At 41.2% G+C, this 72089-nt stretch overlaps 1 protein-coding gene across 2 annotated transcripts; it reads left to right on the plus strand.

Moving 5' to 3' along the window:
- Positions 1 to 18371: 18371 nt before the first annotated feature.
- On the plus strand, positions 18372 to 44057 carry LOC142107607 (free fatty acid receptor 2-like). Of its 2 annotated transcripts, XR_012679986.1 has the most exons (3): positions 18372 to 18636; positions 37538 to 40793; positions 43995 to 44057. XR_012679986.1 is itself a non-coding variant. In XM_075191127.1 (2 exons), the coding sequence occupies exons 1-2, from the start codon at positions 18602 to 18604 to the stop codon at positions 38505 to 38507; spliced, it is 1005 nt and encodes a 334-aa protein (XP_075047228.1). In that variant the 5' UTR covers positions 18372 to 18601; the 3' UTR covers positions 38508 to 41836. The 2 variants fall into 2 exon arrangements, 1 of the variants encoding a protein (XP_075047228.1); XM_075191127.1 differs by lacking the exon at positions 43995 to 44057 and having other exon boundaries at positions 37538 to 41836.
- Positions 44058 to 72089: the final 28032 nt, after the last annotated feature.

The following is a 72089-nucleotide window of genomic DNA, read 5'->3' on the forward strand; positions in this document are numbered from 1 at the left end:
GATCAACAATAAATTTCATTGTAAAAATAAAGTTATCAAGTATTTGTGTGCTACATAAGAAAAACAGCCAGTATTTAGCTTATGTGCAAAATAATAAACTAATTTGCACCCCTTGCATTATAACATGGTTTGTCTCAGAGAAAATTTACTCCTTTTTTTGCCTTACTTTCCTTAATGACTCAGGCCCACCGAGTCATCCTTGGACAGGTTCTTGAGGATAAGCCAGTAGGAGGGCAAGGATGGCAACAGACGCATAGGTAACAGCCCCCTCCACATCTTCACAGTCAGTAGCGATCGTTCACGCCTCTGTTCTGCTATACACTCCTGATTTTAATAAAAATGAAATGGGTGACAGAGATTGTCGGGTCCACTAAATGTAATCACAATCATACATTTGGCTACTTGCACTCTTCACCTTCTTCTGCTCTTTGTTTAGTAATTGTTTGATGTTTCCTGTGTTTAGATACTTGTCTTATCTTTGGTCAGTTCCTGTTTTATTGACCTTTGCAGTCTTGTCTTTGCAATACCTACTCAGTTTTAATAGATATCGGTCAAGAATAATTTTGCAAGAGGAAGTGTGAGGCTCAGCGCCAGCGTGGGAAGTGTCTGATTCATTGAGATCTGCAGAAAGTGGCACATGATAGTGGGCATTGCTCACAACTATCCTATATTGCCCGTTCTGACACTGCATAATTCCTCCTAATTCATACTTCTCCTGCCTGACCACTGTCAAAGGCAGCAATCAACAATTAACATAATAAGATTCTATAAAAAAAAAAAACACATGCTGGGGCATATCTAATTGGCACCTCTTAGTGAGACACATCAGGAAGCCACCTGATTACTAGTGGACCGCTGGGACATTTCTGTAAGATGCACAAGGGCGTACTGTTTACTCACAACAACGGGTCTAGCCTTGACACCTCTGCTTTATTGGAGCATGCTCCAGATCTGAGTAATGCAGTCAGCACCTCTCCTACCACATATCAAAGAATATTCAGCTTCCTATCAATCCATTGCAAGACTAAGCATAGACCACTGTTCTTCCTCCACAGTCACCGTCACCACCAATCAGCAGATTAAACTTCAATGCAAGAAAGTTAATTGTGTTATGTAGCATGCTGTTTGTATGTGCTGTAGGTAAACTCTATATACTCAGCATTGTTTAATGTGATAAGTTAGAGACATCAAAGTAGGTAGAGTGTTGCTCAAAGCTTAGACTGTTTATTTGCATTCAATGACAGTACTGCAGGGTGTTAGTCTAAGTGTGGACTTACAAGTAAAGATATTTACCATATTTAAGCAAATTATATCCTGGTGCATTGTTCTGTTAAATTGATCCATTCCTTATTTTGGATCAATTTAAATATCAGTTTGCACTGATTTAAGTTTCAGTTTGTACTGATACATATTTATATTATTATTCTCATACAAAAAAAAGAGTAAGAGCTACTCTTTTTTTTCTTTTGTACATATTGTTGTGCTCAATAAATGTGCCCAGGTGGCTTTTACAGCATTTTGTGACTTTGTGCCTATGTTAATGGTAGACAAGGGGTTCCCTCTATCTCCCCATGATGATTGTGGCCCAAGACATTCCCTAACAACCCAAGTATCAAGATTCAGGTGGAGGTACTGTCAGCTAAAGAATAAATATCAAGCACCTGTTATATGTTTACATGCACTCCATTCCCACATTCCCAGGGCATGGGGAAAAAACTGAAATTGAGCAAAATGCCGGTAGAGCAGGAGTCTTTCTATTATAAAAGTCTCAAGTGATGATACAAGCTTGAGAAACAATAAGCACTCAGATGCATGCAGTGAGTTTAACAATGCCAGTTAACCCGGTGTTAGTCATATTTACAGTCCTTACAAGACCGAAGCTTACTTTAACAACATAAAATGACCAAAGGTGTCTTGGGCGACATTAAAAAAAAATCCAGACTGACCTGAATAATGACAACAGAACTATCTGACATTAGGGTTAGTGATCAGTGATTGGGTTAGGGATCAAGTTAGGGTTAGGAATAAGGAGCCGGGATTGACGCTTTAAAACAATTACTGTGGCGGTCGCCATTTTAAATGAAGTACAAAAACGCTGTGCCATCATTACTTGTGTTCGGGATTTTGCAGAACAGTGCTGGATAGTTGTCTTGTCATTATTTAGGTCAGTCTGTTTCAGCTAGTCAGCTGCCTTAAATTCAGCATGTGCAAATTTGGTGCATAGAGCATTAGATCTATTTTTATTATTTAGTGACAATAACACTTTTCAGATCAGTGAGAATATTTTTTGTTTATCTACTTATGTAGTATACCTCCTCTTTCAACCATATGGCAATGTGTGGATAGGAAATTATATGTGTGCATAAGAAATTATGAGCACTGAAGTCATAGTAACTTGAAAGGGACCAATCACGTTATGTCTAGACACTTCACAGAATGCCATGATGCTGACCAATTTCGCTTAAAATTCCTTGGTCCTAGAAGAAGAGGACAACAACAGACTCTTCTCCGAAAAACAGAATCTTAACGGATTATATTAAAAAGACTGTCCCCAATAATTGTTTTGATTTTAATGTATTCTTAGAATGAAGGGTCCCCGTTTATTTGCTGTTTTTAAGTTATGCCTTCACGTAAGGTGTGATGATTTTTATTTTAAGTCATCACTTTAAATATGGCTTAATTAATTGTTTATGTGGTCCATTGTGAAAGACATGACCTGTCCCAGGGGTTATTGAACTCATAACCTGTTTGTAACCCCAATGATCTTATAATTTGCTATTTTTTTTGTCAGCGAAACATACAAATATTTTATATTTATATCATGCTTGCCTACTTTTTAAACTTCTCCCCCAAAAGAACCCGGAGGAGAAGTCATGTGACATGAGGTGGGCAGGGTCATGATGATGCCATTGCATTACTGTAGCCCCACCTCCTGCTGGAGAAAGCCCAAAATCACAGCATTTCATAGTAGGGGGCAGGACTTAGTGATGCAAAATCACATCATTAGGCCTTGACTCCATCACTTCCAGGAGGATGCCTACTCTTCCGGGAGTCCGGGAGGACTCCCTGAAATTCAGGAGTCTCCCTGAAATTCCGGTAGAGTAAGCAAGTATGATTTATACTTTTATATGTTTTAGCTTTTTGTAAAACATTTTATATTCTCATTGGTTTCAAATTGAATTGGATATATGCTAATTGCTGCACAGTGGTAGTTTTCCTAATTTATGTTAATTAGGTCAGCCGTTATATAACCACCACTGTGCTCAATTGCTAGAGACGTCCCAAAGTGCCTGCTGATGGGGCGGAGTCTTACAAAACATGTAGCAATGGAGAACATGGACGTGTTAACCCAGATACACTTGTGGAACGAAGTCTTGCTGCATGTGTAACCGAATGTAACTGTTATTTGTAATCTGTTACTCATTAAAGTGTCTTTTGTTTTTGTTTTATGTTTTTCGAGATCTTTGAGCACAAAAATGTAACAGGGTGGGTGTCAGACTGGGAAATAAACATTGCTTTTACGTGTCATTGTTAAAGTCAATGCATGGCTCTTGGGACAATCGTGGATGGAATTTTTGCATCTTATGGGAGTTGCATATTGAACCCACAAAGCACATTAGCATTAAGTAGCACATTTATTTAATAGCTATGAGACCATTAAAATGAATAGCCTTTGTAGACATTCCCAGAAATGACATTTATTAAGCTGACACAAAAGGAAGAGTCATTGAACTGCAAATCCCACAAGTCATCTTTAGCTTATTTTCTCATAGAATTGTGATTGCAGAAACAAACCAGATAAAATCACTGTTTTATATAAATGAATTATTAATTCATAAACCCTAAAAAAATATGTGCGGCAGAGGAGAGTGAAACGTGTTAAGTTTATCTGAATGCCCGAAAATTTTAATCAGTTCCCTCAAAAAATCATTCGTTTTTTGAGTGTCATTCCTGGAAAAGTCTGGCACAGAACTGTAGTTGGTAACTTAGATTAATCCTTTTGCTGCCAGCAGTTTGTGACAAAGTTGTGCCTCAGGAGGCTAAAACATTTACTTAGCTTCGATGAGAATAGCTTCTTTCATTTTTGCTCTAGTCCAGCAAATTATATATTTTTAGCAGATAGATAGATAAGGCTTTATTTTGATACCATAGTTGGGTAATTATCTTTTTAATTCATGGTCATTATATAGGGAAGAAAGTAATGGAAATAATGTTTACAACTGAACTTTTCAATTAGCTGTTTTCAACAGATAAGCGCAAAACTAGATTAAAGCCATATAAACATTATAAATGCACAACGATTGGTAATAGACATAAAATGTTGATGCTCTTAATATATGTGTGTAGCATTAATAAATGAGACACATATTTAGTCTTATTGAACCAAATAAGGAGCAACCTGCTACTATTTATTTAGAAGAACGCTCTACTACCAGCATATTCTGAATGAAATATAACACTTTATTAAGGGCATACAGGACTAACAAACTTGTTTACATTATTGAAGGTTTGGTTTCTATTATGGTTCATAATAAAATTGATATATGTCTGGGTGGTTTTCATCTTGTTTTTTAGCTTTTTGCTACTTTGGTCACTTCTTTTTTTACAGCTTTATTTTTTTAACCTTTCAACCTTTATCTAGCAAAGTGTGTTCAACATGCAACACCATTGGTTGGGATGTCATAGCAGTTATTTAAGCACCAGGGGGCAATGTGGCAGAGATAATGTGGGATTTACTGGAACTAGATCTTTTGCCTACTTGTTACAAGAGGGCGCTTGTGAGTTATGGAAACAACAAAGACACCCGATCACTATTTACTGGTGAGTTGGGTACCTCTCTGACTCCCTGACGTTCTAAATTGTGGGCGATAAGTGAGCAGGTTACCATTTGATGTAAGATTTATGTCAATGTAAACCCTACATCAATGGCAGGGATAAGAGATACAGGATAAATTGTCTTATTAGCAGCAATGTATACTTTTGTTACCATGTTTACACTCTTTCAAAAACTGACAATTAGCAGGAAGCATTGCAGTTAAATTTTGGTCTATGTGTATATTTCTGCACTGATAAAAGTCAGGATAAACACTTTAATGTCTCTTACATAGAGTTTAAAAAAAAACACTTGTTCTTGGGGTTTTATTTTCCGTTAACTGATTCACATTTACATCAACATTTTAAAAAGCAAAATCAGGACAAAAAGAGACCCACCCAAACCACGCCCCTGGTTCATACAATCCTGCTCATCACCGGCCAACCCCATCACAGCCACACCCACTTCCTAATAGGCCCTGCCCCTTTCAGGGTTGGGGAATGGGGACAGTCCTGCTATTGTTGGGACTATTGGTGGGTAGGTCTGGGGCTTCTGACCAATGCAAATAACCAGACACTGTACACTGTACACAGGAAAGACATGGTGAGGGTCAGAGGCAGATTGGTTGGGATTATATTGTAGTTAGAAATTTACTTTATTAATTCAAAATGCAGCATATAGGTCAAAGACACATATATTGCAAAAGTTAGACTGCACACAAACAAACGGTTGCATTAAATTACAGTGCTAAAATAGATTACCTATGTACCCAAAAAATATTTTGTTACACCAATGTGTATATTAAATAAATAATCATTAAGTCATCTTCTACAGAGGGAAGCTATACATCATAACTACAATTAAATGCCTGATTATACAAGTTCACTAAACCAGTGTTAAGTCAAGGGGAATTTTTTAAATGCAGGCAAACACATTGACAGGGGAATTCAATTCCCCCGAAGTACCGCCGTGTTATAGATATTACCGTTATTACGATGATATTAACCCAGCTTCTTGCTCGCAGCTCAGAGACTGTGTAGCACAGATTAATGGTGTAGCAGAAGAAAGTAGAAGAGGGCTCCTTCCATAACCCAGGAGATGAAAGCAATAGGGGTTAAAATGCAGAAGTTACCCAACCATCCCCATCCACTGGGAATGGTTAGTGTAACTTAGAAAGTGGATAGTGTTGGAGACTGTATTGACTGGGGACTATGGTTCCCGGTGGGCTAGAATGTCAAAAGATTAAGAAAAATTGGGGTTCTAAGTTCAAACACAGTCCATGCTTGTCCGTGTGTTTTTGCGCCAATGTTGGCCTGCCGAAGGCAGGGTGACCTCTGGTTTGAATTGTTGCCACAGCTTGCCATAGGACATCAAGATGAGCATGGACTCCATTGCTAAGAAGCGCAGCTCAACGGTAAAGTCTCTCTATTCCTGTACATATATTTATTATGTGTGTGCTGCTTTGTTTAGCATTGTTGCTATGATTACTTAGTATTATAATATGATGAAGCCTGTAACTTACTTGATAAATAAAACACTGTTGAATTTACAATAGGCTATCCACCTAAGGGATAGAGAACCCACAAAACAGAACCTGGAGAGGCTGATTGACTGCCCAGAGCCCAGAGATTTCCCCCTGGCGCAGAGCAAGCAGTATACATTCTATACTGAGAGGAGATTAAAAGGAAGCAAATTATAGGTAAGTAAAAATAAAATGTAAAAGTCTAATAAAAAATGTATATAAACAAATTTATCAGTTCAAATATTTTGTGGACTCTTGTGCCAAGTTGCCGATTCACCCATGGAATGTCCTCAGACACAGGTCAACAGCTCTCAGAGACTTTGATCAGATCATTCTCAAGCATCAATCACGTTGGGAACACATGGGGCAATATTGGAGATATTGCAAGATATGGACAACTTTATTTGTTCAATAATTTTGACCAAGGCACACAATAATTAAAAACACTTTTACCTGCTCTTGTTTGTTGATATCCTATCGCTCATTCTGCAAATAGTTGACGGATAGATCAGTCAGGTGAAATGTTATAAGAAGATAGAACCAGCAATAACACCCCTAAACTAAATACACTATGCACTTCGAACTCTAATGAAGTCACGTGACTCTAAATATCATATGTAGTTTAATGGGAAACAAACATTCATTGATAAAGCAGAGTACATAACCTGTCTAATAGCTTATGTCTCTTCTCTATTATTACTGTATGTCTTATCTAGAACGATTGCAATAGCAAACAAACTTTGTACAGAACGCAATAATTGTTAGTTTAGGATCCGGCGAAAGGAAAATCAGCTTTTTTAACAGTAAGACAGTTGTGTTCAAGCAAAGGTTCTTTTCAACTATGTTATCAAATAAGCCCCATTGTGGGATCAAACATCTTTGGAAAGGAAAACATTTTATTTACTAAACTGCAGGTTTTAAAAGTGGAGATGTTGCCTATAGCAACCAATCAGATTCTAGTTATCATTTATTTAACACATTCTACAAAATGTAAGCTAAAATCAGATTGGTTACTATAGGCAACATCTCCACTTTTTCAAATCCGCAGTTTAGTAAATATACCCTATGAAGTTAGTAGATTGAAATATTTAATTCTCTACAGTTATGGATTTCTTGGTTGTATCATGAAACACCCAACGTCAGGTAAATTGAGCTTTGCGACGGGCAGGCCGTTTCATGGGCAATTTCTGTGATACAACCTTCCTTTGCACCAGCACTAGCCGCTGTAGACATAATTTACGCTAAAAGGGAAGGTGTAAGTTACATCCATGAAAAGTGGGCAATTTGCAGATGGGCCGCCCTGCAAAAGTAATAACAGCTCTAGTGTTGTCAGATTAGGCTGGTGTCATCAAAACTGGGGGGATAAAAAGGGTGGGTACCCCCTAAAAATGCCAATACAGCAATAGGCTATGCCAGCCAGGTCTGGTGGCACTATAGCGGGAAAATCTGCAGGTTGGGGTCCCCCTGCCATAATACCAACCAGTCCTAGGCCACTCAGCATGGGGCTGAAGTACCCAGAAGGATCCACCCTCGTAGGAATAACCAGCCTCGTGCTGATAGCAATAGGGCTATTCCCACACCCCTGGATGGTGAGTTTGGGTTAATAAATATTATTAAATGGTTAAAGTGAAAATTGTAGTTCTATAAGCTCCAGCATATCCATGGCTACCAGAGCATGTTGACACTTGAGGAATCATAGTGCCAGAATGCTGTGGTATCCATGGTTTACTGGGACCTGAAGTGCACCAGGGAACAAACTGTAAAACAAAACCACACACACAGTAGAAAAAAACAACTGGTTAAATCAAGCATACCTCTCCAGTGGACCCTGAAGGGAGCAAAGATTATGGGAAAGTGGACAGAGCGTTGCCAGAAAGTAGAGTGTTGCTGAGCGAATTTGGGTGTATTTGTGTTGAATGAAGGGCATAGTCTGTTAATGTTGTGTGGTCATGGTCGTGGTCGTGGTCATGGTCGTGGTCGTGGTCGTGGTCTTGGTCATTGATGACTTTAGTTGGGGGTAGCATGGTGGCTCAGTGCCCAGCAGCTCTACATTACGACACTGTGGTCATGAGTTCAATTCCCAAGTATCTGTGTGGAGCTTGTGTGCTCTTCCATATGTGATACAAATGACAAATATTTTCTGTACACCACTGTGGAATTGGTGTCACTATATAAATGATGATGATAACATTTATTTGCATATAAGTCTTGTCTAATTGCTCTTACAATGCTCCCATCTGCATATAGCATGCACTGAAGCCCCACTGCATTCAACGGAAATTCCTTTGGGACTTTTTGACTTTCTGTCAACTGAGTAGGGCCAGATTAACAATGGGCCTGATGGTGCTGCAGTCCCAGGCCGCTCCGCACAAATAGCTCTCTTTGACCACTACCACAAACTGCCCCCAGCTGCGATTTGTCTGTTGGAGAGATGAGCCATACCAAAATCATCATCATCACTCCACATATGACTTGTCACCTTCCCCTTCATATAGTCCTTGATATGTACAAACCCCACCACGGAGCAGAATGATTAGACACCATTGTTTCAAAGCTCTAAAGGTACCTATGTAGAAATATTAGATAATCAGATACCAAAGGCTTTTGCAGTCAGAGAAATAGAGGACTCCAGTTGTGGCTCTCTCCACTGATGGTCAAACAGAGGTTTATTGAGTTTGCTGGAACTTGCAGTTCAGAAACATGGCCCATTTCTGATACAAAGTTACTGATTGAAGAGAGGGAGAAAAGTCTCTTCCCTTGATTAAAGAAGGAAATAGCTCAGTAGGCAAGTGACCAAGTTCCTTGCTTACAGTGGTAGAAGGACTCTTGTTTGAATCCTCTGTCTGGTTTCATTTTAGGAAATTGATTGTTGCAGCAGGCTGATTGAAAACATTGAGGAAAGTATAAGTTAGCTCAATTGAGAGTACTATGGTGCCCATGGACAATCATAGTAGAGGCCCTACTTTGAATTCTGAGTGGTTTCATTTTTAGCACATTTAATAATGCAACAGGCTTGGAAAAGTCCATGAGAAAAGTCTCTCTATATCTACAGAATATGTCCAAGCTTGGTGGCTCAGTAGGTAGGTGGAGTGTTTACCAATTATCTGGTTTCCTTTGTTTGAATCCCCAACCAGGTAAGATTTACAGCTCCATTGATTTTGCTCCAGGTCCCTTGATGACATTGATAAAAGTCTTACTGCGGGTTTTATGATGTACTGGCTCAGTTGACTAGTTGACCAGTAGACAGATTGCTGGCTGTGTTGGTGGAGGTCCTGGTTTGAATCCCCAGACAGGTTTGACTTCCCAAACCAGATGGCTCTGTAGATGTGTGCCTGGGTTCTCTGATCACAGCTAAAGCTGGTTTGAACCCCAAGTGAGGCTTCATTTAACTACCTTGCCTTATGGACCAGGTGTAATTATGACACTGAGGGAAAAAAAAAAATATATATATATATATATATCACTTACTTAAGCTGGCTGGGAGGACTAGTAGCCTGGTTCTCTGCTTGTAGAGATGATTGAAGTCTAAGTTCAATTCCACAAGCAGCTGTATATTTTGTACCTTGGATTTTACACCTAACTTGTTGAAGACATTGAATAAATTCTCACTACTTAATTACACCAATAGTTGGCTCAGTTGACTAGTATCCAGGTGTTTTCCTGTTGTTATGATGCTTCAGGTCCTGGTTCAAATCCCCCTTAGGACATTGGTTGGTGTACCTAGCTGTTTCATGATATTGAGCAGAGCCTTACTACTTACCTGAAGGATGGTCTGTCTTTAGTTAGTCCCAAAAGTCCCTCCATATCTGCAAAAATGCAGTACAGTTCCCAACTGGCTAACACAGTTCCCAACTGGCTAACACAGTTCCCAACTGGCTAACACAGTTCCCAACTGGGAAAAGAAGAAAAGTAATTTAGTGGAAATGTAAGAAAGTAGTTCTCTTTTCATAACTTGACTGTTGTACTTTTACACACACAACAGCCAAGTTTATTAAAGAATGCTAGACAATTAAGACTTCTAGAAGTGAACCCAATAACCAGCCCCTGAACAGGCTAATGACAAATGAAACACCATCAAGCCTGTCAGGGGAATCAAACCGGGACCTTCAGCATCACAGTCAGCAATCCTGGGAACTAGCCATCTGAGCTAGTACATGATAATAAGCAGCCGTGAGACTTTTATCAATGTCATCAAGGGGCTTGGAACAAAATGTTACCTGACTGGGGATTCAAACCAGGAACCATATAAACTACAATCAGATCACCTATGTACTGAGCCACCAAGCTTGATTGCAGACATGGAGAAACTTTTCTCATGGACTTTATGAAGCCTGTTGCAATATGAAATGTGCAACAAGCCCATGGACAGTCATCTACTATGACTGTCCAAGGGCACCTTAGTACTCTCAACTGAGCTAACTTATACTTTTCTCAATGTCTTCAATCAGCCTGCTGTAACATTCAATGTACTAAAATGAGACCAGACAGGGGATTCAAACCAGAGACTCCTCTATCACTATAAGTAAAGAGCCTGGTTACTAACCTGGTGAGCCATTCCTTTCTTTAAGCATCAAAGGTTTATTGACTTTCAGTTCAGCAACATGGACCATTCCTGATGCAAAGTTACTGATTAAAGATAGTGAGGAAAGACTCCACATGTTGATTAAAGAAAGGAATGGCTCACCAGGCTAGCAGCCAGGTTCTTTACTTACGGTGATAGAGGAGTCTCTGGTTTGAATCCCCTGTCTAGTCTCATTTTAGTACATTGAATGTTACAACAGGCTGATTGAAGACATTGATAAAAGTACAAGTTAGCTCAGTTGAGAGTACTAAGGTGCCCTTGGACAGTCATAGTAGATGACTGTCCATGGGCCTGTTGCACATTTCATATTGCAACAGGCTTGATAAAGTCCATGAGAAAAGTTTCTCCCTATCTACAATCAAGCTTGGTGGCTCAGTACATAGGTGATCTGATTGTAGTTTATATGGTTCCTTGTTTGAATCCCCAGTCAGGTAACATTTTGTTCCAGGCCCCTTGATGACATTGATAAAAGTCTCACGGCTGCTTATTATCATGTACTAGCTCAGATGGCTAGTTGCCAGGATTGCTGACTGTGATGCTGAAGGTCCCAGTTTGAATCCCCTGACAGGCTTGATGGTGTTTCATATGTCATTAGCCTGTTCAGGGGCTGGTTATTGGGTTCACTTCTAGAAGTCTTAATTGTCTAGCATTCTTTAATAAACTTGGCTGTTGTGTGTGTAAAAGTACAACAGTCAAGTTATGAAAAGAGAACTACTTTCTTACATTTCCACTAAATTACTTTTCTTCTTTTCTCAGTTGGGAACTGTGTTAGCCAGTTGGGAACTGTGTTAGCCAGTTGGGAACTGTGTTAGCCAGTTGGGAACTGTGTTAGCCAGTTGGGAACTGTGTTAGCCAGTTGGGAACTGTGTTAGCCAGTTGGGAACTGTACTGCATTTTTCAGATATGGAGGGACTTTTGGGACTAACTAAAGACAGACCACCCTTCAGGTAAGTAGTAAGGCTCTGCTCAATATCATGAAACAGCCAGATACACCAACCAATGTTCTAAGGGGGATTTGAACCAGGACCTGAAGCATCCTAACAACAGGAGAGCATCTGCATACTAGTCAACTGAGCCAATAATTGGTGTAATTAAGTAGTGAGATTTTTCTCAATGTCTTCAACAAGTTAGGTGTAAAAATCCAAGGTACAAAATGTACAGCTGCTTGTGGAATTGAACTTAGACTTCAATTATCTCTACAAGCAGAGAACCAGGCTACTAGTCCTCCCAGCCAGCTTAAACTTAAGTAAGTGGTTTTTCCTCAGTGTCATAATTAAACCTGGTGCTTCAGGCAAGGTAGTTAAAAGAAGCCTCACTTGGGGTTCAAACCAGAGACTTTTGCTTTAGCTGGGAACAAGTTAACCAGGGCACAAGTCTACAGAGCCAACTGGTTTGACAGGACCAGTGGGGAGATTATGCTCAATGTCATCAACCAGCTTGGAGCAACATCCAAAGTACTAACATAATGCGATCTGGGGAACATAAACCAAGACTTCAACATCTCTGTTAGTAGAGCACATGGGTACTAGTCCAGTGACCCAGCACAGTATCTTTAGGGGGTAAAACTTTTCTAAATGTCACTAAGCATGTGCAATATCCTAAGTACTAAAATGATAACTATCTGCAGATTCAAACCTGGGACTCTATCATAACTTTCAGTAGAGCACCAAGCTACTAGAATTCATGTTGAGAAAAGAGGAAAGTTGTCTTTTCATACTTTGGCTGTTGTACTTTTATACACAACAGCCAAGTTTATTAAAGAATGCTAGACAAAGTAATACTTCTAGAAGTGAACCCAATAAGCAGCCCCCTGCACAGGCTAATGACATAGGAAACACCATCAAGTTTGTCTGGGGATTCAAACTGGGACCTTCAGCATCACAGTTAGCAATCCTGGCTACTAGCCATCTGAGCCACTACATGATAAACAAGCAGCAGTGAGACTTTTATCAATGTCATCAAGGGGCTTGGAGCAAAATCAAAGTAGCTGTAAATGTTACCTGACCAGGGATTCAAACCAGGCACCATATAAACTGCAGTCAGATCACCTATGTACTGAGCCATCAAGCGCGAACATTTCTTGATGATATAGAGAAACTTTTCTCATGGACTTTATCAAGCCTGTTGCAATATGAAATGTGCAACAGGCCCATGGACAGTCATCTACTATGACTGTCCATGGGCACCTTAGTACTCTCAACGGAGCTAACTTATACTTTTCTCAATGTCTTCAATCAGCCTGCTGTAACATTCAATGTACTAAAATGAGACCAGACAGAGGATTCAAAACCAGAGTCTCCTCTATCACCATAAGTAAAGAATCTGGATACTAGCCTGGTGAGCCATTCCTTACTTTAAGCAACATGTAGAGTTTTTGCTCACTGTGTTCAATCTGTAACGTTGCATCAGGAATGGTCCATGTTGCTGAACTACAAGTCACTAAGCCTCTGTTGCTTAAAGCAGGGATTTGAACCAGGACCTCAGCTATCACAATGACAGTTTAGCACCTGGTTACTAGTCAACTGAGACAATATATGATGTAAGTAAGTGGGGAAGCTTTTCTCAATGTATTTTACAAGCCAGTTCTAAAATTCAATGTACAAAATCTACAGCTGTTTGTGGTTTTGAACCAGGACCACAATCATCTCTACAAGCAGAGAGCCAGACTACTAGCTCTTCAGCTAGTTTAAGCATATATAACAGTTGCGCCTCAGTGTCATAATAAATCCTGGTGCATCTTGCAAGGTAGTTAAAAGAAGCCTGTCTTGGGGATCAAACCAGAGACTCCACCATGAGCTGTAAACAGAGAATCTGGACACAGGTCTATGAAGCCAGCTTGTTTGCTAACTATGGTAGAGAGATTATGCTCAAAGTCATCAACCAGCCTGGAGCAACATTCAAGGTGCTAAGAGAATGCTGTCTAGGGGAACATAAACCAGGACTTTAACATCTCTGCTAGTAGAGCACATGGGTACTAGTTCAGTGACCCTGCACAGTATCTTTAGGAGGTAAGACTTTTCTAAATGTCACCAAGCGTGTGCAATACCCTAAACACTAAAATGATACATGTCTGCAGATTCAAACCTGGGATTCTACTATCACTGGCGGAGGATTGTTGGGCCAGCTCATGTATTTTTCTCAATGTCACAAACCAACACGGTGCAATATTCATGGTAGTAAGAGAGAACACACCTAAGGATTCAAGTAACAAGCTCCAGCATCACAGCCAAATGAGTACCTGGCTCCTGACATCTCCATCATAGCCAGATGAGTACTGGGCTTCTAGACAAATAAGCTAGCTTTTAGTGTCTGTGTTTCTGGATATTTTTCTCAATGTTATTAACCAGCCTGATGCAACATTTAAATGCCTAAAAATGAAACCTGCCTTAGAACTCAAACCAAGAACTCTTCCATTGCTGGCAGTAGAGCACCAAGCTACTAGTCTACCAAGTCTGCTTGTTTGTTATGTTAGTGCAGAGACTTTTCTCAATGCCATCAATGAGCCTAGCTTCTCACTGTCATCAGAGGCTAGTGCAACATCCAAGATACTAAAAGGAAGTTTACCTGCAAAATCAAACCAGAGCCTCTACTACAGCCTGTGTATTCAAACCTGGACAGAGTTATCTTACTCCATTCTGCTACTCAGCTAGTAGCTCTCCAATCCCCAGCAGAGATACGGCTGTCTCAGGCACAGTTCACTGAGTTGAATATGGAGAACAAGGGTGCCCCAATTATACGGGACCCACCAGTACAAGACAAATTCAACACCTTGTACTCATTGCCATATTACAATTAATTAAATTTTTTTGCACTGTGGCAGGGTGCATTATACTGTTGAAAGAGGCCACTGCCATAATTAAATATTGCTGCCATTAAGGGGTGTGCTTGGTCTGCAACAATGTTTATGCAGGTGGTACATGTCAAAGTAACATCCACATGAATGTCATCACCAAAGGTTTCCCAGCAGAACATTGCCCAGAGAATAACACTGCCTCCTCCGGCATGCCTTTTTCCCATAGTGCATCCTGGTACCTCAGGATGCACTATGGCATCTCTTCCCCAGGTTAACAATGCACACACACCCTTTCCATCCACATTATGTAAAAGAAAACATGATTCATCAGAGCAGGCCACCTTCTTCCATTGCTCCATGGTCCAGTTCTGGCACTCACGTGCCAGTTGTAGACACTTTCAGTGGTGGACAAAGATCAGCATGGGCACTACGCTGGCCATAGGCAGCAAGCTGGGATGCACTGTGTGTGTTCTGACACCTTTCTATCATAGCCAGAATTCATTTTTTCAACACTAAGTTGGATTGTGTTTCTACTTTGTTTTTTGTTTTTTAAAACTGGAGTAGGGAAGAAGGGGAAGTGGGGGGAAATTGGGTCCAGATACAGTATTTCAAACGTTATCCTAACAAAAAATATTTTAAGTATATAATGGCAAGGCCTGAAACAGCTGTAAAACAGCAGGGGATATGTGAAAATATAATATGCATGTGTGAATGGCCTGTGTGTATTACCATATGGATCCATTGTTTTTCTTGCAAAAAAATTACCAACTTTTTCAATGGAGATTACACCCTGGTACCACTGACAGGTAACTGTGTTTGACCATTTGTATTCTCAAGTCTTCTCAGATGTATGAACACTTTATGAAAGAATAGTTATATATATCAAACCTTATACATTCCCCTTTGACCATTTGAGGTGTTAAAAGGTATGAAAATGACCCACAGCTGATAATCACGTTCTCACACATTAACTGCACAGTTTGCTTGTATGAATAAAAATCATATTTTGCTCTCTCTATTGGGTGGAGGTCTCATGGCTGCCCTCTGTATTGCGTGACGGTGACAAGATTGTCCTCTGTATTGTGTGGCGGGGGCAAGCGTGCTATGTGTTGTATGGTGGTCTCAAGTTTGCTGTGTATTGTGTGGCGGTCACAAGGGAGCTATGTATTGTGTGGCATTCACAAGGGTGCTGTGTGGTCTTCTACTGCAGTAGACATTGGTCTGAACTACAATTGTAATTTTTGTCCATGTCTGCCAGGGGTGGGATGGCGAATTTTAGCCCAGGGGATATGACTCGACTCAGCAGCCTCCATTGGATGGCACTTCTCACAATAGACCCTTTATCATTTTCAGCCCCAGGCCCATGTGGCCCTTAATCTGGCTCTGCAACTGAGGACCAGTAAAAATTACCCATTTGCCCTAAAAGCAAGCAATGGGGCATTGTGTCCAGCAAAGGAACATCTACAGACTCACCCAGTCATGTACATTGTATGTCTTTCAAATGAGAGACAAACTATCTGCTACAGCAATCACACAGTGACATTAAGCAGAATACATAAGATGCAATAACCTCAGTTTATGTGTGTTGTTTGCGCATGGATGCACCTAATATATACAGTTATGTAGAGCTCTTGTTGAATAAACTAAGGTTACTTTCTCTATTGAATAAACTAAGGGTACTTTCTCTATTGAATAAAATAAGGGTATTTTCTGTATTAAATAAATTAAGGGTACTCTTTGTGTTGAATAAACTAAGCGTACCCTATGCATAGAATAAACTAAGGGTACTCTCTGTGTTGAATAAACTAAGGGTACTTTCTGTATTGAATAAACTAAGGGTACTCTCTGTATTGAATAAACTAAGGGTACTTCCTCTATTGAATAAACTAAGGGTACTCTCTGTGTTGAATAAACTAAGGGTACTTTCTCTATTGAATAAACTAAGGGTACTTTCTCTAATGAATAAAATAAGGGTATTTTCTGTATTAAATAAATTAAGGGTACTCTTTGTGTTGAATAAACTAAGCGTACCCTATGCATAGAATAAACTAAGGGTACTCTCTGTGTTGAATAAACTAAGGGTACTTTATGTATTGAATAAACTAAGGGTACTCTCTGTATTGAATAAACTAAGGGTACTTCTTCTATTGAATAAACTAAGGGTATTCTCTGTGTTGAATAAACTAAGGGTACTTCCTCTATTGAATAAACTAAGGGTACTTTCTCTATTGAATAAAATAAGGGTATTTTCTGTATTAAATAAATTAAGGGTATTCTTTGTGTTGAATAAACTAAGCGTACCCTATGCATAGAATAAACTAAGGGTACTCTCTGTGTTGAATAAACTAAGGGTAATCTCTGTATTGAATAAACTAAGGGTACTTTCTGTATTGTATAAACTAAGGGTAATCTCTGTATTGAATAAACTAAGGGTACTCTCTGTGTTGAATAAACTAAGAGTACTCTCTGTATTGAATAAACTAAGGGTACTCTCTGTGTTGAATAAACTAAGGGTACTTTCTGTATTGAACAAACTAAGGGTACTTTCTGTGTTGAATAAACTAAGGGTACTCTCTGTATTGAATAAACTAAGGGTACTCTGTGTTGAATAAACGAAGTGTACTCTCTATATTGAATAAACTAAGGGTAATCTCCGTGTTGAATAAACTAAGGGTACTCTCTGTGTTGAATAAACTAAAGATACTCTCGGTGTTGAATAAACTAAGGGTACTCTCTGTGTTGAATAAACTAAGGGTACTTTCTGTATTGAATAAGCTAAGGGTACTTTCTGTATTGAATAAACTAAGGGTACTCTCTGTATTGAATAAACTAAGGGTACTTTCTGTGTTGAATAAACTAAAGATACTCTCGGTGTTGAATAAACTAAGGGTACTCTCTGTCACATACTTTATCCAATAGTTATCTCTTAGAAACGGGCATTCAGCTGACACCAATGCACACTTCACAGCACTTGTCCAAATTAATTGAGAGTTTAGAAAAAGCAGTTGCACTTTCTGCATTTTGACGCTGCTTGCTCTAAACTTTGCTTGTTGGATCTCTACGTTTAATGTGCTGCGCTATACTTCCCTACTGTACGGTGCTGTTAGATTTTGCGGCTCCTTATCGATACACAATAATAGTAATAATAATTAAACCATGTAACTGTTTAACAGATGTCCTCTGTGCAACTCTTTTATCGATCACTTGTAGAATAGAATTAAAGAGAGTAAATCTATGTAACTTTCGTGTTCGTCTCCGCATTGCTTAAAATTATGATTGGGGGAAGTTTATTAAAAGGGGTGCACAGTTCGCCTAGCCAAGAAAAAAAAAAAGAAGAGGTATTGTAACCCATAGCAACCAATCAGACATTTGTGTTTCATTTACAATCCTCACCAGAAAAGAGTGAGATAAAGTGAGGTGAGTGTTGAATGGTTACAGCAACTTTTTGAAGCTCGCTACCTGTGAATAAATGGCCCCATTGCAGTTTCCCTTTATGCTTCGCAAACTTTTTTTGTTTTATTTTTTTGCTATGACTTTTATTTACTTGGCACTTTTGTCTTCTCTGGAAATCTGAGGTCATGTGATCTGCAAGTTTACTTAAGTCGCTCCAGGCAGTAGCTGAGCATTACAGCAACACAGGGTTCAGCCCACATAAACTGATATCCTCTGCAAGGGAACTGACAGGACCTGCCTCTTTTCATTCAAGACAAACGTCTTCCCCATCTCATCAGAGATCAGATCCTTTGGTGAAAGCTGTGCTCTTAGTTCACTCTCGAAACTGCCACCTGGAATGTGAATTTTGTGTGGCGACAGCCTAGCTGGATAACTTAATCGCTGAAAAGATTGTGACAACTCTGCAATTAAAGATTTAATTTATTTATTCAGAGACAAATGGAGTCGTCTTCAAACTCTACTCAGGAATATTGGTATGTGAGCAAAATGCTTATGTCTATGACTCATGTAATCTAATATTGGCACAGACAGTGTAAGGATGGATTCTAATATCATCCATTTGCTATTTTAAACAATATTTTGTATTATAGGAAATAAATGTACTGGTTTCTATGAAAACTGCTGTATTACACTTGAAGGTACTTCAGTCTAAGACTCTCAGCAAATATATAATCAATGTACATGTCACACTGAGTTCTTCACAGTGTGAGAATAATTCGCTTCAGCTTTTCCCATTTCTTTTCTAAATGAATGACTTGGGTTGAATGACTTAAGCAATGTTAGTTGTAACTTTATGTCCACTTCATTTTTTTCAGAATAAGTGATTGCCATTGGAAAATAACAGGGAAAGTCAGAATTAGATCATTACTGGAACAGGGTCTAAAAGGAAATGGGAATTATTGAAAGTTGCGGGAAATAAAAGTTCACAGAGGTGGATGAAATTTCACCACAGAGCAAAAAATTAATTCTGTGTCCTATGTTCTAGATAACCTGAGCTAAAAAAGTAGTAACTATTTAAATCAGAACTGCTGAACCGTTCCTTTTTAGAACACTGCGCAAATTCAAAATGTATTCAAGGATTATTGCACCTGACATCGTGAAAGTTGTTCAACACTTTTAGTATCAACATTGCAGACTATGGCTGTCATATCTCCTCTATTCTGAAGTTTGTTATTCGCAGCACAACTACATCATGTTGGGGTGTGTCAAATCCCCCCGAGGGGGGCATAGGCAAATCGAGGGGGTTTCCTAGTGCCTGGAAACCCCCCTACAAGCCTGTGGCACTGTATAATTGAGGTGGCTGGACCCTGCTCCTGCTTCACACAGCTCTGCTTGAAAAGGGAGAGCTGCATGCACCTTACAGTAGTGCACACAGCATTGCCCGTGTATATTATGGGGATAGGAAGAGTTGGAGAGCAGCCAAGCACTGTCTAAAATTATACCCATGCATGCTGGTCACGCTCACTGGTGGAGTGGTGTGGAAATCCCCCTCTACAAATCCTGCATTTTCCCCTGGGGAGGATGTCTTCTCCAGTACTGATACCACCCCCCCCCCCTGCCCTAAAAACACCCCAGAATTGTTCACCAGTGGTATGTCTAAAATATTCAGTGCTATATATTAGGTATAATTAGGCAAACAAACATCTTGAGGTTAGAGTGTTGTAAATATCAATCTATAAATAATTACATGCAGATCAGGTTAACATAACTGGAATGTAAACGGAAATGACAGCAGATCATTGTCTTATAGACGTCTCAAGGGAAGGGGTTAACCTTTTTCTGTCAATCTTGGTAACTGTTGACAAACGTTGCGGTTACAGAGAGGATTAATCGTGTACATTAAGAGGAGAAACGCGTGGGAGATCTTGATGTGTGTGCATTACCTCATACTCCAGCTGGCTTTGAGGAAGAGGCATCGGGGTTACTTTGGAGGCGACACATCCTACATAAGTTTAGGAAACAATAGTAAAACTGAGGGAGTAGAGTAGAAAGTAGGTATTAATAGGTGTTTAGAATCAATCTCTGCGTGTGTGTAGGTGCTTTATCAGGGTTATTCGATCAACTGATCACTTAACATCTTTATGAAAAGTTGTGACACCTTTATGGAATTAATGAACCCTTTTAATAAATTAATCTTGATCTCAAACTAATCAAATATCTCTTAGTGTTACATGCTTTATATTATTTACACACAGAGCAACTGCATGCATGATTCCAGTCTTCTGTTGTACAGTAGTATTGCAACACCTGTAATTATACCCCCAAGGGGAGGGATGGCAAATTTTAGCCCGGGTGGCAAGATTTGACTCAGCAGCATATTTTAAAGGGAAAAAAATTCAGATGTCCCAGTGACCCAACCCAAGGTAGTACACCATGGGATCGGCACGGGGGTGGGGGGGGGAAGCAGATGCCCCCCTGGCTCCCAGCCAAGTCAGCCTCTGCTCCCAACATTCTAATTTTTGGCCTTGTGTTTGTGTGTGGCCACTTGTCACTATGGGGGCATGGCTACTCTTTCTGGGGGCTTGCCAAGCCATTCTGAAATGCTAGGCTGCCCTCAGCCACCTTCCCTCCCCCCAAAAACACCATTGGACTGCCATATGCACCAGTTGCAGGTGTCTGCAGTACATAACTTACAACGATCCCGGCAATCGGGACAAATGTCTTGGCTGCCAATAGCAAAATTGTCCCACTCCCACCTAAATTGGGACAGGTGATAGTATATGTAATTCCCATTCAGGTGACTATGTAGCTAGCATTATCGCAGAGAAATATATAAGGCAAAGCCACATAATAAACAAATGAAAATAAGTACATTCAGATTAAGGGCTAAGCAAGACTAGCAATTGGCTGGCCGAGACAAAAAAAAATCTGCGCGAGTCACATGTTTTTGATATAGGGTCAGCTACACAGGAGAACACCTGTCTCTTTAATTTCTATCACTCTGAGTGATATAGGGTCAGCTACACAGGAGAACACCTGTCTCTTTAATTTGTATCACTCTGAGTGATATAGGGTCAGCTACACAGGAGAACACCTGTCTCTTTAATTTGTATCACTCTGAGTGATATAGGGTCAGCTACACAGGAGAACACCTGTCTCTTTAATTTGTATCACTCTGAGTGATATAGGGTCAGCTACACAGGAGAACAACTGTCTCTTTACTTTGTATCACTCTGAGTGATATAGGGTCAGCTACACAGGAGAACAACTGTCTCTTTACTTTGCTTCACTCTGAGTTTTTCACTGCTGTTCTATTATTGGTAAGGGGTGCTATTCAGCAAAATTAATTTTTAAAGTGAAAACCCCCTTTAAGAGTGAAGAGTGAGATTCCTGCAGTATGTGTACTATACTCTTGTGTGTCAGTCTCCCAACTATATGAGAGCAGTGTTACCATATCTCCCAACTGTCCCAGCTGCAACAGTAGAGGCCAATTTTAGGAATATGAAAGGGGCGGGACTTACAGGGAGTGGACGGAACTCAATCTGAAAGTGGCCTTGGTTGGGTGGATTATTGCCTGTTTTGTGTGAAATGGGGTGTGGGGCTTGCTTAGAAAAGTGGCTGGGTTTATATGTCCCAATTTTGCCTAGATAAATGTTGAAAGGTACGGTGTTCTATACTACACATCCCCATGTTCGAAACACGCAATTGTGGACTCCTTGCACGGGAATGCACAGTTGCATGTATCACTTGCATCACTTGTGTATCTAAGGGGTAGATTTATCAAACCTTCTTTAACGGAAATGTAAAATTGTTCCCCATAGCAACAATCAGATTCTAGCTATCATTTTGTAGACTATACTTGATAAATGCTATCTAGAATCTGATTGGTTGCTATGGGCAACACCTCCACTTTTCCCTTTTAGAAAGTTTAATCAATCTACCCCTAAGTACCCATGGGTAAAACATAAAAAAGCTCACACAAAATAAGTCATTCTAACTAAATGAAGCAATTACTCAATTGATTAACATTTTATATCATCTGTGTCATATTATAACTTGATTTTGATAAGCCTGATATATCGTTCTAATTTTTACCAATATTTATATTTAATGAGAGAGTTGGCGATTTGAGGAACTGTAGGTAAAATTTTAATATGGGAGACACTCACTTTTTAATTAAAAGGTCATTGTGTTCCTGCTGGGCTATGCATTGGTGGTAGCAGTACAGGAATATCATGTATACTGTTCATCGATATAGTCAGTGAGAGGAGACGCATCTTTTGCCTTGGTCATCAGATAAGTTATTGTTTAGGGTGCAGCTGAGAGCTGATGGGTGAACTATGATCCTGAAAGAACTTATTTGTTGTTCTAAGAGATATATAAGCTTAATTAATATTAAGCAGCAATGGGACTCATTTTCTACAACTCATAGGGCTAGATTTACTAAGCTGCGGGTTTGAAAAAGTGGGGATGTTGCCTATAGCAACCAATCAGATTTTAGCTATCATTTTGTAGAAGGTACTAAATAAATGAAAGCTAGAATCTGATTGGTTGCTATAGGCAACATCCCCACTTTTTCAAACCCGCAGCTTAGTAAATCTAGCCCATAATCTCAATTGACTCAGCAATGCTTCCTGACAGCGTTAAGAGTTATTTTACCGCTGGGCCAGTATGCAGGGATCTGTGAATGCTGGACCCAACTTCCCGATTCATGCATGCACAATGGAATAGGAAAGCCAGACTTGGGATTCCAGTACCACTTACTTAAAAAAGGTTTGGAAGATTTGATAAATCCCAGATCTTGCAGCCAGTCAGTTCCTGCCACGGTCTATCTACTTGTCATGTGTCAGCATCATGCTTGGCTCCATTGTTCCCCACATATCACGACTCTGCCCTCAAAACGTTCAGTTACAGAAGTGGACCGGTCACTGTTACTCATAAGACCTCTATCCAGCTCACCTCTTCTGCTAAACAACTATGTGCTATGTTCTAGTGCTCTGATTGGCTATGGGTAGTTTAGAATTCCCAAAACTGATAGCAGATAGACAAGTGGGAGGTGGACAATGAATACAACAGGTGCATGTGATTCAAGTCAATCTATATCCGATATAGAGGTCATAGTTTCATATAGTTACAATTATCTGTTCCCAACTTTGCACATACACCCTCTTGACAGACTTTCTATGCTGCAGTTACCATTCAGTTGCTCACTTCATTTATTTAGACCTTGTTTCATTCTTGACACGAGAATCACTCATTAAAAATATGATTAACGACTATGCAGCAGTTTCTAATTCTTTCCTTTATGGACAATCGACACGCAATTAACTGCTTTGTGCAACTGAAAAATGTGATGTGTTTAAAAGCTGAATTTGTAAAACCTCTTTCTGCTAAACCCTTTCCTAAGACACAGTGGAGAAAATCAATTTGAGGCTTAACCAATAACAATGATAATGCAACTAATCCACTAAAATGTAAGACCCTGCTCCCTAGTTAATCACCATCATCAGTTATTTATATAGCGCCACTGATTCTGCAGCGCTGTACAGAGAACTCACTCACATCAGTCCCTGCCCCATTGGACCTTACAGTCTAAATTCCCTAACATACACATACACACACAGAGACTAGGGTCAATTTTGTCAGCAGCGAATTAACCTACCAGTATGTTTTTGGAGTGTGGGAGGAAACCGGAACACCCAGAAGAAACTCTCACAAACACGGGGAGAACATACAACCTCCACACAGATAAGGCCATGGTCGGGAATTGAACTTATGACCCCAGTGCTGTGAGGCAGAAGTGCTAACCACTAAGCCACCATCTTACCAAATGGATAGTTTGGACTCTCATGAAAATTAGTTAAACCCTCAGTATACCTGCTTCTGAAGTGTACAGGTGACAGGTACAAATTAAGCTTTTCACCACAATTCTCTTATACATGCCCAAGGGGGCACCTGCCAACTGGGCACATTTCTGACTGTTTATAGAGCCCCATCACAGTTATAAACCTAACTTTAAAAAAACATTTCAAGGAGATTTCACGAGCAATACGTCACGGATAGCAAAGGGACGTATCTTGCTCTACATAAGGAGCATGTCCAGCTCCACCCATGGGCATATCTAGTGCCATCCAGGACTATCAGGTGGGACCTTAAGTACTGTGCACAGCATGCCACCAGGGTGGATTTGTGCATGGGTAGCACGCCACCAGAGGTTGTATAGGATAGCATAGTCAAACCTAGGGGGGTTTCCTAGTGCCTGGAAACCCCCCTCCAAGCCTGGGGCACTGTATAATTGAGGTGACTGGACCCTGCTCCCGCTTCACATGGCTCTGCTTGAAAAGGGATAGCTGCACCTAACAGTAGTGCACGCAGCATTGCCCATGTATATTATGGGGATAGGAAGAGTTGGAGAGCAGCCAAGCACTATCTAAAATTATAGCCATGCCCCCATACATGCTGGTCACTCCCACTGGCGGCGTGGTGTGGAAACCTCCCTCTACAAATCCTGCATTTGCCCCTGGGTAGCAGGGCAGAAGTGAGCACTCAACATGGCGAGCAGGTGTTGTACGCACTAGAGTCAAGAGTGTTTTTAGTGGAGTTGAGGGGATTTGGGGACAACTTAGCCCTTCAAAAGCACGATGCCACACCCATTGTGATTTGGGCACACCCCTAACATGATGCAGTAACGCCATCTCTGTTGGAGGAGGTGTGGTTACATCCCGAATTAGGAATTTTAAATGTTGGGCAGTGCACACTGTGTCTTTATTCCACTTTGTAAATGATCACCATCAGCTAAATGTGTCAATTGACAATAATACCAATAGTATGCAGTGGTCCAATTCCATGTTTAAATATACATTTTTGCTAATTGTTAGCATTAGTTAAATGGTTGCATTCTTACTCTATGACTGTATTTTGCTATTGGTGTTTCTTCTGCTATAAGTTTCACTTACTTTTAGTTGTATTTATCTTGATACACCTATAAATTGAGCCAATTACTAACACTGTTGTACTTAACGGGGAGAGTTTGGTGCTTATATTAAGGAAGACTGTCCAAAAATAGAGAACCTGTTTAACATCTCTCAGAAAAACTGAGTTTTTGCATTCTGGTCTGCCTTCTGCGATCATAATCTGGGAGGTATATGTCTGAGACAAAGATAAAATCACTTCAGATAAAACATTAGAACACATTTCGGTCACATTGCAACTAATCTTATTGCAAGGTTTCCTCACAGATGACAATCTTCTTCTTTTTAAGACAGCAACATTTTTTAGACTTGCAGTGAAAGTTCGTATCTGTACATTCCCACTGTACTAATCAAGTGCTAAATAGGCAATAGCCTACAGCCTAGGTTCTCAAACTGTGCACCGCGGCACTGTCACAGGGGTTCTGTGGACAGGACGAAGAAAAAAAAAATCTATAAAAAAAACTTACCAATCCACTGGCGCCCGGGACCCAGCATCCTCCTCCCTCCTCGCTGAATGCCGGGCATGACGTCATCACGCCCGACATATTCAGCGAGAAGCGTCAGGAGAGAGGATGCTGGGTCCCGGGCGCTGCAGGATTGGTAATTTTTCCTTTTTTTTTTTGTTTGTTTTTTTTCTTCTTCCTGTCCACGGCAGGATACAGAGGGAGCACAACGCGGATGCAGAGGGGGCAGAGCGTGGATGCAGAGGGGGCACAGCGCGGATGCAGAGGGGGACTGCGAGGGTGCAGAGCGCGGATGCAGAGGGGGCATAGAGTGTGTGGATGCAGAGGGAGCACAACGCTGATGCAGAGGGGACAGAGCGTGGATGCAGAGGGGGCACAGCGCGGATGCAGAGGGGGACAGCGAGGGGGCAGAGCGCGGATGCAGAGGGGGCACAGAGTGTGTGGATGCAAAGGGAGCACAGAGTGTGTGTATGCAAAGGGAGCACAGAGTGTGTGGATGCAGAGGGAGCACAAACTGTGTGGATACAGAGGGAGCACAGAGAGTGTGAATGCAGAGGGGGCACAGAGTGTGTGGATGCAGAGGGAGCACAGAGTGTGTGGATGCAGAGGGGACACAGAGTGTGTGGATGCAGAGGGGGCACAGAGTGTGTGGATGCAGAGGGGGCACAGAGTGTGTGGATGCAGAGAGGGCACAGAGTGTGTGGATGCAGAGGGGGCACAGAGTGTGTGGATGCAGAGGGGGCACAGAGTGTGTGGATGCAGAGGGAGCACAGAGTGTGTGGATGCAGAGGGGGCACAGAGTGTGTGGATGCAGAGGGGGCACAGATTGTGTGGATGCAGAGGGAGCACAAACTGTGTGGATACAGAGGGGGCACAGAGTGTGGGGATGCAGAGGGGGCACAGAGTGTGTGGATGCAGAGGGAGCACAGAGTGTGTGGATGCAGAGGGGGCACAGATTGTGTGGATGCAGAGGGGGCACAGAGTGTGGGGATGCAGAGGGGGCACAGAGTGTCTGGATGCAGAGGGAGCACAGAGTGTGTGGATGCAGAGGGGGCACAGAGTGTGGGGATGCAGAGGGGGCACAGAGTGTGTGGATGCAGAGGGGGCACAGAGTGTGTGGATGCAGAGGGGGCACAGAGTGTCTGGATGCAGAGGGAACACAGAGTGTGTGGATGCAGAGGGGACACAGAGTGTGTGGATGCAGAGGGGGCACAGAGTGTGTGGATGCAGAGGGGGCACAGATTGTGTGGATGCAGAGGGGGCACAGAGTGTGTGGATGCAGAGGGGGCACAGAGTGTGGGGATGCAGAGGGGGCACAGAGTGTGTGGATGCAGAGGGGGCACAGAGTGTGTGGATGCAGAGAGGGCACAGAGTGTGTGGATGCAGAGAGGGCACAGAGTGTGTGGATGCAGAGGGGGCACAGGGTGTGTGGATGCAGAGGGGGCACAGAGTGTGTGGATGCAGATGCACAGTGTGTGTGGAGATGATACAGGGGCACAGTGTGTGTTAGCTGTAAATTATTCTTTGATAGAAATATAATTGAAAAAAATATATATAAAAATATTATTTTCTCTTGGATTTATGTGTATTATTTTTGCATTCAACTAAATAAGTATTTCTGTCCTGACCTAAATACGTTTTTTTGACCCAACTACTCATAAAATGTGACTGCTCAGTAATTATTTTGGAAGGGTGCCTTGAAAAAATTATGGAGACTCTAAGGGTGCCGCGAACTGCAAAAGTTTGGGAACCACTGGCCTACAGGTACAGCCTTGACAGGGGGGCCACAGGCTACACCTTGTTTCTCCACCTTCCAAAGTATTTTTGGATTTGGAGTTAATATGGGCTTGGTTAAAACTCTCCAAAGTTCAGACATAATTTCTGCATTGTGACTTTATACACAAATGAACCAGGAGGGTTTTGCTTTACAGATCGAGACACATAGACGGGACAAACTGGCATGAAAGTATTGTGTGTATAAAACTGACATATTGGTGTACACAGATTTTGCTGAATATGGTCCAGTTCCTATAAAATTCTTGTCTCTGTGGAACGTGGGAGGGCGCAAAGTTCAGAGGGCTAAACTCAACCCGTGTCGTTTTACTACATATTTAAGGAGAAAGTATAAACAGCTTCTCATCCGCCCTCCGAGTGTCTATCTGCAATGTAAACAGAGATAGCTTTGTTTTTTTAAACTGCCCTGAAACATCAAGGGAAATGGTATTATTTTACAAATAGGGCTTATTTTCACTTTAGACATAGGAAAAAGTATATTATGTTTAGCAAAAACAGCTGTGCAAAGATTAGTTTTTCAGTATAATGTGCTATTAATATTCATGAATGTTGATCACCCTCTTCTCCTACACACACTTCACTGGTTCACTTCCTACTTATCGAAACGTTCCTTTAGTGTTTCTACCTCTGGCACATCCTCCCCTCCACTTCCACTATCTGTTGGGGTCCTACAAGACTCTGTTCTTGGCCCTTTACTTTTATCACTGTACACCTTTTCTCATTCGGATCACACTACCACCTACCTCCTATCTATCTCTTACCCTGACCTCTCCACTTCTGTACTATCTCGTGTAACCAACTGTGCCTTGGTGTCACACTTGACTCTGCCCTCTGCTTTATTCTTCACATCCAGTGTCACGGAATTGCAGAGATGGCCGCTAACCAGTATTGGCACAACTGAACAGGGAGGCGCGGAGTCTAACGTACCCACGGTATTCACCAGGGACCCCCGCAAGGGGGTTTGGGCTTAGCTGCAGAGGGTACGCAGGTCGTGGTTCTCCAAGACAGTTACCGGTGTAGCGACAGTGGTAGACAGGTGTAGTCAGGCAATCCAGGTCAGAGCCAATCGAGCGGTGCAGTACACAGGGAAGATCCAGACAGAAGTCAGGTCAAGCGAAATAGTCAAACCAGCCGGGCAGCGAGGTACCGAAACGAAACACAGGAGAATAGTCACAGGAAGCTGAGTCAGAACCAAAGAACACAGGATCAGAAGTGCAGGAAACGCTGGAGCAGGAGTGAACCAATACTCTGGCACGAGACAGGTGTCAGAGGCTGCTTTATATACCATTAGGTGCCTCCTGATTGGGTTAAGGAGATTTTGGCGGTCAGACATGGAGACTGGTGACAGGAAGGTAGAGATAGCGTCCCACTGCTAGGCAACGGGAAGCGGCTCCCGGGAAGGTGCAGGCGTCCGCCTCCTGCACCAAGTGTCAGTGCGGAGACGGTGCCTGACATCCAGACTCTCTCCCAGTCATGTTGACTCTACTCTAGAAACATTGTCAGAATACGCCCTTTTCTAACCCAACATGCTACCAAAGCTCTTATGCAATCTCTCATCATCTCCCATCTTGACTATTGCAACCTCCTCCTATTTGGCATTCCCAACACCCATATATCCACTTCAACCCATCCTAAATGCTGCTGCAAGACTGATCTTCCTCTCTCACCGCTCCACATCTGCTGCAAATCTCTACACTGGCTCCCTGTGTCCTCCAGAATCCCATTCAAATTACTCACCTTTACCTACAAAGCGCTGCAGAGTATTGTGGCGCCTTACAACTCTATGATGATAATACTAATAATAATAATAATAATAATAAATGGTGATCTCCATGAAGGTTATAGTGACAATCCCTTTCGTATATACAGGGTGATTTTTGCCTACAATGCGGCTTTCTCCCTTTCCATAAATCATCCCCTGAGTCACTTAAACATACTTATAGCTTATACAGAGTAGCAAAGTGCTTCTAACATGTATATATCATCCCTTCCTTGTATCTCTGGAAAAGGAAACACGTGTAGTGTAATGAGTGAGCATCCAGCACTATGGGGTCTGTTTATCAAGGAGAAAAGCCTTAAATCTGACAAAACAGTTTTCGCCAGGTTTAGAACTTCCCCCCTATTTGAGAAGCCCTCACTGCTTGTGATAGCTTTCCCCGGTGATCACTATCCCATGCAATGCATAGGCAAGATTTTTAACATGGACGGTGGCGGTACAGGTAGTGGCCTCCTATCGCTAGCTGCCTACTCCCTTAGAATGTCTGGGAGAGTCCAGACTTTCTAGGAGTTCACTTGGACTCCCAGTAGAACAATGCAACCTTTCTGTATCCCACACACTTCCCTAGCGAACTGGGTCAGAGCAGTGCTTGAGAACGCAATTCACAGTGTATTGCAATCTTGGTTCCCCGCCCCCCCCCCCCCCATGTGTGGTGCTGTGGATTGTTGCATTGCACAGCGGGGGCTAGGCTGGGATGATGCAATTTGCGCAGCAACAACCCCCACACTCGGCATCAGCGATCTCCTTGAGTTGCCTCCAATAATGTTGGCAAATATGGCCAAACAATAAGACTCCTCTTATTGCTACCAGCCACTGTCGTCCGGGAGATGAACTTCACTCAGCTGCCCCAGTGACGTTAATCTTGTCAAATTGGGCGATAGGAGCAATAAAAAATCTTCTATATTGATAAATAGAAATTATATTTAATGCAATTACTTAAGCTCTAAGGCAGTGGTCAAAGTGAAAATTTAGAAATGGCAATATGGAAATTGAGAAACGATGGTATGAAAAATGTAGTGGTAATTGTAAGTGAATGGAATTTGATAGTTTTTACAATGAAAGGAGCAGGAGAAGTGGCGGTATGGCGTACCACCGTGTACACCCCCACTTCCACCACTGCTCTAAGGTCAATGGCTTTTTGTTGATTACTATGTTTACAGCATAGTCCAGCATAGTTGCAGGTTTTGAGTAAAGGGACATTTCACGTGATTGAATTCCATGGTGGGAAAGGACTTATTGGAGACATGTGAAGTTCCGTCTATATAATCTTTGAGTACCGCACAATGGTGTTGCGCATTCTCTTTGGAAATTCACTAAATGTGTAGCCTATAAATAGAGCTACGAGGATGACCGTGACCATTCATTCTTTATTGTGGATTGTTGGAGCATAACAAGTGATAAGTCTGGGCAACAAAAATAATAGTGTAGGATTCCACTTGTAGCACTTACAGCCAGATTCCTGCAGAACCATGCAAAATTCTCCAGCAAAAAGTAGAGCGAAGCCTTAATTAACTGTCTTGAAAGTTTTGCTCATCTGTAGTTGTGAGCGATCCATCTACATCTCCCTGTATGGGTTGGCAGCTGTGTCAATAACTGGTCTGTTATGTGACAGATTTGGTCTGTTTATCAGTAAACAGACTGAGCGAAGACCTGATACAAGATGCACAGGTCTTATCACTTGTGCTGTTGACTCTGGTATCTTCCTACATTATGGAATCGATGCAGCAAGCAGGATAATGAAAAGGTAAGCAGTATATTATGGTGAGATTGATAGCCATTTCCAAATACAGAAATCAAACATGAGGTTAGATGCAGCAATTAAAAGGACAATCTCATCAAAACACAACCTTTTTTTTTTTTAACTGTTTATTTTGAAAAAATAGCCAACATGTACAGATAAGAATCCACAATTAATACATTCGCAGGGCAAAAGACAAAAACAGAGAACAGTACCTGTCATGGGCATATGTCAAAGAAGCTGAAAATATTTAAGCAGGAAATATATAACATAGCCAGAGGTTGTCAATAAACAGACAGGTGAGTATACAATTGTTATCCAGAATACTCAAGAAACTATAACATTTTATAACAATATAATGTGGGGGTGGAGTGGGTGGGGGGGGGGGAGGGGGGGCACTGGTCGCCACCAAGACTGAAACAAAAAGAGGACACACTTCCCAATTATACGCACAGTTCCTTGTCCCTATCTTTCCTTTTTAAGATGAGAAACAAATAAGTAGAAGAGGGGCACTAAGCATTTTAGTGGAGATTACTACTTAGATTCTCTGGGAAGGGAAACAGCATCGAGAGTCAAGAGTCAGGCCACCTATGAACTTAGGGTGTCTTTTTAGGAGAAAGGAGTTGGTGCAAGAGGTAAGGGGTTATAAGTAAAGCCAAGGAGCCCAAACCTGGTGAAATTTATCATCCTTATCATGCAGGTGGTATGTAATCTGTTCCATCCGGGCAATAAACCAAATATAGGATTGCAGGGCTGCCAGAGTGGGGGGTTCAGCTTGTTTCCAAGACTTAGCTACTAGGCAACGCGCAGCTGCCAGGACATGGGAAGCCAATTTCGCAGATTGTCTATCATCGTCAATCAGTGGGTAACAGAGAAGAAAAGATCATGGGTCTTTCCGGACAGGGCATGGAAGGAGAGAGGAGAGGAGGGTGCTAACTCGATCCCAAAAGGAGGATATCTTAGGACAGGACCACCAAATATGCAAAAAGGAGCCCGTCTGGCCACAACCACTCCAACATAATGGAGAACTAGAGGGGAACATTTTAGTGAGTTTGTCAGGGGTGTAGTACCACCTATAGTATACTTTATATGTGTTCTCCTTCACCAAAGTGGAAATAGAGCTAGTGGCAACTTGCTCCCTTATGATTTCCCAATAATCCTCCTCTGGGGGGGGCCCAGATCCCTCTCCCACTCCCTCTCATGCCTACCGCCCGGAGGTAAAAGTACACTGAGGATTAGGCTGTAGATAGAGGAGATCATGCCCCTACCCAAGGGTGAGGAGAGACATAGAGATTCAAAGGGAGACCTAAGGGGGTGAGAGGAGCCCCCCCCCCCCCCCGAGGAGAGAGCCCACAAAGTGTCGTAATTGGAAATACTCGTAGAATTTAGGATGGAGACTTGGATATTTAGGGCCTGAGTCATTAAGGAGAGCAAAGCATAAAAAAGGAGTAACTTTGAATCTGGGCAAAACCATTGTTGCATTGGAGGGGGAGGTAAATTTAAAATGTAGGCACAGATTTATAGTAGGAGTAGGGCATGTCCTAGTTCAACTTTAAATTTCAGTGTAAAAATTAAGCTAACAAGTATTTGTGTGCTAGATAAAAAAACAGCCAGTATTTATCTTATGTGCAAAATAATAAATTAGTGTGCACCCCTTCCATTGTAACATGGTTTGTCCCGGAGAACATTTACTCGTTCTTCTTGCCTTACTTGCCTTAATGACTCAGGCCCTTAGAGCGTAGGTCATCCCAGGAGATAAAGGCCCCTTGAAATAATAGGTCTCCAACAAATCGAACTCCCGCAGTGACCCAGGGACTATAGAAGGCAGAGGAGAGCCCAGGAGAAAAGGCAGGGTTACCCCAGAGAGGTAGGACAGTAAGAGAGGACACTGGTATCTTGAGATGGGGTCGGCAGGTCTCCCATATTGCAGCTGAGAATAGAAGGGTAGGGCATTGGGAGGTGAGGGGTGACCTAGTTTGTTTTGAGAGACCCCATATACAGGACAAAATTGGAAAATTAAGATAAGTGGATTCGATGTCAACCCACGACAGTGCCGCGGGGAGGGGGGGGGCAAAGGAAGCTACGATCTGGCTCCGCCAAAACACAACCTTTTAAGTTTCAGATGGACTTTATTAAGCAAAATAAATGTGCATTGACATTATGACATATAAGCAGATACGGTATTGTAAAGGCAAGGCATGGATTTAGGAGTCTATTTATCATTGTGAGATAAGCCATTTCTCTGGCGAAAATAGGTTTTTTGCCAGAGTTAGGGCTTCTCCTAATACATCAATGGTTACCATCGACCCCCCCCCCCAGCACATAGTTTTGCCTAGTCCCTAATTAAGAAGGATACAGACAGTTCATGTAATCCTCTTATCACCATCGCCATCTCAGGATCGCCATAGCAGAGGGTACACTGACACAACACCGAGAGTCATTATTGCCAGGCAGCCGAAACACGTTTAATGTGACTCTTTCAGCTCAACTCTTTACACAGGTAAATTCAATCAACAGAATCACAAATACTTTGATTGTTTGCACAAAGCGTACACACTGAGTCAGAACAAATGTTTACATGGGCAAATCTTGAAATCATTTCAAGGATCATAATTTTGAAGAAGTAATAAGAAGCGAAAATGAATTGTACACTCATGAAATAATATTAAAGGTTATGGAAAAGTAAAAAGTGGACATGAGATTCCGAAGTCACTGAATACATACTAGAGAAATAAATAAATAATCATATAATAATAGGCAGAATACCAAATAGATTATAGTAGGGACTCAGGATTAGCTCTTTTATAATACAACACAGACACTTTAGGTTTTGTCTTTACATCCTGAAACACACATGTAATTTATCCTTCATGTTTTCAGCTTTTCATACATTTGGCATTAAGATTGTCCAATTTGGTTGCTGTAAACCAAAATGGTGCAAAATTGCCGTACGTGGTCCCAAAACTGTCCCAATCCAATCAAACTGCGTAAATTTGTATTTTCAAGTAAAATAATCAAATGTCGGTCATTGGGCACTCAGGAAATTTTGTGCACTTTACAATTTGGTCATTTGTACTACCCACCCAATAAGCGGTTTGTGACAATTTGGCCATTATGTGGTGGACTGACTGATCACCTTTTCAGATCCGATCCCAGTCATCATTTAATTTACTGATACCTAAAAAGGTCAGGCGTTCGTCCAACAATATGTAAACAAAGGTTACAGTCGTTATGGAATAAAAAAAATTGATTTATTTGGGTACTCTTATGCTGATCAAACAAATCAATCTGTTACGTCCAAAAAAAAAACTGTAAATATTTTTCTTAATTAATTACGAACACAAAAACAAAAGATTAATGACATAAGGATTCACCACTATTGCTAAGTGGTGCAATCAATTGTTTTCAGTTTTCACATCATTAATTGACTTTAGCTCACCTGTGCAAATAAAGTGTTTTGACTGATCTCAAAATAAATACAACTGTCTGTGTTTTGCTCCACACTTGGCCAGGGTGTATCCAAACAAGAGCTTCATCGTGTAGATCAAAGAACATTCAAAGAAAATCCAACAAAAAAAAGGTTGTTGAAAAGCTCTCTATAGCACAAAAATAGTTTAGGCACTTCACAAATGTGCCCTTTATGGGAAGGTTGCAAAAAGAAAAGCATCTTTGAAGAAAACTCCACTAAGATCTCACCCAAAGTTTGCCAGATAGCATATGGGAGGCGTGGGATACTAATTATCGGTGCTGATAACACCGGCAACGACTTCACAGACAAAATATGCCTGAATGTGACTTCACCAACATTAAAAAAATCCAGACTTACCTCTTTAATGACAAGGGAACTATCCGACTGTGTTCTCAGAGATCCCGATCAGAAGTAATAATGGCACTGCGTTTTATGTCATTGAAAATGGGGACCGTCATATTAGAAGCTTTTAAAGCAGCAATTCTTGCTGACCATCCCTAACCCTAACCTGATGCCTAACCCGATCCCTAACCCGATGCCAAAACCTAACCCGATCCCTTTCCTTAACTCTAACCCTAACCCGATGCCTAACCCTAACCCGATGAATAACCCTAACCCGATCCCTAACCCGATACCTAACCCTAACCCGATCCCTAACCCGATACCTAACCCTAACCTGATCCCTAACCCGATGCCTAATCAAAACCCAATCCCTTTCCCTAACTCTAACTCTAACCCTAACCCGATGCCTAACCCTAACCTGATCCCTAACCCAATGCCTAACCCTAACCCGATCCCTTTCCCTAACCCTAACCCGATGCCTAACCCTAACCCTAACCCGATCCGTAACCCAAAACCTAACCTTAACATTAACACTTACTTTACATGACAGCTACAATTGGCACTTTAAAAGTGCCAATAACGCGGTCGCCATTTTCAATGACATAAAAACGCAGTGCCATTATTACTTCACAGTCGGATAGTTCTCTCGTCATTAAAGAGGTAAGTCTGGATTTTTTTAATGTCGGAAGTCACGTTCGGGCATATTTTGTCTATGAAGTCGTTGTCGGTGTTATCAGCACCGTTAATATCATGGCCACCCTATGGGAGACCCATATACCAAGTCAAGGAAGAGTCTATGCTCTGATGAGTTCAAGATTGAACTCTTTGGCCTTACATTAAACACTGTATTTGGTGTAAAGCTAAGACTGCATGTCATCCCAAGAACGCTATCCCTACGATGGTGGCAGGGGAATAATATGATACCCATGGTTCTCTGTTTCAGGGTTTGGAAAACTTGTCATCCTAGGGGCACCATGGATGGGGCATGATACAGACAAGTCTTGGAGGAAAACATACTGCAATCTACAAAAGACCTAGGACTTGGGATGGGATGTAGTTCATGCAGGACAATGAACCAAAGCATACAGTAAAAGACACATTGGTGTGGGGTAAATACAAACAATCAAATAATATCTTTTAATGGTGCAGTCAAAGCATACGTACTGATAGAATATATCAAACTGGTTAATATTACCTTTTTGTTACACGATTAATTTCAAAATGACACTCCAACTGCGTAATCTTAATTAACAACCTGGTCGGCAAATTATTAAAATTTTTATGTGACAGCTTCTGCATATCTTATCAGTATTCCTGAGCAACCAAGCCACACATATTGTCTAATCATCAACTGATATTTAATGAAAGATATTTATTACAGTGCTAATTAAAGACAGCTGCAGACGACCTGCAGAACAAGTAACAGATCAATAAAGATCCAGCTCATGTGATACTTTATATTAAATAAGATAGCGAGCCGCCGAGTAAAACATCACAGGGTTATATTAAGGTCCGGCTCACTTGTGCTTGCAAATCACTGATTAATAGATTATAATTTATAGCTGGGGTCGTCTTTGAAGTCAGGTGCACATGAATATGGTGGTGGAACCTCTAGCAACTAAGGCAATGCTTGCTTTCTCTTTCTAAACACTGCTAGAAAAATTAGTGAATCTGGATTGTGGGGCATTCTGTTGATCCTGCTTGACAACAAAAGGACTACACTTTTTTATTAGTTGAGAAGTAATTAAATTTGGCACAGTATCCGTAAAATTGGATTCACTCTATCAGACTTTCTGGGGCCAAATGAATTCTAAACGTTGTTCCATGGAGTGTCTCCGGAATGTTCGTAAAGACACTCTGTGGCGTTGCAACATTGTGGATTCTATCTTGCAGGAATCTCCGCGATGTTGTAGTGCCCGGAAATGTGCACAGCCGGACATCGCAGTAATACTTTTTGAATACCTTATAATACACAAATGATACTAACATATAATCTCCTGTAAATTATATCTGTCCAAACCGTAAGTTCTGAAGTCACCATTTCAATGTTGATGAAGAACACCCGTGTATTATAAAGAATAATATACCTCCACTGTAAGTTATTACAGACATTAGAGGTCACCATGGAGGCCTACAGCCTTATGCTTTCCTATGGTGACAGAGCTCCTTGGTAACTTGTAACTTAATGTACAGTAGGGTGTGCATTATCCTCTATATCATGCCTGTGGGATGGTGTGTAACAATTCTGTAGCTGATTTTCTTGAACAAAGGGGCTAGAAAATATTTTTTGAGGAAAAGGAGGAAGAAAAAAGAATAATTGTGGCATAGTCACAGCTGGCTAGTACTTCTAGTATTATCACGTACGATATAACAATAACTGGGTTCTATAACTGGGTGCAAGCGGTATTGCAGACTCTCTCTCCTAGTATCTGTAGTTTATATCCTGACATTTCCATTGTAGCCTAATCACAGTTTCACATAGCCAGGCTATATGTTATTGATGCTATTAGTCGTACCATATAGCAATGTAGTAGAAATTGAACATGGAACTATTTAATGGAATATTCTTTTGATATCTGTTTTATTAATATCAGTGTTGGAAGCGGGCTGGAATACAGTGTTATGCCATACCACCACTTCTCCAACAAACTATCAAAGACAATTTACTTGCCGCCGCTTCTAAATTTCCATGCCCCCGCTTCCAAATTTCCATGCCGCCGCTTCCAAATTTCCATGCCGCCACTTCTGGATTCCAACTTCGACCACTGATTAATATGCCAAATTAAATGCCCAAGAGTTGACAGATTTTTTGCTGAATGATTCTCAGGACTAAGCCTCAATGTTATGAATAATCCTGTATTTTCTCTTCTTATTTAAAGGTGTGATAATGGATACTGTCACCTGGTTCTGACTGTCTACATTGTGACTTTCCTGACCGGACTGCCTTCTAACTTGCTGGCTTTCTACGCCTTCCTAGTCAAGGTTCGCAGGAAGCCAACACCAGTAGACATCTTTCTTCTCAACCTGACCATCTCGGACCTTCTCCTGCTAACGTTCCTTCCTTTGAAGATGATAGAGGCAGCCTCTGGTATGATTTGGACCGTGGAAGAGACTCTTTGCCCAATTACAGGGTTCTTCTATTACAGCAGCATCTACATCAGCACCCTGTTCCTCACAGCCGTCAGTGTTGAGCGTTACCTTGGTGTGGCTTTTCCTATTAAATATAAGCTGCATCGCAAGCCTAAGTACGCCATGGTTATAGGCGTCATCTTTTGGCTTGTAGCCTGTGCTAACTGTAGCGTTGTTTATGTGATTCAATACAAGATACCAAACAACAACACATACCAAAACAGATGCTATGACAACTTTACCACTGAGCAGTTATACTATTTGCTCCCAGTCCGCTTGGAGTTAGGTATAGTCCTTTTTTTTATTCCATCCATTATTACACTTTTCTGTTATGTCAACTTTATACGGATATTGATGTCTTTGCCAAACATCCAACGGAAGAGGAAACAGAGAGCCATTGGCTTGGCCATCGCTACTCTTGCCAACTTTTGCATCTGTTTTGTGCCGTACAATATATCTCATGTTGTTGGATATATACAAAATAAGAGTCCAGAATGGAGGGTGTATGCCTTGCTCTTTAGCACATTAAATGCCACTTTGGACCCAGTTATCTTCTACTTCACATCAACAACAGTGCAGAAAACATTTTTTGACTTTTTAAGGGCAATCACGCTAAAGCTAAGGACCATTTGCCCATGTAAGATGTTCTGCCCCTCTAAATCTGCTCCGCCATTTAATGACAGCAATCTAGATAGGTCCTCCACGATACAATCATTATAACACCTCCTAGAACGCAGCGACTGTGTTTGGGAATTTGCATTTTCCTTTCGATTAAGAACCATTTGAAAAGCTCAGGGATAGCCCTATATTCTGCGAGAATCTAAATGAAGAAAGACAAAGAATCTATAGCACTTTATTGCACTATAATGTAAAGGTTCGGTTTGGTGGAAGAAATTATTTCTTCTGTGATTTTCAGCTAATGGGATTCTGGTGATGCCAATGGGAGTCATCACACCAAGGACAAGGTTGTTTAGAAGATCTTCTAAATACCATCTCAGTTTAGCTGCTGGACTAAGTGAGTTCAACTGACATTGCTGTTGTCATCTCAATTCCTCCTTTGGTGATCTCCACTGCCTCCTTGGTAACAGAAACTGCCACCAAACATGGGAAACAAATTACCTGGCTCTGTTTCCTGCAGAGAGCATGATACTACAGGAAAACAGACACACAGCTACTGGCAGATAGCCACAAGAGTGCCCGTGCAGCACAAAAAGCAAAAGAAGAGGAATGAGGCTCGGTTAGGACAAATGATAAAGGACACTTACTTTCTGGCAGGTATGAACAGTGATGTTGCCTATAGCAACCAATCAGATTCTAGTTATCATTTTGCAGAATGTACCAAGTAAATAATAACAAGAATCTGATTGGTTGCCATAGGCAACATCTCCCCTTTTCAAACTCGCCGGAAACTCTCAGCTTGATACATTTACCTCTTAGAATTCCGCTGTCTCTCCTCATTCCAACCGCGCTGCGTCACCAGTAGCCGCACAGAAATACCAGCAGCCAGGACTATGCTATTTATTGGTGGCTGACAATGCTTTCCCCATCAGCAGCTACAATTGTTCTTCAGCTACCTCATATATTATATGTGTATCTTGCGCCTCCTAGATTGTAAGCTCTTCAGAGGCATCCATACCTTCTGTCTCATGTCATTGTATGTCATTTGATGTATCAAGATGCCCTTGATGTACAGCGCTGCGTACTATGTATGTGCTTTATAAACATGAAAAGATAATAATAATCCTATCCTTTACTTTTATAGTGGTAACATATTAAATAACATTGTACAATTAGAGAACTTTATTTAAGTCCCTGAACCAGTGAAGCTTGTATTCTAATTTATTTCCCACTTTTAAAGCGGCACTGGCCCGACCCATTGTCGGGATTACATTATACAGGCGTTGGGTGCGGGCATTGCCGCTTTAAAAGCGTTGATTTCACTTGGGCCATTACAAGTGACGTCGTTTCTTAGTGTAGATGTTTGTAAAAGTCTCATTTTAGCTCTGGACATAAATAAAAGTGCCGGAAACAGTGTATGTCTGTGATATGGCAAGTCCATATTCTCAGCTTGTCGCTATCACACTCACCGCTATTTTTTTGGCTGAAAGGTTTGTCGCCATAGTCAGTGCCAATAATATGACTACCACCGTAGTCTCCCACTCTTCAACATCCTCATTTTTGTTAGCCTCTCCCCTTTAGAATGTAAGCTCTCACGAGTAGGGCCCTCCTTCCTCTTGTTTTCCTGCCTTCCCCTACTCTGCCCACCTCTGATAGCCAGTCAGTCACCTTCTTCCTGATCTCTCTGTCCCCTCCTACTGCGTCTGCATATGTTTCGGCCATGTTCCTGCGCACAGCCTCGTCTGACTCTGGTCTGAGTGTAACCCATTGTTGTTTCATTCTACTCCCCATTGTTCAGCAATGCAGAACTCTAGTGATGCATTATAAATAAATAATAATAGTAATAATAGTAATAATAGTTAGTGCACTTCTGTTTTACTTGCACTTTGATATTGAATAACCACCAATGAATTGCACTGAGCTCACTAGCAGTGGATAACATATATATATATATATATATATATATATATGTATTGTTTTTTTTCAAATCTCTTGTCATATGCAATGGAATATTATGACTATACTTGTGTGTGTTACAAGATGATTTTTCTTCATAGATTCAAGGGATCAAATGCTTTTGTAAATGTAGTAAGATGGGTATATACCGTCAGTGTGTCAATGTATATAGCTATATTGTTTTTTGAAGGTTTCTTGCACACACCAGATTTACATGATAAACACCTTAATTACTTGCTGGGCTACAAACCCAACATCTCAGGTCATGGAATAAATTAATTTGAATGTCATGTTTTGTAGCTATAAAACTTCTGGATTAGAAATGGTTCTTAGAGGTTAAATTTACTAAAACATTCTAAAAAGGAATGCGGAGGTGTTGCCCATAGCAACCAATCAGATTCTAGCTCTCATTCTATAGTTAGAATCTGATTGGTTGCTATAGAATCTGAACATCATTCTATGTTCTACCTAGTACATTCTATAAAATGTTAGCTAGAATCTGATTGGTTGGTATGGGCAACACTTCCACTTTTTGTGTTTAGAAGGTGTAGTACACATACCCTTTAATTTCTTCCTACCTATAACCCAGATGAAGTCTGGGAGCCCGCTTCTGGATCCATGGTTCATTCTATATTAATAATGTAATGGTCTTAATTTTTTTGTCTTGTTTTTGGCTATATTTATTATAAAATATTACAAAAATATAATGCAAATCTAGTTTACTGAGCAGTGGTACACAACGCTTTTGCAAAAGAATAATTTGGGACCTTACTATAAACATAACGGGAACAAATATTCTTGGCAGCCACCCATAGGTAAATGTGGACCCAGAGACACATTGGAGGCTGTTATTTTGTGGAGTAAGTCGAAATGCCATTTACTAGGATCTAGTGAGATCCCTAACACATTACTGCAACATTACCCTGTGCGTAGGGAATTGGGGAATTTTACAAACCCCTGACACAGATTATTTTTTTTTGATCAAGCCAAAGAAAACACGTATCCCATTATATTGATGTACATAATAGGGCTGATTCATGTTCACATGCATGTATCTTGCGTGAAATAGCTCTGTGTGCGCTCAGCAACGGACCTTACGTCAATGAACGCAATTGTCTGCAATTTATGTCCGGACGCAAATGACGTTTGAAGGACAGAACGAGGTGGGAAGGAGCGGAAGAGCGTAGGAATGTACAGTAAGGACTCGCAGATGTGGCCGATTCAAGTCCCGGGTTTCTCATAAGTACGCTTGGGTTTAGACGCTAAAATTCCGCATTCTTTTATTTTAAACGCAAGTTGCGTTCGAACATGGACCCAGCCCAATGTGTAATGCTTTGGCTACTGACTGTACTATTGAGAGCTACTGTATTTGCGCTAACAAACATGATGATGCTAATGTACTATAACTTGAAGATATACTGTATATGTGTTGTACATATGACGCTATTCTGACATTTTGTAAGGCAAAATAAAGATATTTTTTTCTACATAAATAGTATCTGTTTTATTATTTGTGCATATTTGAAATATAAATAATATTTTTACAAGATTTGATGTGTTCAGAATACACTGTTCATCTATAAGCAGACTTAGATTTTAGAAGCTGCTATTTTGGAAACAGATCTGACTCCATGTAGGAAAATGCAAAGAAACTGTGTCCAATATACTGTATAATCATACTTACTGGTTGTTATAATTTACAGTAAGAGTAATTAAAAACAATTATTATATATGCTTTATTTACTATAAATAATATATTCATGGCATAATAGATAATCCCTTGTAGGTATGCATTAGAAAATGGGGGTGGAAGGAATTAGAATGAATTTAAAGGGACCAGTTAACTTAAAATACAAGAGGGGTTTCAAGCAGGGGTGCCAAGATGGAGGAAAGGGCAGGGGCAAATTTAGGATTTGCAGAGGGGGTTTTCCCCACCACCCCGCCAGTGGGCGTGACCAGCACGTATGGGGGCGTAGCTATAATTTTAGACAGTGCTTGGCTGCTCTCCGACTCTTCCTATCCCCGTAATATACATGGGCAATGCTGCGTGCACTACTGTTAGGTGCACGCAGCTCTCCCTTTTCAAGCAGAGCTGTGTGAAGTGAGGGCAGGGTCCAGCCACCTCAATTATACAGTGCCCCAGGCTTGGAGGGGGGGTTTCCAGGCACTAGGAACCCCCCCGCTCGGTTTGACTATGCTGCCATGCTCCAAAACGGACCTTGTGACAATGAACGCAATTGATGGCAATTAAATTCCAAACGCAAATGACATTTACTACTGCCTAACTTGATACAGCGGAACAGGCGAGGGAAGGAGCAGACTAACGTAGGCCATGTACAGTAAGGGCGTGCTGAGGGCGTTCCGATGCAGATGCAAGACCTGGGTTTTTCATAAATGTGCTTGGTTTCACCTGTGTTATTTGCACCAGCTACAGGGCAGGTGTCAGTGCCGGCTGATAGTGATGACTGGTACAGAATAGTGTTTCTTTTAAAAACCTACACCTATACAGTGCCCCAGGCTTGGAGGGGGGTTTCCAGGCACTAGGAACCCCCCCCCCCCCCCCTTGGTTTACCTATGGAGGGGGGTACCTGGGCTCAGGTTTGTCTTGGGGCCAGGGCACTGATAGGTTGTTATACCGGTGGGTGGGAAGACCCCCTGAGGTCCTGAATGATAGCCCACTCTGGCCCTATCCTACCAACATATTAACCCATGAGTTGGCGGCAAAATGCTTAGCAGAGAACTTTCCACTTTCTATTGAGCTGTTTAGGAAACCCCCCCTCCCCCTTAGGCTGCGCCCACGGCATGCGGGATGCTGCACCGGGTCCTCAACTCCCTCTCAGCAGTCCCGAGTACAGATGCCCCAAATTCCCCCTAAAAAACAGAATCACTAAAATAGTTAAAGACACTGATTTATAGCACTGCACAGAACCTGCTCTGACTCCTGTTTGTTTGCCAGTAATTCGCTTGGCAGATTTTTCCAGAACAGGACAACTATAATATTTGCTTTGCATACTGCATTTGTAAAGTAAATATATAGTGTATGGAAACCTTTACCTATTAGAGAATGTTGTTTATAGATCTTTTATATATGACAACTTGTATTGTAAGACTAGTGGCCCTTAATGATAAAATATTAATACTAAATATAAATAAACCTGTTAAAAGTTATAATTAATACTAATTATGCAACTATTTCCATCCATTAGAATAATTTTGTTTAAAGTAAGCCTGTAACAATAAATTGACACATTTTAATAGTTATGTACAACAAAGAGAACAATATATTCACCGCCAATTTTTTTTATTTCATTGTTTAGCAATTTATTCTTTCTATCTAACTCATGTCTTCCCTCTTATACCAGTCACATTGTATGCAGATGAGGAGGGAAGAGATTAATCAGACTCTTACATAGTTTAAAAAGTATCTATCACCTGCCAGTGTGTTTTTTTTTAAAAAAAAACTGTAGTTTATTTCAACGTTTAAGCTAAGTAAACAACGTCATATTTGTGGTTTTGAAGACAGCACTGTGGAGTATATTTACTAAACTGCGGTTTGAAAGAGTGGAGATGTTGCCTATAGCAACCAATCAGATTCTAGTTATCATTTATTTAGTACATTATACAAAATGACAGCAGGAATCTGATTGGCTGCTATAGGAAGCATCTCCAATTTTTCAAAGCCGCAGTTTAGTAAATATACCCCTGTGACTTATTGTGCTTCCATTTTTCTCACGGAACATACTTGTAGCATAGAAAAAGTAGGATTTAAATTTTTCAGCTAGCTTTTGTTATTGTTAAGCACACAACTTGTGTGTGTATATTAAGTTTCCATCCCTGATCTCATATCAAAATATTTTAATGTATACAGGATCATTAAGTTCTCGGCCTCAAATACTTTGGAATTTCAAAGGCTAAAGGTGAACTATATGAGGGTTTAAATCTCTCAATAAGCTTTCATTTCTATAACATGTCATGTAAAATCGCAGAGTTATACTTATGTAGATCTTTTTAACCAAACACCACCGAACACAACGGTCATCTTTCCTTAGAAATGAGAAATTATTTATGAAGCAGAAAAAAAACCTCAGGAAGAAACAAATATATGAAGACGCTCATGGGTGACGACTGTATTAAATGATAGAAGAAAAAGTTGGTCACATGGAATAATAAATGATGTCATAAAAGTGGAAATGACTTCAGCCAATCAAAATGCGCCTCAAAATATGACACACTACTTCACTGAGAAAAATAGAGACGAGAGGCGGTGCAGTGACTTAATATCCGTGGATGAAATCACAGCGCGTTCACACAGCTCTAAAGACAAGGAATATTTGTGGTGATTGTAATAAAATGGGATTTGTGTTTTGTGTTGTGCAATGCAAATTTTCAACTACAAACTTGAAAAAAATTAGAGAAGACACATATTACCTTAAAAAAAATGATCACGTTCTCCCACTACTTTTTGAAATATACCACACTACCACGGCCAATCAGACTCTACCACTAGCCTCCAAAATTGTAATTGCTCTTTAAACACCCACCTCTTACTAAAGCCTACCAGTCTCCCACTTAATTTCACTCCTTGGTGTTGTCTGTACTTTCTCACTCCACGGGGTAAATGTATCAAGCTGAGAGTTTTCTGGCGGGTTTGAAAACTGGAGATGTTGCCTATAGAAACCAATCAGATTCTACCTATCATTTTGTAGATTGCGCTAAATAAATGATAGCTACAATCTGATTGGTTTTTCAAACCCACCAGAACACTCTCAGCTTGATATATTTACCCCATGTCATCCTCTTCTTTTGTCTCCGCCTCGCCCATTCCCATTGTCAGATCTCACAAGAAGTCCCTCCCTTCTTGTACGCTTCCACCTCATCCCCCTGTCTATCCTTGTACATATACTGTACCCTCTTGCATATTCACATCACACAATGGTTCTCTAAAAGAAACTCTAAAAAGTGCAAGAGACAAAAAGGCTTTACCACAAAGCTGACCACTTCCAGAGTGCTGGGTTTAATCCTAGGATCACCCTAGTAAATATGCATATTATACGCAAGTGACATGTCCTGGAAATATGTAGCCTAATTGTATAGATGTTTATATTTGGAGTAGAAATACCACTCCTGTAAAACATAAGTAATATACGGACAGTCCACGTTCTATTTTTTTGAACTCTCCTTGAAAATCTCTTTTCGCCTACTATTGCGGGATCAGCTGAAACGCGTAGGGTAGAAAGAGTGACAGAGGTCCTTCATAGTCGAGCCTATCACTTTAGCAGCACTTCATTTTAACATTTAAATATTTTTCCTAAAGTCCTTAAATGAATCATGACTGTCTTTATTACAAGTGTCACTATCATAGATTTGGTTGTAATGTGCCTAAAGATTTGTTTTTCCCATGTAAAGTCCACCTGGAAGGTGCAAAGGCATCACATTCAAAGTATACTCTCTTTCTTCCGGGACATAATGTCAGGCACACAAACGCGTCAGGCTTGTTAATATGGAGCGCTACCTTCCGTCTCCCATCTTGGTAGTGGTGTCCCCTGTAGTCTAGTGAAGACAAGAAGTGGGGCAGCCTCCAGCCGTACGCATCGCTCTACTGAGCATGCACAGACAGGAAGTTCAGCTCTCAGCAGGTTCTTCCGGTGACAGTTGAACTGTAAAAGACATGATAACTTGAGCTGCACCTTTTTGTGTTCTCCTATATATAGATATATAAAGTGACCAGAAGCACAAATATATATATGAGCAACCTGTTCTCTGACATTGTCCATAATATAAGCTTACTAGCTTACTACCATCTGCATATATGAATGTACTATAATAGAGTTAAGTACATTAACTGCATAAGCTTTTTATATCTGTTGCAGTCAGTATCAATTGTGAGCAACTGTATATATATATATATATATATATATATATATATATATATATATATATATTCATCTGTTAAAACAAGTTCTGAAATAAAACAATAAGTCTAAAAGGTTCTTGTGGTTTAACATCAAACCAACAACACTGCTGACACCTATTACATATAACAGCACAAGTGTCCTGATAATAGGTTTCTGTCAATAAGGCTCACATTCAGCAGGGAACAGCCTGACTTCACCATGTCCTCCTATCAGAAGATGCAACATTTGTACTTCTTGTGGATGCCGACATCTTGGTACACAGATCAATGAACTTCACATGAACACGGTGCATTTTCACAGAAATAAGTGCATGATGTCACAAAGTGGCCTTTACAAGTCCAAAGTTTTACAATTTTATAAATGGCCTTTTATATGTCTAAAAATATTGTAAACAACTTTTTATGTGTATACAAAGCATTTCAAAGATATCTTTCCGGTAAGCTCTGAAGATACGAGATATAGCTGAGATGCGTCAGGATGTTTGAGGTGAGACATCTGATCGATAAAATCGAGTTAATGCTACATGCAGACAAGGTGATTTGATCGCAAAGAGTCAGTGTTTTTTGTGGGCCCAGTTTACTAAACAGTTGTATATATATATATATACTCTTTATGTTGCAAGAATAAAACCATAATCAGTTTAATGCACAGTTTTAAATGAAAATGTACATAAAAACATTTCTTATAAACAGGACACAGGACACATGTTCTATTTAAGCCCTAATGCAATATGAGATGTATTAAACATTATTCTATCTACAGGATCCAGCAGATTTACAAAAACGTCTAAAAAAGAAAAAGCGGAGGTGTTGTCCGTAGCAACCAATCTGATTCTAGCTGTTATGTTCTAGAATGTACTAGATAAAGGATAGCTAGAATCTGATTGGTTGCTATGGGCAAGGCCCACTCTTCTCCTTTTTAGAAGTTTTGATACAACTACCCCTAGTTATCAATAGCAGCCATTGGGGCACAACATTGGGGTCAAGAACCATTTTTAGTACTGAGTAACTAAGTAGGACCTTGAATAAAGTATTCATATTTGTTGTCCTTCTATTCATAAGAAATTAAACAAATATGTTTCAAGGTGATCCTCTGGGATATCTCTAACTTTGCAAAGTAACTATAGGTGGAATTAAGGAAATGTATTTATTGTGCTATCTATTTTACTATGTTACCAAATATAACCCCTATATGCCCCCCCAAATAACAATCATTTGGGTAGATTATCATCATCATCATCATCATTTATTTATATAGCGCCAACATATTCTGTAGCGCTTTACAATTGGGGACAAACACAGTAAACTAATAAACAAACTGGGTAAAACAGACAGAGGTGAGAAGGCCCTGCTCCAAGCTTACAATCTATGGGACAATGGGAGTTTAACACATGAGGTTAAGTCTACATTTTGCATTTCGACCCAGCCAGACTGCAAAGGTAAAAGTGACTCATAAGCTAAATGATCCTGTCACATAACAATGTTGGTCAGGGGGTAGTTGTCTTGTGTGAAATTGTGTAATGGATGGTAATAGGGTAATGTAGTGAGATTAAGACTGTGGTTGAGGAATATTATAAGTTTGTCTGAAGATGTGGGTTTTCAGAGAACGCTTGAAAGTTTGTAGACCAAAGGAGAGTCTTAATGTGCGAGGGAGAGAATTAAATAAATATTTCAGGCAAAACCATGAAAATTTAAAGCAGTTCTACCCAATAGCTTGGTCAAACCGATTTGAGACATGATTTGTGTCCGGTTCAAGCAACAGACAATGCAGGGGAAATCAACTATGACAAGTTATTTGACAAAGTGACCTAATGCCAGATTTAGATCGCCACATACTGACTAGCATTAGATCAGTCTTACTATGCCGAAAAGACATCTGTTCTCCTGTGCACCCTTTTGGTAACAATAGTGAATAAATAAAATAATAATTATAAGAGGAAGAAATAAAATAATATTATTATTATTATTATTATTATTATTATTATGATACATTAGTTCAATATTCATAACAATAACTGGCTCTAGTTGAATGTCAGTTCATTTGTATATCTCTCTCCCCTGCGTCTCTCTGTCTGTCCACCTCTCCGCTTAGATTGTACGCTCCTCTGAGCAGGACCATCTCTCCTCCTGTTTCCACCACTTCTAACTCTGCTCTCCAGCTACTTAGCCCTCCTCCTTAAAGGTCCTCCACCCCACGTCCACTTTCGCTCCCTCCTCCCCCCTGGGGGTCTCCCTGTCTTCCGCGCCCCCCTTCTTGGGCCCCGTCATTTTTGGATCCTCCCTCCCCCTTCCCCGCCCTCTCTAGCTGTGCATTGAGCGTACTGAGTTGCTGTGTTTACTGTACTGTGCTGTCTCCCATTGTATTGTGATTTTGTTTGTCTCTGTACGGCGCTGCGGATGCCTTGTAGCGCCTTATAAATAAATATTAATAATAATAATAATAATATCCAACACAAATACTTTGTAATAGTGACATGTGAGTAAAGCCTTTGCCAACTCTTAACATTCCAAATTATGTTTTCAACGTAAGTTTATTTTTCTGCATAAGGTTATTTTACTGAAGATTTACAAGTGTATTCTTACCTTGATTTTTTTTTACTGCTTTTATATTGTTTACAAAGGTTTTGCATAATTGATGGGGAGGCAGCTGTACTTTGTACTTTTGCCTTTCCGATAACACAAAACAAATGAACAGATATTATTATTATAGATCTACTATTGTTGGTTGGAAGTCATAGCAGGTTACTCTGCAAGTCTAAGCAATTCGGTGGCACTGTCAGGTTTTCTGCTTTTCTTTGCCGGTATGCCTACAAACTGCGTGTGCGGACATTAATATCACAGATGAATCACTACCGGATAATTGCTGGGGTTGGGGTGTCCAACTAACTGAGGGGCATGTCTACGAAACAGAGAGAGAGTCCAACCAGCAGGGCAGCTCATTTGGTTAGTACATAACACACAGCACCAATCACAGCGCACCACAACAGAGGAGGCAGATAAGGAGTGATGCCGCCCTGCTGGTAGAGCTAGGACAGGAGGAGCCGCTCTTACCGAGGGGGTATTTCATAGTGCCTGGAAACCCCCTCCAAGCCTGGGGCACTGTATAATTGAGGTGGTTGGACCCTGCTCCCGCTTCACACGGCTCTGCTTGAAAAGGGAGAGCTGCGTGCACCTAACAGTAGTGCACGCAGCATTGCCCATGTATATTATGGGGATAGGAAGAGTTGGAGAGCAGCCAAGCACTATCTAATATTATAGCCACGCCCCATGCATGCTGGTCACACCCACTGGTGGCGTGGTGTGGATACTCTCCTCTACAAATCCTGCTTTTGCCCCTGCTTGCTGGACAGATTGCAGGACACACACAAGCGTTTGTGCAATATATGGTCACATCAGAACGCATTAAAAAAACATATATTATAAAATAAATTAACATCTCTTAACAGTATAATCATTATTAAAAAAAATTGCTTACATTTTTTTATATATATTTTAACATTAAATACATAAATAAAGATGCTTTAATGATTACTTCACACGCAATGCCTTTAAATAGTCTATCTTACTTGCATATACATGTTCGGTGCTATCTAGTGGTACGCATAGATATAGGTTTTTAAAAGAAACACTATTCTGTACCAGTCATCACTATCAGCCGGCACTGACACCTGCCCTGTAGCTGGTGCAAATAACACAGGTGAAACCAAGCACATTTATGAAAAACCCAGGGCTTGCATCTGCACCAGAACGCCCTCGGCACGCCCTTACTGTGCATGGCCTACATTAGTCTGCTCCTTCCCTCGCCAGTTCCGCTATCTCAAGTTGTAGGTAGTAGTAAATGTCATTTGCGTTTGGAAATGAATTGCATGCAATTGCGTTCATTGCCACAAGCATGGCAGCATTGTCAAACCGAGGGGGGGGGGGGTTTCTAGTGCCTGGAAATCCCTCTCCAAGATTGGGGCACTGTATAAATGAGGTGGCTGAACCCTGCTCCCACTTCACCCAGCTCTGCTTGAAAAGGGAGAGGTGCGTGCCCCTAACAGTAGTGCATGCAGCATTGCCTATGTATATTATGGGCATAGGAAGAGTTGGAGAGCAGCCAAGCCCTGTCTAAAATTATAGCCACGCCCCAATGCATGCTGGTCACGCCCACTGATGTGGAAACCCCCCTCTGCAAATCCTGTGTTTGCCCACTTTCACGCAAGTGCACCGGGGCCCATGGAGATAATGGGGTCCGCTGCATGGGGAACAAGCAAGCTGTGGACCCCAGTTCCCTCCTCCCCGCTTCCCTGCACCGGAGCCCACAGCTCGCTAGCTCCGCCTCTGACACAAGATACAGCATGCAAACAATCTTGCGTCCGAACATGTATCACAAGTGCTTTAAGCCAAACATATATTTTAAGTTTACGATCTTGGCAAGTTCAATGACAACCTCTTGTATCACCAGCATTCAATACCTTATTTATCCTGCACTAAACATTGTCCTGTGAATGCTGAATTGTATCTATTAAATAGATCTTCACTACAACTTCTCTGATGTAGCCCAGTGTTCTCATAAAAACATGTAATATAATCCTGTTCATCTGTAAAGCCAAACTGATGTTCTGTCAAATAAGAAGTCTGTAGACTTATCAAGGTTTGCTGCAAGCGGAGGAGATCACATGACTGCTGTAGACTGGATGGGTTTCAGGTAGGGATGAGTAAGTCGACAATCAATCCTGACGGATTTGGTATTTGTTAGACTTAACTTGGAAAAAAAACAACATTGTAAAAATATTTTCTTATGTAAACAGAGGAAAGGATGTTACAAGTTCAGACTGCCCAGAGGAGTCGTGAGAATTGTAACAGGACAGTAAAACAGAAACTGCTTAGAGAACGTTAGTTAAATTATGGGTCTATTGTGACTTAAATACAAGTTGGTCTAATACAGAGACATCATGCAATATAGACATAGAATAAAAGTAATGTGACATTCACAATCGTTGTAGTGATGTTTTCAGTCTCGCGAAGATCAATGACGCTGCCTGAATTATTGCAAGTTATTGTCCTGTTATCAGTGATTTCAGGCTCTGAGAAGCTCCGTGCAGTAGTGTTGCTGACAGCAAGTCTGCTGCACATAGGAAAAAAGCGGCCCCCGTCCAAAGCATGATCAAATCATTTAGCTTTTCAAACTTTTTGTGTACTATGTTTATATGTATTTCTATGTTAGTGGATGTTTAACATGAATTATTTAATTTAGTTAGAGTTCTACTTATTTGTCTTTAGAGAAGGCTGTTGATTTGTTACTCTTCTCTCTTCAGTTAGTTTGTAAGAAATTTGCTAATTTCTTTTTTTTTTTGTTTGACTTTTGATATTAGTTTAGTATTAGAGTTTTTATATAGGTGTTATTTCATCTAAGAAGAAAAGAGGAAGCTGAAGGGAAGTCGCCTTGACTTTCAGCCCTATGCTCCTCTATCTGCATTAGGCTGGGTACGCTACAGGTTTTTCACCCGATTGTCCGGCCAATCATACAATAAAAGACCGTTTGGCCCAATATCGCATTAGTGTGTACTCTCCAACGATTAACGATTACCGTTCCAAAGCACATTGTATCGTTTTGATTTGATTTTATAAACGGACTTAAAATCTCGGTCAACGATGGAACGATGTCGTTCCAATTCTGCAGTGTGTACACACTCACAACCAGCAGTGTCCATAGATCTCTATGGAGTGTGCAGAGTCAGGATCTTCTCAGCAGATGGTTATGACAGATGAAGAGCACACAGAGTGTACACATGAATTGGCATGCTGATCGGGACTTTTTTTTTGTTGGTAACATTGTTAACGATATCGCAACAGGAGAAATTTTCTTAGTGTGTACCCAGCCTTAGCATCAACCACAGACAAGCAGGTTAGGCAACACCCACTTCCACTGACACTACAAGCAGCAGTGCTAGTACAGTACCTGTTACTGTGGATATTGTAGGTGTCCTGTCTCACAGCAGTGTAGCGGCTCAGGTTCTGCTTTCCAGTCCTTTCAGCTAGACCCAGTTTAGAGAATGATGGTTTCAGCAGGGAGCGCTGTGACCTCCTTGAAAGTCAGGAACAGTGTAGAGACTTCCCCTTATCTCTATTAGTGATGACAAACCAATTTGTGTGATATACTAAGCATTGTCTGTGACCGAATAATGGTTCCGTTCTCCCTAGGCTAATACACCCGTAACAAAAAATAATTTAAAGAAAATTCAGGAGAATTCTCCAGCATTCAAATTTCTCTTCCCTGTTCTTGCTGTTTTCTCTTGCTTGTTCTTGCAGCTTTGCTGTCATCTAGCTGGGTTCTGGAATGTTGGGGTCCTGTTTTGAAAATGTGCAAAAATTGTATTATTGTCACGGGCACTAGGAGTCTTTACCCAGGGATCACCAGATGGTAGGCTTACCAGAGCAATGTAGATGGTAATAGGGTACTCTGGTAGCTGGGTGATCACGGAACATGAAATGATGGCCGATGAGATGCTCAGGAAAGTCTATGACTAGCAACACTGGTAATAATGAGGTAATGATACACAAGGAACAGTATGGACAAGGACACGTGAAGGTAGTCAGTGGTCTGCGATAGCAAGTTGTACCACTGCTATAGTGAGGAGGAATGTCCAACAGAAACAAGGAGGTGATGAGAGTCAGCGGTCTGCGGGTAGCAAGTTGTACCGCTGTCTGAGTGAAGGAATGGAATCCAAGTGGAGGTATCCAGGTAGTCAGTGGTCTGCGGTAGCAAGTTGTACCACTGCTATGTGAGAGGATAATGGAACAGGTGATACCGGAAACAGGGATCAGTGGTCTGACATCAGCAAGTTGTACCACTGAATATATATGTGAGGAGGTGCACGGGGGAAGACTGCAACACAGGATATACACAGGCACCTTATACACGATCCACAGTAATATGCACAATATAGGTATATATATATGTAAATGACTGATCAGGTCTGCAATCTAGAAAGTCTCTTGAAGTAGTCCAGCACAATGATAACACAGTCAATGATGGCAATAGACTCAGCGGATAGCAGACTCCAGAGAGAACCAAACACAGTCCAGCAAGATATGCAATACACAGCACAGTCAATGAGAAGTAACTGTAGTGCACAGAGGCAGCGGATAGTAGTCAGCTGGCAGTCACGATGTTGAACACAGGCGAGTTGCAAGCAGGAGACTGTAGTGCACAGAGGCAGCGGGTAGTAGTCAGCTGGCAGTCACGATGTTGAACACAAGCGAGTTGCAAGCAGGAGACTGTAGTGCACAGAGGCAGCGGATAGTAGTCAGCTGGCAGTCTTGATGAGAAGCAGGTGAGTGAGGTAAAAGCTGGAGTGCACGGAGGCAGCAGATAGCAATGAGCAAACAGTAATGATGATACAGTTGATGGTAGAAGTGGTATGGAACCACAGTAGTAGAAGTGGTTTGGAAACCACAGGAATCAGCAGCGCTGAATACACGAGTAATACAGGAACACCTTCAGAGACTCATGAGGAATGAGACTCCAAGATCAGGCCACGTGGTGTTGACCACAGGTGCTTAATATAGGGAGGTTGCCTGATCTGCCAATTGAGTTAAAGGGGTATACACTGAAGTATAGAAAAGGGCTGCGCATGCGCAGACCCTCAGGATGGTGGACGACCACGGTTCCTAAATGTCCGGGAAGAGGCACTCACGGTCCGGTGAGTGACAGTACCCCCCCTTTTAAAGGTGGGCACAGAACGCCTGGAACCGGGCTTGTCCGGATTTTTGGAGTAAAACTTCTTCAAAAGGGCAGGAGCATTAAGATCTTCAGCTTTGATCCAAGAGCGCTCCTCAGGACCAAAGCCCTTCCAATGAACGAGGAAGTGGAGGACTCCTCGCGAAATTTTTGCATCTAGTACCTCGGTAATCTCAAAATCCTCCTCCTGATGAACTTGAACTGGCTGCGGAGCTGAGGGAGGAGTTGAAAAACGGTTGATAATAAGAGGTTTGAGCAAAGATACATGGAAGGCATTAGAAATCCGAAGACTCTTAGGAAGAAGGAGTTTCACACATACTGGATTGATAACTTGAATGATCCTATATGGACCAATAAAACGAGGGGCGAATTTCATGGATGGAACCTTCAAACGAATATTTTTTGTGGATAACCAGACACGATCTCCAATTCTTAGTGGTGGAATAGCCCGCCTCTTCTTATCAGCGAAAGATTTATATTTGACAGATGTCTTCTTTAAACAGGTTCTGACCTGAGACCAGATATTTTTAAAGGTCTGACAAACAGTTTCCACCGCAGGAACTTGGGTGGGCGGGAGGGCAGGAAATTCCGGAAAAGACGGATGGTGACCGTGAACCACCAGCACTTGACTTTTTGAAGATGACTCCTGAGATCCATCTTCAACGTCCGATGACGTCATGAACGCCCGATGAGGAGGAAGGCGTTCAGACTGAACTTTATCACACAGATCCGTAGATGAAGGATCTTGTGGAGGAGGACCTGGTGGAATAGACGAATGCTGTCTTTTGAATGAAACCACTTGGGCGAGACAACGATGATGACATTCAGTTCCCCAAGATGTAACTCGAGGAGTGCGCCAGTCAATCTGGGGAGAGTGACACTGAAGCCATGGAAGGCCTAAGACAATCGGACTTGTCGTAACAGGAAGGATCAAAAACGATATTTCTTCATGATGCAGGGCACCAATCTGAAGGGTTACTGGAGACGTACTCTGGGTGATGAGACCGTTGATGAGACGTGATCCATCTATAGCCGTCACAGTAATGGGTGTTTTTAAGGTAATCACTGGTAGAGACCATTGATTTACTAATGATTTGGAAATAAAATTTCCTGCTGCTCCGGAATCAATCAATGCCTGTGACTCAAAGGTTTTGGTAGCAAAGGAAATAGTCACATCAAAAGCGCAGACTTTAGATTTCATAGACGATGGAGAGGACTGCAGGAACCCTAACCTTATCTCCCCAGTATTGGTTAGAGCCCGGCATCTCCTGGGACAAGAATTGAGCATATGCGTAGAATCGGCACAATAGATACAAAGTCTATTCTTTATTCTTCGGTCCCTCTCCTCTAAAGTTAATTTGGAGCGACCTATCTCCATGGGTATCACCGGAGATGAAGCTGGGTGAAATTGAGGATTTGAGAGAGGAGGTGTTTTAACCGAAGTTGTTTTCTCAGGTTCTCTTTCACGAAACCTCAGGTCTACCCGATGGCAAAGAGAGATCAAATCTTCTAAAGAGGAGGGTAGTTCTTGTGAAGTCAGTGCGTTTTTAATTTTATCGGAAAGCCCCTGCCAGAAGGCGGCAACTAGTGCTTCAGTGTTCCACTGAAGTTCAGAGGCTAAGATCCTAAATCGAATGACGTACTGAGCCACAGTGCGAGATCCTTGGCGAAGACGGAGAATGCTGGATGCAGCGGAAATGACACGACCTGGTTCATCGAATACACTTCGGAACGTGGAAATAAACTCGGCACTATCCTGTAACAATGGATCGTTTCTTTCCCACAGAGGGGAAGCCCATGCGAGAGCTTGTCCAGAAAACAATGAAATAAGATAGGCCACTCTGGAACGATGGGTAGAAAAATTTTGAGGTTGGAGCTCAAAATGAACTGAGCATTGAGTAAGAAAACCCCTACAAGTTTTGGGGTCTCCATCGTATTTTGACGGAGTAGGCAGGTGAAGCGTGGAAGCTGTAAACACCTGGGATGGCACTGGGGAAACGGAGGAAGGCACAGGAGCATCAACAGTAGTTGTGGCATCTTGTACAGACGGTCTTTGGGAGGCTAAGGCCTGGTAACACCGCAGTAAATGCCGTTGGCGAACTTCCTGTTGCTCAATACGAGTAACCAGATGCCGCAGCATCTCTTTGGCTGTAGGTTCCGTATCTGGGTCTGTCATGGCCTGATCTTACTGTCACGGGCACTAGGAGTCTTTACCCAGGGATCACCAGATGGTAGGCTTACCAGAGCAATGTAGATGGTAATAGGGTACTCTGGTAGCTGGGTGATCACGGAACATGAAATGATGGCCGATGAGATGCTCAGGAAAGTCTATGACTAGCAACACTGGTAATAATGAGGTAATGATACACAAGGAACAGTATGGACAAGGACACGTGAAGGTAGTCAGTGGTCTGCGATAGCAAGTTGTACCACTGCTATAGTGAGGAGGAATGTCCAACAGAAACAAGGAGGTGATGAGAGTCAGCGGTCTGCGGGTAGCAAGTTGTACCGCTGTCTGAGTGAAGGAATGGAATCCAAGTGGAGGTATCCAGGTAGTCAGTGGTCTGCGGTAGCAAGTTGTACCACTGCTATGTGAGAGGATAATGGAACAGGTGATACCGGAAACAGGGATCAGTGGTCTGACATCAGCAAGTTGTACCACTGAATATATATGTGAGGAGGTGCACGGGGGAAGACTGCAACACAGGATATACACAGGCACCTTATACACGATCCACAGTAATATGCACAATATAGGTATATATATATGTAAATGACTGATCAGGTCTGCAATCTAGAAAGTCTCTTGAAGTAGTCCAGCACAATGATAACACAGTCAATGATGGCAATAGACTCAGCGGATAGCAGACTCCAGAGAGAACCAAACACAGTCCAGCAAGATATGCAATACACAGCACAGTCAATGAGAAGTAACTGTAGTGCACAGAGGCAGCGGATAGTAGTCAGCTGGCAGTCACGATGTTGAACACAGGCGAGTTGCAAGCAGGAGACTGTAGTGCACAGAGGCAGCGGGTAGTAGTCAGCTGGCAGTCACGATGTTGAACACAAGCGAGTTGCAAGCAGGAGACTGTAGTGCACAGAGGCAGCGGATAGTAGTCAGCTGGCAGTCTTGATGAGAAGCAGGTGAGTGAGGTAAAAGCTGGAGTGCACGGAGGCAGCAGATAGCAATGAGCAAACAGTAATGATGATACAGTTGATGGTAGAAGTGGTATGGAACCACAGTAGTAGAAGTGGTTTGGAAACCACAGGAATCAGCAGCGCTGAATACACGAGTAATACAGGAACACCTTCAGAGACTCATGAGGAATGAGACTCCAAGATCAGGCCACGTGGTGTTGACCACAGGTGCTTAATATAGGGAGGTTGCCTGATCTGCCAATTGAGTTAAAGGGGTATACACTGAAGTATAGAAAAGGGCTGCGCATGCGCAGACCCTCAGGATGGTGGACGACCACGGTTCCTAAATGTCCGGGAAGAGGCACTCACGGTCCGGTGAGTGACAATTATAATGCAAAATGTAAACAAACCCTGAATAATCAGGCATTGTAGAGAGTATCCTTGTGAACACCACTACAAAAATCACACACCCCCTCACAAACTGTTCCATCAACCCCCCAGTCCTGTTATCAATCCCCCCAGCCATTTCATCAACCCCATTTGCCATTTCATCATCCACCATCAGCCAATTCATGACCTTGTCAAACCCATTTCAACACCCCACGGACAATTCATGACCCCCTCTAGCAATTTCATCACCCATCCCCCAGTCATTTCATCACACACCTCCAGTCATTTCATTACCCTTCTCCCCAGTCATTTTACCACCCATTCAACCAGTTATTTCATCACCTACTCCCCCAGGCAATGTATCACCCACCCACCCCTGCCAGTTTATCAACCAATCCTCCAGTCATTTCATCACACATCCCCCCGGCCAATTAATCACCCACACCCCCAGTCATTTCATATCACCCACCCCCCAACCAATTCATCACCCATCACCCCAGTCATTTCATCGCCCACTCCCACAGTCAATTCATCACCCCCCTCAGCTCCCCCCACATTCTTTAACTTGTCCATTTATAACATTAGTCAAATTAGCGTATGCATAAATATCTCTTAACTCCCAGTGGCCAATTCAACCCCCCCCAACCATTTCATCACCTACCTATCTCCAGCCAACAACCCCCCTCAAAATCAGTGCACATGTAGGCCTTTGTAAAAACATATTGGGGTTTGAGGTGATGGAAGCTGATCTGGAATTATATCTGTTCATTTGTTCTGCGTTATCGGAAAGGCAAAAGTACAAAGTACAGCTGCCTCCCCATCAATTATGCAAAACCTTTGTAAACAATATAAAAGCAGTAAAAAAAAATCAAGGTAAGAATACACTTGTAAATCTTCAGTAAAATAACCTTATGCAGAAAAATAAACTTACGTTGAAAACCCAATTTGGGATGTTAAGGGCTGGCAAAGGCACATGTCACTATTACAAAGTATTTGTGTTGGATATACAAATGAACTGACATTCAACTAGAGCCAGTTATTACTATGAATATTGAACTAATGTATCTTATTATTATTATTATTATTATTATTATTATCTTTTCTTTATAAGGTGACAAAAGGCTTCCGTTATGCTGTACATAGGTGGTTGGAACAAACAACAAAATATTATAAGTACATACAGATAAGGACATAAGGACGATGGGTACATATAAGCATAGATGCAACTAACAGAACAAATTGCATGACATACAGAAACAGTTCCACATGAGACAAAACAGGGACAGGAAAGAGGTCAGAGAATGGGCAGACATGAGATATAGGGGTATATTTACTAAACTGCAGGTTTGAAAAAGTGGAGATGTTGCCTATAGCAACCAATCAGATTCTAGCTGTCATTATGTAGAATGTACTAAATAAATGAAAGCTACAATCTGATTGGTTGCTATATACCCCGTAGTACAGACATGTGACATATGGACCCTGCCAGAGAGAGAGCTTACATTCTAAAGGGATGGGTTAAGGAGAGTCAAAAGGAGCAAATGAGATCAATAGGTGAAGTCCATGATGGTGCAGAGGTCTGCAGAATATTGAGGCCATGATGTAGAGAGGTCTAGATGTGACCATGATGGTACAGAATCCTATTTGGGCAACGTCTCGGATGTTTTATGGTGTAACATACATACACTTGCTGGTTAGAAGGATATGTGAAGTCACTTTGGAGATCTGTGTTTGTTATCAGCCCGAGTTCATGCACCATTTTATTGGGTTTAGGCAATGTGAAGCTCTTGTTGGGCTCCAAATGTCAGAAACCCCTGCCAGCAGTTCCGGAATAGCTGGAGACCCACATGTTTCTTCTTTCTAATTATATTATATTTACTGCTGCAAATACCATAAATGTCTATTACATTCTGTAACTGTATCCATCCGTGTTGAACGTGCTTGTAATATGACCAAATATAGCGATTTGCAAAAATATTCAACCTCCGAAAAATCAACAGAATTTTCTGAATAGCAAATGACAAACAAAAACCATACAGACAAATAATTAATTGTTAGAAAATTTACTTTAAGAGCCTATTGGTTCGGAACAAAAAATACTGTCTGGAATAATCTGTGAAAGTGTTATTTGTAATACCGGCAAATCTGTTGACTTTTTGTGGGTTGACTTTTGCAAGTCACAGTAGGTGTTTGTGCAGTGAGAATTGTTTTATTTTGTAGAACATAATCTGAGGTGCTCCCACAAAAGAACAAGTTAATATACCCCCCCCCCCCCCCACACACACACACACACACACACACTAGTACAATACAATTTCTCTCCAGCTCATAAAACATGGCTCTAGCCCCCCCTTTCCCCCCCTCTCTATCCATCCTTACTTCCTTGTCTAGACAGGACACCCATATCTACGGAAATGCTGCCCATTGGCAAGTGACGAACCAACGTGTTTATTCCTGTGTTTAGAAGGCAATGTTCTGAGAATTGTGCTTTTTCTGGTTTCGCAAAAAATGTATATAAAAGATTTATCATGTATGTTCCATTGCTATGTGGTTTCCCATTACCTGACCACATTAAAGTTGTTGTCAAGGAAACCAAAACAAAAATAAGTTTCGTCGCAGCAAAAATAAAATGCAGGCAAAAAATTATTCATGAAACATTTGTAACATTAAATATAGAGATGGAGATATATCTTTGATATATATTGACTTATTATTTCTCTTGACTTAACTGATTCTCATTACTTTCATTACAGATTATTTTGACCCATTTGGGAATGTAGTTTTATCCCATATGATTCTAACACTGGCCAAACTAGAATATGGATCCAAAACCACTTCCCCATCATTTTGGTTTCAAGATATGTGTGTTGACACTATACAATGTTACAGTAACTTAACATCAAGACATTCCATGTCCTCCATTGCAATTCCCTCCTTAATGGTCTTCCCAAAATCAAACTTGAACCCCTACAATCTATTTTGCACACACAGTGGCTAGATTGATTTTCCTTGCAAACCGTTCTTCCTCTGCTGAGCCACTCTGTCAGTCTCTACATTGGTTGCCTGTTATTTCAACAAATCCAATATACAATTCTTCTACTAACATACAAGGCCGTCAACAAAATTACACTGACATACATTTCCTCACTTGTCTTAAAATATCTCCTGACTCGACACCTCTGTTCTGCACAAGATCTACGTCTCTCTTCCGCTCTCTTCACATCCTCACATTCCCGCTTACAGGACTTTTTCAGGCTGCACGCATTTTGTGGAATTCCCCTTCCTCGCACAGTAAGACTTCAAACCTTCGCCCCCCTAGTCTTCAAACCTTCAAGCGTTCTCTGAAAACCCACCTCTTCAGACAAGCTTATAATATTCCCCAACCAGCATCTTAATCTCCCTAGGTTACCCTATTACCACCCTCTACACAGCGAACACAAGACAACAACCCTCTGACCAACATTGCTGTGTGACTGATCACACAGCCCACTGAATACTTTTTACCTTTGCATTCTCACTGGTCCATGTACAATATGTGTTTCAAACTCCCATTGTCTCATAGATTGTAAGCTTGCGAGCAGGGCCCTCTTACCTCTCTGTCTGTATGTATTACCCAGTATTGTCTTATAAATGTTTGTTCCCAATTGTAAAGTGCTACGGAATTTGCTGGCGCTATATAAATAAATGTTGATGATGATGATGTCCTCCACACCCTGGAGCCTACTAATTATGGGAGAAAAGTCTCTGTTAAACACACATGGTAAGTCACGTATATTGTTAGTATACTCTTCTCTAATTAACACCTGTATAAACTGCTTCTGGTGTATAGAACATGTTTAAAACACTTTACTTTATGACGGTAATAATTTTATTATAATTATTAAATATTCAACATGTGCGCGTTGGCCTTTCAATAGACCATCTAATTATTTACTCCAACTTTTCTTTTCACAAATGGGAAATGAGAAGGGATAGAAAAAAAAACCCATTAATGATCAAATTTAATGGCATCTTCTTGTCAACAAAGTCCGAGATTGTGGATTTGGAGAGAAGATAACGTAGGCAAACATTATCGTAAAAAATAAACAGCCAATCCTTATTTACCACATGGTCTTTTCAGAGAAATTTAATTAAAGGGTTGATAGGTAGGTCAAATGTAAGCCGACCTCGATCGGTTTACTCCTAGTTTCAATACCACAGTGTGAGGCTGCAAGTTGTGTTTTGTTTTTGAGAGTCAGAGTGACAGTCTTGAAGTAGATAGATTGTCAGCTCTTGAGGTCACCTGTACAAGATAGAAAAGATGTAATCAAGTTGTGAATTTATTTTATCCTGAAAGATGGTCTTGCATCCATTCTTCTTATCAACTGTATTTGTAATGCATTACTACTCCTGTTTCAGCTGTTAACCAACTGTTATTAATCCTGTAGAAGGTAGAAGACCTGTAAATGTACTCACAATGACGAGATACAATATAGGCATAAAGGGCTAATACAATTGCAAAAAAAGTTTCTTACGCTTCAACATACAGCTCCTAATAAATGTTGTGATTACATGGTCATGTTTTGTTCAGACATAAGAAGCCTAGGGGTAAATGTATCAAGCTGAGAGTTTTACGGTGGGTTTGAAAAGTGGAGATGTTGCCTATAGCAACCAATCAGATTATAGCTGTCATTTTGTAGAATGTACTAAATAAATGATAGCTAAAATCTGATTGGTTTTTCAAACCCGCCAGAAAACTCTCAGCTTGATACATTTACCCCCTACTGTTTAAACCTGGGTACACACTACAGAAAATTTCTCCCGATGAGATATCTTTAATGATTTTACCAATGACTGAAAGTCCCGATCAGCAGCCGATTCCTGTGTACACGCTGTACACATTTTACACAATTTACCTTCAGATCTGTGCTCTTCATCTGTCATAGCCATTGGCTGAAATCGCGATCGAGACTCTCTAAACTCTATGGAGATCTGGTTGTTAGTGCATATCGACTGCAGAATCGACAACATTGTTCTATCAGTGAACGAGATTTTTATTAAATCAAACAATACAACGTGCTTTGGAACGACAATCGTTCATTTTTGGAGCGTACACACTAAGACGACATCAGGGCAAACGGTCGTTTATCGTGTGATTGGCCCAATAATCAGGTGAAAAGCCTGTAGTGTGTACTCAGCCTAAGCCTCAGGCTTTGAGACACTGCTCAGTAGATTTTATTATATCAATTTGTGGCAGTGGATTAAATATTTCCAGTTTTGGAAACTAGTTGATTCCCGTGTCAGATTCTGAGCGCCAAGCAGTGGTTGAATGTTTGTCTGTTGCTTTCTTTCCTGTGGAATTGTCAGGTCTGCTCTCTAAATAGGGAACAATGAAGAATCTAAAAATATATTTATAAAGGGCCTAGATTTGATGCCTGAAGCTATGAATTCAAGAAAGTTCCTACTAATATAATCCCACTTTAAACAAAAATATCTTATTTATACAACTTGATCATTTACAACATGAGGAAATTAAACATTTGTGGGATCTAATCACATTATAGAAATATCTAATTATCCATAGAATACCAAGAGATTTAAGCTTAACTAAGAATCCAATTTCTTAAGCCAATGCACCATTCAATGATCTTACAAAAAAGTGTGACTTTTAACATGGTACTGCTACGTTCTACAAGGTTAGACAACTGTTCTAGATTATGCTTAATAAATGTACCAAGTTGCTAATCCCCCTTTCCTGTTGTGACTGTGGGTAAGACATCACCAGTGATTTATAGGGTGTCGGACGGGGGTTTCCTGATAGACCATGTCAAGATCTGCAAGCCCGAAGACAGAACATGAATTGGGTGGAGGCACAGCAAGAGAAAGAGGTGAGGTTACCCTGATCATGAGATCTACCAGCCCTCTCCCCTCCAGGCACTAGAGCTATATCTACATAGCAGACCTAATATTGTTGATCTTCAAGTTGGTCTTTATAACATACCGTAAAACGTTTTGTCTTGATATAGAAAGATACAGAACTTAGTGGAACCCACAATGATCTTGAAAACAGCATTAATCAATACTTAGAAGGCATATATGGAAAACCAGAAGAAACGGATAGGGATATGTTGTGTAGTAAATATAAACATGCATGAGAAGTGGTTATAACTAATAGAATCTAGTGATGACCTCAATATATGCATTATGGAAGATAACTATAAACATATAGGGGCATATTCATATAGGTTCCGTGATCACGGTAACGCACATTGTGCGCATTATCAAATGTAATATGGTAGCGCAATGGATTTTCCTTCACCGCCCCATTGGATGAGAAAGAAAATCAGCCTTACTGCGGTGCCGCAGAGTATCTTCGCTTCCCGTTGCGGCGCGTTACCGCAATCCCGGGACCTAATTGAATATGCCCCATACAGAAGAAACAACAGAAGACCACCTTTGTTTTCCACATCACGCTAATGGTTAATATATACAAGTGTTTTTTGGTGTGGTTAAACTAGTGGGTGTAAAACAAGTGATAATGTTAAATGGTATATAATTAATATTTCAAGACAAGAAAAAAGTGTTTTGGATCATTTAAAACAGAATGATTCACTGGTAATATGCTCTGCTTATAAAGGTGGAGTTGTAGTTCTACTAGATATAACTTATAGATGCACATAGACTATTATCAGAGATTGATTTCTGAAATAAACTGGATAATGTTTCTATGGCAGAAAATGTGAGCATATTAACCAAACTTTTATTATATATCATTATTTAGAAACAGAGTCTAATATACTACTGTCCTAGGCTTACAAATAAAACTTAAATTAGACAATATTCATTTTATATTAAATAGAAAATAATTATTTCCTTTTTCACAAATTAGAGGAATATCCATGGGAACATGTATGGTGCCCTGTTATGCAAAGGTAATCCTGGGCCTTTGAGAGCACAAATGTTTTTTTTATCAGATTCTTGTACTTTCAAATATAATTTAACATTTAGGTGTTTGTTTATATATGAGATTGTATGAATAGGGGATGCTGATGACTTGCTAACTATATAAAATATACAAAAAGTAATGACTGAAAATGTAATATTGACCTATAAATCTAACTGACATACTATAGAATTTCTGGATCTTAAAATATCCAATGATACTAATAACTTTACTTGCATACATCCTAAATCTATTGATACTAATTCCAATAACAAAAGATTGAGAAATTCCCCTAAGCTAATTTCAAAGAGCACTGAGACACTGCACTGATAAAACAAAATTTGAAGAAGAAACACCAAAAATCAATTTATCCATAGTTTTGGGGTTTTTTGACCAATATATCTATTTTTGTTAACCTGGGAATTTCCAGTGTATTTGAAGGGATAGTGGTTAACAGGGGAGGGCTGGAAAATTGCCCAGGGGGCAAGACTCGACTCACCAAGCCTATTTTAAAGGAACAAAACGCAGGTGGCCCATTAAGCCAGCCTGTCACTCACCAGACTGTGAGTGCTTCTTCCCGTATATTTAGGAACCGTGGCCGTCCTCCATCCTGAGGGTCTGCGCATGCGCAGCCCTTTCAAACCCTTCAGTACCTGTTCCTTTAACTTAATTGGCAGATCAGGCAACACTCCCTATATTAAGCACCTGTGGTCAATACCACGTTGCCTGATCTTGGAGTCTCATTCCCCATGAGCCTCTGAAGGTGTTCCTGTGTTTCCTCGTTTATTCAGCGCTGCTGATTCCTGTGGTTTCCAGACCACTTCTACTCCTGTGGTTTCCAGACCACTTCAACCTCCTGTGTTTCACCGTGACTGTTAGCTGATTCCTATCCGCTGCCTCAGTGCACTACAGTCTTCAAACCACTTCAACCCTCCTGTGTTTCATCGTGACTGTTAGCTGATTCCTATCCGCTGCCTCCGTGCACTACAGTCTTCAAACCACTTCAACCCTCCTGTGTTTCATCGTGACTGTTAGCTGATTCCTATCCGCTGCCTCCGTGCACTACAGTCTTCAAACCACTTCAACTCTGCTGTGTTTCATCGTGACTGTTAGCTGATTCCTATCCGCTGCCTCCGTGCACTACAGTCTTCAAACCACTTCAATTCTGCTGTGTTTCATCGTGACTGTTAGCTGATTCCTATCCGCTGCCTCCGTGCGCTTCAGTCTTCAGCTCATCTCATCTCTCCTGTGTTTCCTCGAGACTGCTACAACTGATTCCTATCTGCTGCTCTCCGTGCTCAACAGTTCCAGCTCAGCTCTGCTCTCCCGTGTTTCATCGTGGCTGCACCTGCTGGTTGCTATCCGCTACCTCCGTGTACCTGCAGAGTCCTGCTGACTGCTACTCCTCAGTTCTACTCGTGTCTACAACTGCTGATCCGCTCTCCGTGCTTCTCTGTGTTCCTGCTGGTCTCTACTCGCCAGTCTGCATCGGATCTGCGCCTCATTGCTTTCATCTCGTCTAGACCATCGCTACTCTTCAGGGTTCTCCAGGAGTCCAGTTCTACATACTACTGCTTCCTGAGTATTTGTTCCCCTGCTGGTCTACCTACCTGTGCGCTGCACCTACTTGATTACCGCTTCACCCTTCAGGGACTTCGCATCCTGCCGGCCTCCAGCCGTTCAGGTATCTCTGCACTCCTGTCTGACAGCCTGCTCCTGAATCACGGTATGCATACTTCTCATTGACTGTGCTGGTGTATTGCATATCTTGCTGGACTGAGTTTGTTCTCCTCTGGAGTTTACTATCCGCTGGGACTATTACCATCATTGACTGTGTTATCTTTTGCCCGGATTGTTTCAGTGACTTTCTACTATTGCAGTGCTGTTCAGTCATTACTATATTGTGCATGTTATTGTGGATCAAGTTTAAGGTGCCCGTGTATCCTCTGTATTGCAGTCTCTCCCCGTGCTCCTCCTCACATATATATTCAGTGGTACAACTTGCTAGAGGCAGACCACTGATCCCTGTTTCCTGTGTCACCTGTTCCAGTATCCTCTCACATAGCAGTGGTACAACTTGCTAACGCAGACCACTGACTTCCCGGATACCTCCACTTGGATTTCATTCCTTCACTCAGACAGCGGTACAACTTGCTATCCGCAGACCGCTGACTCTCATCACCTCCTCGTTTCTGTTGGACATTCCTCCTCACTATAGCAGTGGTACAACTTGCTACCGCAGACCACTGACTACCCTCACGTGTCCTTTGTCCATACAGTTCCTCGTGTATTACTACATCCATATTACCTGTGCTGCTAGTCATAGACTTTCCTGAGCATCTCTATCATCTGCTATTTCCTGTTCCGTGATCACCCTGCTACCAGAGTACCATATTACCATCTATACTGCTCTGGTAAGCCTATCACCTGGTGATCCCTGGGTAAAGACTCCTAGTGCCCGTGACACAGCCCAAGGTAGCCCAATATGGTCTGGCATGGGGGGGTAAATACTCCCCTGCTCAGCCTGCCTGACATTCACAATCACTCAGCTAGCGTGACAGCAGTCATACCAGTGTCACAGCGCTTACCTGTCTCAGCGCCGATTCCCCGCTCCGTACCGCTGCAATTCCGGGTAGGTCCCGGTGGAGGTCTGCTGATCTCTGGGTGGGGAATTCAAATCCTACTTTAGCCCTGCTCTGACACACTGTCTGTGTCAGAGCAACGTGTTACCTGCATCTGGCTGCATTTCCTGTGCTTCTATCTCCCTTGTGCTTTCCCCTTTGCTACTCCAGACTCCTGTGTACCGAACCGGCTGTATTCCTGACTACTCTTCTGCTTCATCCCTGGTACTGCATATTGGACAGACTTCTGTGTACCGAACCGGCTGTATCCCAGACTACTCTCCTGCCTCACCCTTGATACCGCATATTGGACTGACTCCTGTGTACCGATCTGGCTGTGTCCCTGGCTACCCTTCTGCCTAAATCCTGGTACCACATATTGGACTGATTCCTGTGTACCGAACCGGCTGTATTCCTGACTACCTCTTCTGCCTCACCCCTGGTGCTACACCGTGGATTGATTCCTGCGTACCAACCAGCTTCCGCTCCAGGCTGCTACCTTCCAGATATACGGTTAGTGAACCTGGTCATCAGTTCCCTGTAGATCTGTCCGTGCCTCTGCCTGTCCATCTCATAGAACTCTCTCCTTACGTCAGTAGGCTAACCTGGGGGCCTCGACCTGCGGTTCTCTGGCAGCAAAACCCACCCTGCCTTGCGGCGGTTCTTGGAGAAGACCGGGAGGGCCGTTAGACTCCTCGCCCTAGGGAGGCCGGCGTAAATACTGACTAAGGTAACCTTGAAACCTAACAACCAGCAGAGAGGTATACACACATTTCCCTGCCTCTTGACAATTCTATCCCACCTACAAACAACATGGCTCAGACTACAACAAGACCACTTTCAAAATATTTTGCAGTACCACTTTAAATGACCAATCTGCCCCTAGATACATTAATACCAAAGATTAGAATTAAAACTAATATAGAACAAGTAACAATAAATTAATGGATCTACCACTTACCACATTATAGTTTACCTGATTAAAAATAATCAAGGTAAAAAAAGGTATTGAATACACTTAAAAAAATAACATTGGAATAGTTGGTGAATAGATCTTATATTAAATCAATTTCTAAATTGTACCACAATAACGGGTAAGAGAAAATTAAAACTTTTCTGTTATTTGATCTAGTCAAATCTAGCAAACAAAATCATATATTAACCGTATTTCCCCCAAACTCACGGACATGAATAACTGTTCTCAATGCACATAAATATTTATAAGTACTCAGCCAAAAGGCATTTTTATGTTTAATATAAATGGAATGTAATATCATGAAAGGGAGTTTATTAACTGTGATATAATTTAGAATAATAATATAAGGGTTGGGGTTAGGTTTAGGGTTAGAGTTAGGGTTATGTGGGGCCTGATTCATTAGTGATCTTATCTTGTGCAAAAGTTAAGATGCTTATTTTAAGAAGAAACAGGGAGATAAGAGTGAAGTTAAGATGGATTTTCATCTTAATTTAAGAAATTATTCATTTACGCAGTGGAGTTTGCTTCTTATCTCCCTTTTCTGGGCATGCACAGAGTGGATTTGCTTAAGATAAGCAAAAAACGGCAGATAAGAACACTAATGAATCAGACCCATGGTTAGGATTAGGGTTAGAGTTAAGGTTAGGGTTAGGGTTAGAATTACAGACAGGGTTAGGGTTAGGATTAGGATTAGGGTTAGGCACTGGGTCCTGCAATTTCCACTTTAAATTTCAAATTCTCAATGTTGCTCTGTGTTGTGATGACAAAGTTAAGTGCCAGCATGCAGTATCTTTGCAATTTAAACCAGTCTGGATGTCAGGGTGTTCGGAAATGTTCTCTATTGTCTATTTTAATGTCTATTTTAATGTAATTCTGTATTCAAGCCATGTCGATGTTATTATTATCAGAATTGTTTTGTCTATATCCTCGCTGTCAGTATTAAAGGTGTCATAATAACGTACCACACCCAGTTTATCAATTCTAATATCATATGGTCATTCATTTATTAAAATGCAATTGTAAACTACAGTACATAGTACATACAAAAATAAAATTAAAACTTGGTTCAAGGATCAAAAAATATGCATGAAATAATATGAAAAACAAGAGCTACCTTTTTAGACACTTATAACAAAGATGTAAAAAATTAGAAAATGATAAAAAAAAATACTTTTAGAGGGTGAGGCAAACGCAACACACTTTGTAAACAAGAACTTTATTAAACACTTACATTGACAACATCACACTCACATGGTCTCAATATATATATAAATTTCAAAACTTTTTTACATCATGAATTAAAATATGGTTCGGGTTTTCCAGTCAGCAAAGTCTGAGACTGTAAAATCGGAGATTAGAAGTAAACTAGGTAAACAATATTGTTCAAGGCATCTTGGGCAATCAGCCACGAAACTGTGTCTCACACATGGCACCGTGGTATTTCCAGAGAAGTTTAAATAAAGGGTTGATAAGTATGACAAATAAGCCACCCTAAGCCAGCTTCCTCTTAGTTTGTATACCACAGCGACGTGCACGGCTGCATGTTTGTCTGTTTCCAATTTAATCTTTATCTGCCTACCTTAGTCTGCCCAGAACAACCAATGGTTTTTTTTTAATATTCTTTACAAAAGGTGACCACTGGCTTGTACATTACTACAACTGTAGGCAAAGTCTTTTGTGTTTATTATCATGTAATAAAAAAGCAATGTTATTATTTACAGGAGTTTATACATATATTATCTGTATTAACAGTGAGTTCTGATGTCATCACTTCAATGTTCAATAAAATACTTGGTGACTTTTAATATCCATCTCACTTAAAGTAGGGGGTGAATTATCACTTATGTTACTAGTGATAGCAGCAGTAGTTAATTATTATTAATATTGTTATTATTATTATTATCTGTCATTGGCTGAGTACTATTGCCTTTATATGTCCCCTAACAGTTCTATTTTTCTTGTAATAGATTGGGGGCTTAGTCACAGGGAGATAGGGGCATGAATGGTGAATCCACTTACTTATAATGTCATAATGAGTGCAATTAAAGTTACTTAGCAGCATCTTCATGTTTCTAGCTTATACAACAGACCTATGATTTTAGAGAGTCAGAGAATGGTCAGTGTCCAAGGAAAAGGTCAGGACAGGTGGTATTCCAGGGAAGGTTCAGTGTCCAAGGAAAAGGTCAGGGCAGGTCGTATTCTAGGGTATGTTCAGTGTTCAAGGGAAAAGTCAGGGCAGGTCGTATTCTAGGGTATGTGCAGTGTCCAAGGATAAGGTCAGGACAGGTGGTATTCCAGGGAAGGTTCAGTGTAAAAGGAAAAGGTCAGGGCAGGTCGTATTCTAGGGTATATTCAGTGTCCAAGGATAAGGTCAGGACAGGTGGTATTCCAGGGAATGATCAGTGTCCAAGGAAAAGGTCAAGGGAAGTGGTATGCCAGGGAATATTCAGTGTCCAAGGATAAGATCAGGACAGGTGGAATTGCAGGGTATGTTCAGTGTCCAAAGAAAAGGTCAGGGCAGGCAGCAATCCAGAAAAGGATCAGGGAAGGCGACGATCAGAGAATGTTTAGTGTCCAGGTAATAGGTTCAGAACCAGAAACAAAGAAGAATCAGGAGGTAGCAAGACTTGGAAACTGGAGACACCAACACTAGGTAACAGTACTAGGTAACTGCATCAATTTTGGGCAGTGAGAAATGGAGCTATCTGCACTAAAAAGGTACAGACAGCCACAACACTATTAGGGACACAAGCCTTTGCAGACGGATTGGCCACAGTAAGATCATGTGATTGCACTGCGACTACCTGCCTGAGAAACCGAGCAGTTGGTTGAAGTAGAGAGATTTTGCAGTGGATCACATCTGCACCCACCTCTCATTATAGAAGCTAATCATTACCATTCGGCGTGTTTGCACTTTGTACTCTTCACTGTCACATGAGTGCCAGTAGTGTGGTTGGTTGGCTGGTTGATTGTGTATGTTGGGAAAAATGCCTTTAAAAATTGTAAGTGTTAGAGGATATCTTTTCATATTGAATAAACTTTTAGGTTTATTGATTATCTAATGTATATACCATCATGTGTAGAAGAATAAGAACGTAATTGTATAAGAGATTTACACACAGCTACAAGAGGAAGAGAGAGAGGGGCCAGACACACATCGTTACAATAAGGGGAAAATCCCTATGAGCAACTAATATTAGGGTTGTGAGTAACGACTTGTTGTTACTCACACCCCTATTATTAGCCAAGGTGATTATGCATCTGGTATCCACTGGGGTTTACTATGCTCTAACTTGCCCAAAAGGATAAAGTCTCTAACCAGAGCCTGATGATGTGTGTCAGGGTGTGTTGGTGGGTTGGAGGTATTTCAGTGAGTAAGGAATGGTGCCAGAAAGTGGCGATGAGTGAGGGGAAATACAATGAGTAAGTTAGAGTGTCAGAGGGTGGTGGTGGGTGAGGGTTATTTCAGTGGGTAAGGAGTGTATTTGGCGAGGGGTAAATGTAATGGTTGAGAGAATGTACTACAGACTACAATACTTACCTCAAAGTCCTGACACAGCTTAGCCTGGCTGTCAGTATTTGTCTGAGTTCTCTGATGTTTATGCCTCCTAAAACAATGGGCAGTATTTGGGCTCAGTGGTTAGCACTTCTGCCTCACAGCACTGGGGTCATGAATTCAATTCCCGACCATGGCCTTATCTGTGTGGAGTTTGTATGTTCTCCCCATGTTTGCATGGGTTTCCTCCGGGTGCTCCGGTTTCCTCCCACACTCCCAAAACATACTAGTAGGTTAATTGGCTGCTATCAAAATTGACCCTAGCTCTCTGTGTGTGTGTGTGTGTGTGTGTGTGTGTGTGTGTGTGTGTGTGTGTCTGTGTCTGTGTGTACATTAGGGAGTTTAGACTGTAAGCTCCAATGGGTCAGGGACTGATGTGAATGAGTTCTCTGTACAGCGCTGTGGAATCAGTGGCGCTATATAAATAAATGATGATGATGATAAATATAATGTGACAGTAAGCTCTCGCTCTCTTCAAAAGTGTT

The sequence above is a fragment of the Mixophyes fleayi genome, chromosome 11, assembly GCF_038048845.1.
Source record: "Mixophyes fleayi isolate aMixFle1 chromosome 11, aMixFle1.hap1, whole genome shotgun sequence".
Classification (NCBI taxonomy): domain Eukaryota; kingdom Metazoa; phylum Chordata; class Amphibia; order Anura; family Limnodynastidae; genus Mixophyes; species Mixophyes fleayi.

Coding starts and splice junctions, on each gene's coding strand:
- LOC142107607 (XM_075191127.1), top strand. CDS start 18,602: ATGGAGTCGTCTTCAAACTCTACTCAGGAATATTG. Junction 18,637..37,537: donor AACTCTACTCAGGAATATTG/GTATGTGAGCAA, acceptor TCTTATTTAAAG/GTGTGATAATGGATACTGTC.